Below are 60,948 nucleotides of genomic sequence, written 5' to 3' on the forward strand. Positions count from 1 at the left end.
AGTAGAAGGCTAAGGAAGGTTTATTTCAAGACTTAAAATAGCTACACACTAAACTTGGAACTCCAAATTTTCTCCAGAAAATTGGCCTTCGAAGCAGTCACGAAGGGATATTAGTGACCAAAATCGACTTATCTGCAACAAAAGCTTATCATCATTGCCATCTAATGAATACTGTTACTACTAATCTTTTTAAAGCTTTAGTTAAAACATTAAACTACGAAAAAGGCCTAACTGTGTCAGACATTAGGGGGATGAATCTCATGCGGTTCGGTAATGTAAGAGCGAGCATATCGACCATAAACCGTTTATCAACGTATCGACCATCCGATAAGTTTATAAGGTGTTTTTTTTGGGGGGGGGAGGGGTCCCCTAATCCCCAGTTGCCCTTTCAAAGAACGATTATATGTTTTTTTCCTCTTTCCACAGAACTTCGTGGTATAACTGGAAGCACTCTCACCGAGTGATCGAGAGGTCCAGTATTCGGATTTGGCGAGTGCACGGTACATTTATAACGTCGTCTGCTTTAAAAAACTTAATGACTGTACAAGTTAAAGGCTAGAGTTCCATTCCAGGTAAGCAGCACCGTTAACGTTTTCGACGATTTTCTCATACATTCTTACTATTTCCACGTTCAATGAAATACATTTCCTGAATGTTTCCTTTATCTTTTTTGCCCCCCTCCTATTCGTAAACTTTATCTTGTGCGTATAACATTGGCTGACCTGCAGTTATTAAGTTTTCATTCAAAAAGAACTTTTTTTGAAGTTTTTATCGCACACTGAGTGAAGAGTCCATGTATCATAGCAGCAATTAATTAATTATTAAATTTTCTGCTGTCAAATTTACATTTATTCAAATGGCATATATTCAGCGCACTGGAAATGCAGGCATATTTTATTGAAATTCGACAACCCTTATTGCTCAGTCAATAAAATATTAATTTATTTAAAGTTCAGAGCTAAAAAAAAATCCGCCCTTCGCATTCTACACAATATACCAACTATTAATTATGACCTATTAATGACTTTATTTTCAACAGAGTTTTTCAAAACTTTGAGAAGCGTTGTTTCTTTAATGTCGGTTCATTTTGATTTCTTTTTTCCTTCATGGATAACGATATGATTTTTGCTTCATTCTTTTTACTTCCGTGTACAAATTAAAGGGTGTATTGTAATTGTGAAAAATTTCCGGTATCGTATTTCAACGGAAATATCCATTTTCACCATTCCCGAATCTATTTGAATTTTTTTTTCTCGTGTCATCCATTCGTATGCACAGATTCTCTAAAACGGATAGTAAAATACATTTTAAATGGATTCAAAAGGGTTTCTTTCGTGAGTCTGTACATACGTATGCATGCATGTAACTCGAATAGCTCAAAAACGATTAGCCGTAGACCGTTGAAATTTTTTACATGGGACTGTTTTAACATCTAATTGCAATCATCAGTACCAGAGGTTTATATATATATAATATATGTGTGTGTGTGATGTACCAGCTTATGTCCAGAATAAAAGATTGGTGAAGAATCATAAATGTAGTCGTAGCTTAAATTATCAGACGATAAGTTTAGAAAACAGGATCCATTTATTATTATTCAGGAGAAATAGCAGTTACAAAAATCAGATATCCGGAGTAAATAAAAAGAATTACTAATAACTTTTTGTAAGAAGTTTACTGCATCGTGACATTTAAGAAAAAGGCCTTCGATATTATTTTGCGAGTCCTTTTATAGCCTCTGGAAAGGCGGAGCTTCCAAGAAATGACGTCAGCCAATCCAGTTCGCTTTAAATATTTCCAGAACATTCTATAACTGTACGTGTAGAAAAGGCGGGAAAAACAACTTGACTACGGGGCTGTGGATTTAATTCCACGTACTTTCAAATAAGAGACCTTCGCCATTAAAAATGAAAATACATACAGTTAGAATTTTAAGTGTATTCTTGACTATGGAATTTTATTATTACATATATATATATAGAGAGAGAGAGAGAGAGAGAGAGAGATACACTCACCCCTCATCCGCTTAAAGTCCTTACCTGCCTTTATTTTCGCAGTCGTTGGTTCGTAAACATATACTTCCAATTACAGAAGTGTTTTAAATTCATGTTTTGGCAAGACCAAATTTAAAAAAAATCGACTCATTATAAAATCTAATTTTTAATGCTGTCCCCCCGTTCCTATACTTATATTTGGGAAGGTTTTATAATCATTATGAAAAAAATAAAATTATAAGAAGTTTCACTTCCTTGCGACAGAAATTGAGGGAGATATTTGATTTTAAAAAATTTGCATTTTTAAGTTGCGTTGAGAAATCGGTTATTCAGGTCAGAATAAATCGGGAAAATAAGTTTAAATGAAGTGCAGGTAGAAATGTGTGCAATTTAATAGGTCGAATAAGTCATGTGATGACCACATCCGATTTTTTCATTTAATTTAATTTTACCTGTTTGAATGACGTATTTCCTGCCCCCAGGATGAATTCGCCGCCAGGATTTTGCTTGAAGAGAAATGACTCCGAAATTGCCTCAAGATGTGTAGAGACATTAGATTGTTTCGAAGAAGGAGAGATGAAAAATGAGCAACGCCTTCGCCGGGAATCGAACCATGGACCTCTGGAATACGCGGCTAGCGTGCTGACCACTACACTACGAAGGCATGCTAGGAAGGCGAGAGAAATACCTTATAGATGTATAGAATTTTTCTATAAAACTAAAGCAAGTATAAAATTTATTTTATTTTAATTTTAAAAATTGGATTTGAGGAGGCTGTTAAATTAAATAGGGGAAAAAACACGCTCATTAGTCAATAAAAGCAACCATATGGCGTAGATTTCGAATAAAATTATCGATTGCGAGAGCGATCAGTCACAGATCTCTCTTGCAAAACAAAAGTCCAAAGCCTTTTTCAATAAAAGTCATAATCTCTTGGAAAATCCCGCGTTCAGCAGCAACCCTGAAAAGAATGTTTCCCTTTGTTTTTTTATCCATTCGAATTCGGTCTTTTTGTTGGCCTCAAGAACATTTACGAAGTTTGCACGATTTATCATTCTACATCGTTCCACCAGCTGTTGGCTTCCCCACTTTTTTTTTTTTTTTTTTTTTACTTCCTTGCGTCAGCCGCCTCACTCACTCTTCTTTGTTTTATTCACTTCTTAAAGAGGACGTTTTGAAAGATATTTCTTCTGTTTATTTTATCTTTTCCATCATCTCCGCCATCATAACATCAAGTATTATTGTTTTCGATTTAGAATGAATGTCCTTCTATTCTCATGAGAACTACATATTCTCGTTTTGCTTTGCATTCCGATTTCGATTAAAGCTTACATTATGCAAATATCGATCATTTAAGCAAATGATTGTTCCAACTCATTAAAATTTGTTTATACATATCAAGTGAGGATTCCAAGTAGAATCAGGAAATAAGACACAAATGAGGTAGAGAGAGCAAAATTTTACCAAAAATCTTCCGATTGTATTTTTCTCTAGTATTAGTTATAATCGAACTTTTGGATTTCTTGTAAGAATTTTGTCAATAATCAGTGCCAGATTAACCAATAGACAAATCAAGCAAATGTTAAGGCTCGCAATTCGGAGGAGCCAGGCTTCAAAAAATAAATAATAACAAATTTTTAATAAAAATTAATTTGATAAAGCTTTAACAATGCAGAATATATATGTTGTTTCTAAATAAATGTCATCAAAATTATTTGTAAATTTAATAAATCGATTTGACTGTTACATATTTGCATAAGTGTAGCATATGAGAAAGCTATACATAATAACTCTAAATATGCTCTCTGTACATGTATGTTTTAATTGCTTATTGTTCGTTTCCTTGCACTTGGAATTGTTATTATAACTAATAAAAACTTTTTCATTTCATCTAGGAACTAAGACTTGACGAACGGTGAGAATATAAACGAATTATTGGAGTTCCACAAAATAATAAACATGAACCGTCAACAAAATTTAGAATCTCAAAAACGAAAAGAACAACAGGGAAAAAACTCAAAACCAGCAAGGTACATTATTTAAGAGGTTTTCAGAAAAGTGTCCAGACATATTACAATCAATAAATGAATAATAAAAAAATCTGATGTGTACACCACATGACTTCCTCGTACGGAATATTAAATTATACGCATTTTTTCTTGCTTTCATTTAAACTTATTATATTGAATTAAACCTACTTCGCCGACAGCGCATAAACCACAATAGAATAAATGCATTCTTTAAAATTCACTTTGTTTACCATAGCGACACTCTGGCGCTAGGTTTACTTAACAGTATTATATTTCGTTCATATTATAACTCAGAATGCACAAAATTTATATCATTTGAAGAATTATCTAATCGTTGCCACATGTTCTATTTAAATACTATAATAAAGCTAGAACGATGTATAAAAGAAATTAAGCAAACAAAACAAAAAAGAAACAGTTTTTCACAGACGATTGAGTATTTCTCATTCAATTAATTCAGTTTTCACTTCGCGACAAGGCAAAAATACATAAAAACTCAAAATATATGTATTAAAAATTAAAGTAAATTTTAAACGCTTATTTCCTCGAAAAAATTCCAGAAAGGATTAAGAATGATTTAAATAATAAATGAAGGCGTTATCTTTGTTGTTGCGAAGCTAAGTTTCTCTAGATTGGCAACAAATCCGCTATCCTGCTGTTTCAAATGTAAACAAGGAGCAATGGCCGCCATCAAAAACATTATTAGGCTTAGCGGCACTTAAAATATTTTAAAATTGTTGATAATTCTAAAAATATTGCACACAGATTTACTAAAGGCATAAAAACCTTAACTGGAAGATAAGAACAACATAATTCAATCATTTTTAAAGCAAAAAATGTACAATTTACAAACATATAAGAGTAAAGAAACTGAGATCACTGAACCGGGTAACAGAGTGGCTATAGATATATAAATATATTTATATACGTTTGGTGCGGCCGATTGGAACCAAAATACGAGGTGCACATCTACATGTTATAGCAGACCTATATACAAAATTTCAACGTTCTCAGGATACTCGTTTTTGAGTTATGCGAGATACGTTCGTACATACGTTCGTAAAGACGCCACAAAAAATTCTCTTCAGAATTCATTTTAAAGCAGTTTTATATATTTTTTTTTTTTTGGAGGAAAAGAGTCTTTTATTCTGTCCTTACGTACAGATATCACGCAAATACATCGTTAAATAGCATTTGAAAGCGGTCAAAATGGATACTTTCGTTGAAATATGCTGCCTGAAACTTTTCGCGATTACAATACTTCCTTTTTACTTCGTACAAGAAATTAAAAAAAAGAAGGCTACGGTTCAGTTATAAGGTATTTTCTCCTTCCTTCCTGCAAGCCTTCGTGTTTAACGGTAGCACACTCGGCACGTATTTCGAAAGGTCCAGGTTCGAGTCCCGGCGAGGGCGTGTTCATTTTTCATGTCTCCTGGTTCAAAATAAACTAATGTCTACAATTCGTTCCCGAACTAAAAAGTGGTGGAAAATAATCCGTCATCGTCAGGATTTGGCAGTTGAGTCCGCTAATCGTCAGTCGCTCTTTACAAGGGGAAGTATATAAGGTACTTTCTCCCTCTTTTCCGCACGTGGTGTAATTGGAAGCATACTCGAAGCGCATTCGAGAGATCCAAGTTCGAATCCCGGAGAGGGCATTGCCCATTTTTCACCCCTCCTGCTTAACAAAACAAAACAAATAAATAAATAAATAAATAAATAAAAGTAAATTAAAAATTAAAACTCATCACTCTACACGGGGCATAATAGAACAAGAAATACAAAAAGAAGAAAACCGGAAACGGATGAAAAAAAAAATCTGAAAGCTTCCATATTTTATATTACGCCCAAAGCGGCGATTTTTTAACGTTTTCTGTGTTACCTTTTATTTATTAAATATCATGTTCTTCGTACTTAAACCATAAAATCGACTTCAACAGCAGTATAGTAAAGTAATTTAAAAAGAGTATATCTTAAGAATTTCCGATACACAGTCTCTCATGCTGGAGATAAAAAGGTTTTTTTTTTTTTTTTTTTTTTTTGCACAGTATTGCCATTGTTCGCTTTGAAATCGTTGAGTTTCTTAATCAAAAACTCATAAATGCTCATAAATACTTTAAAAATATTAAATAAATGATAAAACAAATTCCAAATGCCCATATTCGAGTGGAGGACTACGTTATTCAAAATTTTTATTTTCTAGGCACCGGTTTTTTTCACATTGCGAGAAAAATACATACATTCGTTTAGATTCTTCTTTATTTAATATTTTAAAATATAACGCAGGGCTCTACTATTTGGTGACAACAATTTTAAAAGTGAAATGCCGTTTAACGCAAAACGAAATTAATAACTCTTCTAGGCAAATTGGTTATTTGGGATAATAAAAGGATTTATTATGGCAACAGCAAAAACATCAACAGCCTCAAAGCAAAAGAGTTGAAGGAAATCTAGATCAGAGCACGAGAGAAATGAAAGAAGAAAACAAAAAAGAAGCAGAACAACAACAATGTTTGCAAAAAATTTGGTCAAGTATTTTATTTCAGTTGTTCAAGATTTCATAATTAAAAATAAACCTCTCTTAAACATTAAGTTTAGCAAATGCGTTGAGAACAACCATTATAAAAATTGAAAAAGAATTACAAGCTCGTTAACAAGCATATTTTTCATCGTGCGTATCTTGTATCGTAAGCTGAGAATAATAGATAAGTATCGTGAGATATCATTACGTATCTTGTATCGTAAGCTAACGATGGAAAAAAGTAATGGTTGACATACAAATATAATAGGAAATTAATTTATTGTTGTACACGCAATACACATTGTACTTCCATTAAGATATACTTCACCGAAGACTACGGAGATCGAAAGTAGGAGTTAAAAGACACGAACATTCCATGGAAATACTGGAAAAAGTGTTTCAAGAATGATTGGAACTGTGAAATTTTAAAGACTTGACATTTCTTGATGATAATGAATGTTTCGATTCATCAAACTGCATCTACTAAAAACTACACTAGAGATTCTTGAGAAATATGATACATTTTTGGCTTCTCATATATGAAAGTATAGCTCAAAAGGGAAAGGAAATGTAAATTATTCATTTTTGATAAAATGGGATGAATTCATCGAAATTTTTAGTAAAAAAAAGATGAACATTTTTAAAACTGAAGTTAAAAAAATCAAAGTACTACGTCTTTTTGACTCTACCCTTGGCATAATGGATGTTAATCAACTTGCAATCATACTGCGCTATTTGTTAGATCATGGTTAATGGGCCGACCTTTCTGCCACCTACATTCGCTGGATCATCACTGGAAGTGGATCATCACTGGAAACTATAACGCTGGACCCGCTAAACATTTTAAATGCAAATATTGAAGACTGCAAAGGTCAAAGCTCAGCAAACGTGTCTGGTCAATGCTAAAGTATGACGCAAACGAGAATTAAACAGTGTAATCAAATAGAACTTTATGTCATTTGCTCCATTTAGAAATAATGTCATTTGAAAGCTACGTTATGTTTTAACTTAATATGAAGAATTTTTACTCGTTTTATACCCTTCTTATTCATAACATTTTTTTTTTAATTTATTAACTTAGACCTTCAGAAATGGATTTAATAATTTATTTTTCTAATGAAATAATTATATTGTCACTGACAAAATGTCCCGTTGTTCAAAATCCCAAATATATTAATTCTTAGCAAAAAAGATTTCTTGATATAGGCCAACTATCCCTCTATCCGAATATATTAGCACCTGGACATCGGAACAGTTGGCGTTGTCCAACTGTATTAATTCTTTGTACAAACCCTTTACCATTGTACAAATGTTTCATGATCCATAGGTCCAAATATATTAATTCTTGGTAAAAACATGTTGTAGGCAAACTGTGTCCCTGTCCAACAGCATTAGCACTTGGACATCCGAACAGTTTGCCGTTTTCCAAATATATTAATTCTTTGTACAAATCTGTTGCATTGTACAAATATTCCATGATTCATAAGTCCAAATATATTAATTCTTAGTAAAAACCTGTTGATATAGACAACTACCCCCCTGTCCAAATGTATTAGAACTTGAACAGTGGAATAGTTGGCCATTTTCTAAAAACATTAATTCTTTGTATGAACCCATTGCCAATCCACAAGTGTTTCAATGATCCAGAGAACCAAATATATTAATTCTTGGTACGAAACTTTTCTCATTGGCTAAGTGTCCTGACAAATGCTAGGCATATGTATATATATATAATTTATTTACTAAATAATATTGATTAATTGATTATATTATCTCCTAAGTTTAATTAAAGTAGAATTATCTTAAAAGAGTGAATCCATACTAGTAAGTTATATTTTGAAAGATGTTTTGAAGTAATGCTCTCGTACATCATACATGATGTAAGAGGACAGCATATTTGTATCGACAAAAGAACACAACCATAGAGTTTGAGCCATAATCAAGGAAACTGTATTGTTATCTTTGTATCTTCTGGAATTAGTTGGTCAGCTTAAAATGAGCAGGGAGACTAGAAGAAAAACCACAAAAAAAGATTTGTTTTTGTTTTCATACAAAATCCAGACAATGCAGAACCTCAACGAAGCTTCGATAATTCTAAGACTGGATTTTGACACATTCCTGATGATGGCCAGAGTGATTTAATTTTATCCAGTTTAGTGATGAACCTCACTTCTGACTTGACAGTTATGTCAGTCACACAGATAACTGACGATGGGATTATAAGAAAGTACAGTTCTTGATAATGGAACTTCTTGGCACAGTTTTGGTTTCAACCTTGCAAAATGCTCGCAGTGTCAGAATGTTAAAGCCCCTTAATTTAGCAAATAAATTTATAAATATTAAATAACCATATATAACGCATAAAATTAATAAGTTCATCAGCCTTCTATTCCTTAAGATTACCCTTAAGATAAATAAAGTATTCTTTCATCATTCATTATTGGTTCAATTTTGGGATAGCAAGAAGGACTTGTAAGGAATGATCGCATTCCTCTGTGGATGTTGCGGAAAGATATGTCGTTAGCACGTCCAGGTATCAATTGAAAAGTCCGTGTTTCGAACACCTGCAAGGGTAAAAGATGATTTTTCATGTTGCTTACTTCCAGAAATCTGATAATCATAGAATAACAGTAAATTATTGTTCTAGGTGCTAGACTTCAAGTTGAATTGTTTTTATCTGTTTCGAAATTTCCCTTTATAGTGATTTTATATAGATCGGTATATTTTACATAAAACTAGTTATCAGCATTAATGACTCTATCGATCAGTTTAATGAATGTATTTGAGTCTTTGACGGAAACCAATAAAATGAGTGCCCACTCGTTATTAATATTTGATTAAATTCTCAAAAAAAAAAAAAAAATACAAACCAGTGGGCTTTGTAAGCCACTGGTTATAAACACGACTAAAGCTGTTTAACTTATCTAAGATTATTCACAATTCGGTAAGACATTTAAACTCAGAACTAATAAACTATGCAACCAATACCAAATTTCAATATACCAAAATAGAGGCAAATTCAACAACTACATCTTCATTTATTTCATAGATGTTTATTGTGTCCACCTTCGCTGACACGGCAGACGTCAGTAAAACGATCAATGGTCATGTCATCATGATTGACAAGTGCCACATGAAAGGTTATAAAATTAGGAAGATCATGGAAATTATGGATCATGGAGCGGATGACAGCGATAAACCCTTACAAGAAAACGATAATTCGAGATTAAATCCGAAGACCGGGGTGGCCACCTTATTAAGGTATCATTTCATTGTTATGCAGCCCTATCCAAATTAATAGTCAATTCTGATTGAGATGCTGTTCAAAATATTCTCAATCCTCGTGAAAAATTCTGGCTAAGGTACCCTTGATAATGGTCTCTGCGGTACTGAGCCAGTAACTATCTTAATGAAAGAAGAAACATGTAAAGATGTATCTCTAAAACAGAGAGAGGGTTATCTACTCTTGTCATTTATTATTGCTAATGAAAATAGCAATAATAAATGACACAGGATATCAAGAAGATGGGGCAAAAGGCATTTGTTCCCAACAGCTGTTAATTCTGGGAAGTTTGTAGAGTTTGTCTTTAGCCAAACTGATAAGAATTTCCTTAATTAAAAGACGGTACTTGGTGAAATCATAAAATGTAAAGACCAATCATAAGCAAAAATGAAGCTTAGTTGAAAAAAAAAATAATAATAAATGATCCCATAAGCGGAATATATATAAAGGGGGGGAAACTTCTAATCCTGCAACTCAGAAGACTCACAAAGATACGATGGAAGTTGCTTTAAATAAACCTCCAAATGAGACAGCGGAATTGGGAGGGAAAAAATCTCTTGCAAAGGTAAGTGGACCTCATCCTGGTAAGGGGGGAGGAATTGCAAGCGGTTCACTTTCACTCTTTCCGACTTGTATCCTTTTTTATTTTTTAATAACCTCACTTCCCACGGGCTCGAAAACCCGAGTGACATTTATCGGCGACATATTTTGCCCCATCCTCACCCCTCTCGGGGGTGTCTTCCTCCTTTCTGTGCGCTAAGGGGGAGAAACTTGAGTCACGGAGCTTCCGTTGAACTTCTAATTATAACTTGCGCGAAAAGAACGATCTCACCTAATGGGATATGGTGTCGCCATCTAGTGGGGGTCAGGATGAACTTCGACCCCATACAACTCGGTCATCGTTTTTCTGTCAGTTTCAACTTTTAACTCCATTTCTTCCCCCCTTTTTTTTTTCTTATTATTTTTCTATGCATTATTATTTCTGTTTTCAGAAAGCTACTGTTGCTGTTTGAAACTGATCTTATTCTTAGATCGGCTTCTCTGATTCTGAAATAGATTTTGAGATATTTGTTATCAACTCTTCTACATGGCCCATTTGTAAGGAGTTCTCAAACTTTGACACGGCAAGAAATACTTCTTTTCAAACGATTTAGTAATGAACGAATGAGTTAAAAACGATGTGAGATGCCTGTTTGCGCCGAATGTTGAATGCTAAATTCTGTGCCTTCGTTTTAAGCTGAGGGCAGCAAGGAAAGGATGCTAGCGGTGCATGTCTACTGACATTGCAACAACTGCATTTTGCGTTCTTGCTTTAATGAATGCTTCTGTTGGCTGTCAAATGAGCTCTCTAAAGCCTGGAAATAAAATGTATTACAGTTTTTTAGGTTGGGATTCAAAAGATTTCAATGATGAAAAAAGCGCGGAAATTCGAATATCCCGAAATCGGAATAGCCTTCCTTGGGCACTTACGAGGTGTCCAAGGATGAACAACAACGTCAACGACAATTGTAAATCTGCATTCCTAGGTACAATAAAAACCGTGGACATTATCTGATGTTACTGTCTAGGAAGTGAGATCACAATAACAACAATAATTTAAGGAACTGCAAATCGCGTCCCATCAGCATCAGCGAATGAGCCATATTTTGAATAAATGACTTGGATTTAAAATTCTGATACAGTTTTTAGTTCAAAGGGCTTTGTCCCTGAAGGACTATTGTTTTCGTTTTTGCAATGTTGCGTTGAATCACTACAAATGCCCGTTTCACTTTTCAAACTGTTGCCACCCAATGTTAGAGTCCTGCATTTTATTTGAAGAAATTAAATAATGAAAAATCTGCATAAATTTATGTATATTTCTCGCATTATGATAAAACAACGATACATAAAGCCATCGAATTTTGAATGACGTAATCCTCCTACGAGTATGGGCATGTGGAAGCCCAAATTTGAAATTTGGAATTTGTTTTACGATCGATTTCATATTTTGTAAAACTTTAACGAATTTTTTATTAACAAACTCAAGGATTTCAAAGCGAGCAATGGCAACACTCTACGAGGGAAAAAATAACCTTTTTTATCTCCAGCGCGCGAACTGTGTATCAGAAATTCTAAAGATTAGGCTCATTTTAAAATTATTTTTCGGCATTGCTATTGAACTGAATTTTATGGTTTAAGTGTAAGGAACATGATATTTAATAAATAAAGATAACACACAAAACGTTAAAAAAACGCCCCCCCCCTTGGACGTAATTTAAAATCTGAACCTGCAGTTTTTTTTTTTTTTTTTTTTTGTTTTGTTGTTGTTGTTGTTTATGTTTTGTTCTATAGTACTCTTTAAAGCTTGGTTTTTGATCAAGTATCTTCTTTAAATGTTTGCCTGAATTAAAGACAGGAAGTTTTTTACTGAAGAGAGAAAATTTTATTCGACTGGCTGACTGGTCATGAATTTGGAAAAAGTTCTGCTCAGACTTTGTTATGCACATTGAGAAAATGGATTACGTTTACCTCAAGAGAATGAAAGTGGATAAACAACATATGAAAGATAAGTATTATCAACACGGAATTGTAAGCATTTACACTATCGAAAATTTGAAAGATAGAGAAATGTTCAGTAACGATGAGAAAGATAGTAATCATGAATCACAAGGCAAGGAGAATAGACTAGGCCAAATATTATTTACCCACCAGGAGCAGAGTAGTTGAGACCTCTTAATCCGTAGTTCGGATTCGAATAAAAAATCCGGCGAATATGCTGGTGGTATGGGTGTTTTAGTGGTTTTTCTCAAGTGTATCGTAAACATGAGTCAGTTTCCTTTAGCCTTCCGAAAAAGGATTCCTTCCCTGAGGCAGATAACCGTCATGTACTTTGATATATTCAAATTACCATTTTTTGTTAATACTTTCTGACTAAAGTCTTATTATTTTTACTTCTTTATACGAAGTAAAGGAAGAATTGTAATCGTGAAAAATTCTGGGTATCATATTTCAACAAAAATATCCATTTTGACCGCTCTTGAATCCATTTGCTAGATGTTTTCGCGTGATATCTTTACATATGGACAGAATAAAGAACTCTTTTTTCCAAAACCGGATTGTAAAATGAATTCAGAATTTTTTTGTTGTTGTTTGGCTACGTCAGTACTTACGTATGTACGTCGCATAACTCAAAAACTAGTAGCTGTAGAACGTTGAAATCTTGCATATGGGACTGCTTTAACATACAGTTGCGCACTTCCCTTTTTGGTTGCAATCAGCCGCACCAAACATGTATGCTATACACACCCACTTTATTACCAGGATCTGTGAACTCGGTTTTTTTTATACTTATATGTTTGTAAATTCTGCATTTTTTTGCTTTAAAAGTGACTGAATGCTGCTTTTGTATTCCGATGAAGGTTTTTATGCCTTTACTTAATCTGCTTGGAATAGCTGTAGAATTATCCACAATTTAAAAGTGGAGCTAAGCCTAACGAAGCCGCCATTTATTTACATTTGAATCTCTTTTATAGTGGTATATTCAATTAAGTGAGCCGATGCCCCAATTTCGCTGTCTTTTTGCCCAGTGGGACCAAACGCTAACTTTCAGTTTTGCGAACCGAAAAATCTGTCTTCCCGCTGGCCGTATTGTATGTTTTCTGTGCAAACACTAATTTTAATTATAAAAATCGCATTTTTAATTGTTCTTAACTGCACTTGATGTTTTAGGTTTTTCTGTATTTAGCAATTTTTAATGAAGATGTTTTGAGTTTTTATGCATCTTTGCCTTGCCGCGAAAAGAGAACTTAATTGAATGCGGAATATATCTCTAATGAAATTCGAGGAAATAAATTTAAATGGAATGCAGCAAAAAAATGTGTACAATTTAATAGGCCCTACAAGGAAGTCATATATTGTCTACATGAGATATTTTTCGAAGTGATTAAGGCAGCATGGACTCTAGTGTTAACATGATGAAAGTTATCGCCATTGCAACTAATGAGAGCTGACTGCTTGTAGGACAATAGATCTCTTCTCAGTTTTTACATTTATTGGCATTAGATGTGAGCGTTTATCGCTTAGTGAGGCATGAGTACTTATCAGTAGATTATCCTAGCATAAATTCATAAAAGTAATTTTTGGGGGTAGTAATCCTGCTTCGAAAGCCAATGGCACAGGTTCTGCAATTCAAGACTCGTCGAGTAGTCTTTCGACACTTGATGTGTTACAGCATAGCATTTATTTCTCAACTTTCGTTTACAGCTGCTGAATTATAATTAGGTATACAATAATTGAAAAGCTTAATTTACCTATTACTACTTCTCTGACAGATAACCTGGCATATGTCGTTAAACTTTCATTCAATGATTATTAGAAACTAAAATTGAGATCTGCAGATGACAGATTAGGAAACACACAAGAGATTACAAAATTTTTCAAAGAAATATATAAAAAGAAACTATGCTTTCTTCAAAAAAATCACATAAATCTTTTCTTTTAGAAAAGCAACAAGAGAAAAAAAAGATAGTTACTCCAAACTATCTTTAGCAAAAGTTTTTAATGTCTATATACCGTTGTTACTAATTTCTCAATTTTTTATTCAAATCCACAGTTATATTCATACAATTGTGCCGTGCAGAAGTATAATTGTGTTGTATATTACTTTTTCATTATGAGTGCTTCACTACTGAACACATAATAATACACACGTGGGAGGGAAGTTGATTATCAGCCCTTTTATAGTCTTGGATAGCGAATGAGAGGGAAATGAAAATGGTTTTCCGGTCTAACGGTAGTAAAATTTACAACCTGAGTAATCTACAAATAAATTATGAGCATTATATTAAAATTATTTAAACTCGACTAATAAGTACCTTACGCTCAGAATTTGAAAATGCTGTAAAATTCTCAGTTCTAAAATAAATGATGAGATGCGCATCATTCATTTTACGAAGGCGTAAAGAAAAACAAAGCATAGCTTGACTTCAACACTTCGATTGCTATGAAAACCTTTTCCTGTTCTTTCATATTCATATTATTACGTTCTACGTTCTACGGGTTCGTGGATTTGGAGTAATCGACGATAACATTTGATGGGGAGCCAAAACACAATTTATTCGGCAGTATTACATAGGACAGTTCCAGTATTACAGTAATTGACGATAGTAGTATTATAATATTTGACGATATTACAGTAATTGACGATAGTAGTATTACAATATTTGACGATATTACAGTAATTGACGATAGATTGTTATTACAGTAATTGACGATATACAGCATTACAGTAATTGACTATAGAATGTTCCAGTATTACAGTAATTGACGATATGCAGTATTACAGTATTTGACTATAGATTATTCCAGTATTAGAGTAATTGACGATAACATTTGATGGGGAATCAAAACACAATTTATTCGACAGTATTACATCAGACACGTTACAGTCGACGAAAAACTACGATAAACACGTTGAAACAATCAGCAACACAGCCTTCAGGCTATCACGGTGAAGACAGCTTCATGGCAAAGCACTAAGGTACAGCTTCCGATTCGGTCAATCGCTCTAACAAGTTATTCTACTACTTGCGCAATTGCTGCAAAGTAAGTTAATTGATTTACTAAATAATATTGATTAATTGATTATATTACCTCCTAAGTTTAATTATAGTAGAATTATCTTAAAAAGAGTGAATCCATACTTAGTAAGTTTTATTTTGAAAGATGTTTTGAAGTAACTTGAATGTAAATTGTTAAAAATGTTTTAACGGGGACTGGAATTAAATCATGAATAACAAAATTTCAATTGTAAAAGGAAGAAATCAAAGGCAAGAATTAAATTAAACGCATGTAATCATTGTCATTGATCGGAAATTAGTTGACTTTTCAAGGGGAACAAACCAACTCCCGTTCAATGAACAATAATTAAGAAATAAATACGAAGGTGTTTCGTCTTTACTCGAGCAATAAGGCGAAGCCAAACCGGCAATTGAAGTCAGGCCAAATATTTCCGTGAATAGAAGGGATTATGAACCAATGCTAATATCCAAAGAATTCATTCCTATTAAGCATTTTAGCTAATTCGAGTGAAAAGCAATTTCTGCAGTAAAATTTGATAATGTTCGAGTAACCGTCGGCCGACATCCTCGTGTTTATGCATTTGAGTCCAATGTTATTTTTAAAAATTAAACATTGGAAATTGTCATTATGAAATAAAATTCAAAGTAGTTGAAATAAACATTAGAAAATTACAAAATATAAGAAAAATAATGTAAAACAAATAAAAAATTATATAATCAATTAATCAATATTATTTAGTAAATAAATTATATATATATATATATATATATATATATATATGCATTTGAGAACATTTCCGAGGAAAACCGCCAAGAACGCTTTCTAGAATGTTCTCACTTCGTCTATGGTATATCGCCAATTTTGTCTCCAAATAAGCGATTTCGCCAAATCTGGTAACCTTACTTTTTCCTGCCACTTTCTGACAACCCTAACCCCGCTTTATGGGGAAGCTATCTAACTGCAGCTGGGCATTTCGCAACAATATGTTGGTTGCAGCATCTATATATGCACGTGTAGATACTGAGGTTTTCTTTACAAAAATTAGATAAATAGAAATTTTATTCATTTTGACTTTAAATTATATTTTTCAATAAAAGAAAGGAAAAAGAAAATGAATAGCCTTTGCAAATATCCTTAGTTAATGATCTTGCCTATATTATGATGTAATAGCAGCTTTTCGGAGAGAGTAAGGTAGGATGCCCGTCCAAGTGCGCAGAATACAAAGACCATCAAACAACCAAGATTTATTGAGAATAGCATTGAGAACACCTGCTGTATTTATTTAAAAGGTTTTCCCCTCAGAATTGCATGTACTGAAAGAAACAGTTAAATACGTTCGAGAAAACAGGTAATTATCAGTTATATAAAAATTATACAAAATACTCGTATGTAATAAATAAACACAAAAGTACCTTAAAATGTACTGTGTAAAGTTTAGATATCTTCCTGGCAATCATAAACTGTAACTAAATTTTAAACAAACTGGTAACGAATTATCGCTAAGTCTAAAGCAACAACTGAAATTTGAGATGGGTGTAAAAGATCCTTTATTCAAAACTAAATAAGAACAGAAGACACTGTGCTTACAACTCAGGCAACCACTTGTGGCGAGATAACTTAAAATTACAGTAAGTTCAAATGTGAAATTTAAATTCAAATTAATTAGCAGCCAATGGCCATACAAATTAATTAACTCGAAGTTGTCTCAAAATTTAACCGGCGTGGATATCAACTATTGGAAAATGTAATGCAAGGACGAAGACTGCAAATCCTAGTTTATCTAGCAATCCTAGTAACGTGGCCTTTCAGAGGCAGATCACGCTCTGTCTTACAATTTAAAAATCTCACCTTAAATACGAGAGAACTAAATTTGCATTCTAGCGGAGAAAAGGAAGAGAAAAGTAACAGTAAGTTCCGAAACATAAAATAAGTGGTAATTAATATAAAGAAACCTCACACCTTAATGCATAAATAAATAAAAAAGTGAATGAAAACAAATATACAAATATAGCAATACAAAATAGATAAATACTATTGCACAATCCAAAAATAAAAAACTAATGGAAATATTTGCATTAAATTTATATGAGAACAAACATATGGCAATAAATCAAACTCAAGAATACATTATTTTTCAAATACAGTAGACTTCCCGTCATTGGGAGCGAGGCTTTTGTACGTTACTTGGGAGGCTCAAACCATGGAATTGCAATGGCATCTCACTTTGAAGGTCTGGAATTCGGGAGCTTTCCGTTAATGGAGAGTGCCCGTTAAAGTCCACTGTCGTTCAATGAAGTTTCGACCGCAATAATAATTTTTAAAAAAATTCTAATAACTTTCGGTTCAAATGATTACCTTCTACTTCAACAGATAAATGTGTTTATGTCAATGCGACTATTTTTTATAGCACTTATTTGTAGTATTAGTGCACTAATTTGTAGTATTAGTATACTAATATGTAGTATTGTAACACTAATATGTAGTATTAAGGCTGTTTAATAAGTAACGAGCTAATGTAATTTGGAAAATAAGTGAAGAATCCTATGCAGATCCTTCACTTATTTCCAAATTGACCTTGACCTATTTTTGACCTTGACTCTTTTTTTTAATGATATATATTAGGGATGGCCATATAGCAGCTCGTGAGCCACGTGCTGCTCTCGTGCTGGTCTAGGTGAGTGGTATGGCTTTTATGCAAATAAAATACATATATGAAATATGGAAACTAAAACTGCGCAATGTTCAAGAAAAAGTACAGCAAAGTGTTATTGATTGATTACTTAGAATCAGACTTTTTTTCTCACTTAAAACATGTTTGACTACTTCTAAAATGATATAAATACGCACTTCTGCATTTTAGAAAGCCTAGTTGCGGTTCTCGAACTTTCTTGAATTTCATCATACGATTACCACTGTTATGGAGTTTACCTTCCGTATATGTATATTTATAAGGTATTTCTCCCGCCTTCCTAGCGTGCCTTCGTGGTGTAGTGGTTCTGCGCGTTAGGCCGGTATTTCAGAGGTCCGTGGTTCGATTCCCGGCGAAGGCGTTGCTCATTTTTCATTTTTCCTGCTTCCAAAAAATACCTAGTGACTCTACAATGGCGCTCGAACTAAAAGAGTGTTGGGTGATGATTCTCCTCACCCAGGATTTGGCGATTGGGTCCCCTAAAAACTCCAGTCGCCCTTTAAAAGGGGAAGTATATAAGATATTTCTCCCGCCTTCCTAGCGTGCCTTCGTGGTGTAGTGGTTCTGCACGCTGAGTCGGTATTCCGAAAGTCCGTGGTTCGATTCCCGGCGAAGGCGTTTGCTCATTTTTCATCTTGCCTGCTCTCAAAAAATCCCCTTGTCTGTACATATTCTCATCCCCCCGGGGGTTGACTCAGGCGAATGCCTGGGAAGTACTGGTTAGGATCTGTACCTAGGCAGTCTCAACCACGGAGGTATAATAACTGTCTTCACAGAAGGCCTGAAGGCTCTCGGGACAGAGTAAGGCTCGGCAGGGACCGTACTGGTACTGCCTTGTCTGCCCTTGCTCTGTGGGGTCGCAACATGGTAGATTGTTAAGATGCGCGGGGTGGGGCCTTACGGAATATTCAATTCCGTAAGGCCATTGAAGCCAGGTCGTGAGCCTCCCTGTCGTTTGAGTTGTACATATTCTCAATGAGAAAAACTACTCTCAGGAAAGAATCTTATCTGTTATGTTTGCTAATATCCGAAAGACCAGAGATCTGCACTAAGAGCTTCAAATTAATTAACATAAAAATTGATCATTTTTCCCATTTCCTTACAAAATTTTTCATTTGACATATATTGGGAGAATTCTGAGAAATTAAATGCTTTCATATGATATAAAGAAATCTTTAATTACATTTTACTGCTCGACCACTGTTAGCGCGATCTTCTTTCATACCTGCCAGATAACTTAGATTTGCCCAAATGTAACTTTATGGAAAAGCATCCACTATTCAAGAACGCGTATTTATAATTTCATTTAATGAGATGTGGGAAAATATCGTTTTCTAATTGTTGTAGGATACACTTAATTAGAAGAATAGATTTACCTTTTAGGCATGTTTTCAGAACTGTTTATCCGTTTCTGGTTTCTTGTTGATTAATATAATATCTAAAATATTTAAATGGGAGAAAAAATTGCATATTGAAGAAAATTTTGCCTGGTATTTCGGTTCAACTTTCGAATCCCGCAAACGGGCTGGCTGCATAGGTGTTTTTGTGATATTCCGCATGTGTAAAGCGTATGCAGTATCTTGTGGATGCATACAGGAATAAAGCGGGCGCAGCCTGCTCAGCTGGCGGGTTTGCCCGCTAGTAATATCTAAAATATTTAATGACAGAAAAAATTGCATATTGAAAAAAATTTTCCATATTCTTTTTTCGAATAGCTGCAGTTTATTTTATAATTAATGTAAGAGGTAAAGCATGAAAATGTTTTTTAATTTAAAAAAAAAATGAAGACGATATCACTAGGAAAAATCGAAAAAAGAAGTATACTGTTTAAGATAGAATTGAAATAAAGTCAATTTTTTCCATCAATAATTATTTTAACACATTCGGCGATTTTTGTCGAATACATTATATACGTAAAAAGAAATTGGTACATACTTATTAACCGCTAACTCAAACTTCCCCTGGCCCCGAAGAAAAGTGATAGTTCGCCAATAAATATATGCCCTTCTGTTACAACCATGGCTTTTGTCTTCGTTTTGCTTTAATCACATGCTGAGTCTTGTTCCGTTTAGTTTGGTGTTCTATTTTTGTGTTTCGCATTTGTTATTTTCTCTGAAATTTTGCTGTAGCTTAATTTTATAACATATTCATCAGTCTATTTTACTTAAAAATAACGAATCGAAAAAAGAAAACATTATTTTTAATTTAGTCTCATTCTCCTATCTACTATCTACTTAGATGTTTCTGCTTTCAGAAGGAGCTCACCGGCAGCCGAGCGAGGAAGTCGCTGAATCCTGGTAGTTTCGCCTGACTTCGACTCTAAGAAAATGGGATAGCTCCATCGGAGTTTCGTGGTTTGCCTCATGTGTAATGCAGAAGCGAGACAGTTTCCTGTAGAAAGTCTTCCGCAAAGACATGCCTCTGCTTAGGCAGGTAGGCCCAGCATGCTTTGTCGTGATCAAATAAAAACAAAACTATTCTTAGAAGAAATTATGTACTGTAATGTCCCGAAAACGACCACCTGTGGTTTCTAAAATTGTGTACTCCTATGGAAGTGATCCATTACAGAAGATTACTACCATTGATGTGTTTAATCTGTTCCTTTTCTATGAAATGCGAGTCAGTTTCAAATATTACGAAGTTGCAGCTATGAAGAGCTTCTTACGCGTTCGGCAGCCTCGTCGACAACCTTTATTTGACAACTATCGATGAGCCATAAAGCAATAAAAGAACTCACTCATTTTTATAACACCATTAACACTTCTACGCGTGCGCAGGAGTGCTAATCATTTGTATATCCCAGCATGCAGTATATTTCACGTAAATTTGACATTTTATGCATGCTGCCTTCATGATGTAGCAATTTGCCGCCCAGACGATACAGTAATGAGTGACGCAGACTGTCGTACCGAAGGGCCCAGAGACTGTCGTACAGAATGTCAAAGAAGGCATGGATGTTAGTAAGTGTATAGTGTCTGTTCAGCAAGGCGAGATGCAAAATGCAGGGCTAGTTTAAAGTCCTCTCCAGAGATTGGTGGTGTGGAAAGAGGGGTCGAGGACTCTCGGATTGCCCCTCCCCAAATGGTTTACCTCAAAATTAGGGAGATACTGCACAGTTAGTGCTGAAGGTCTATATCCGTTTGACCAATGGTGAAATTTTGGTCACCTGCCCACTTCTACTAGTACCTATATCTAGTGTAGTAATTTTAATTGCCGATCGTGTATAGATATAATCATCTTTACATGCCTCGGTCAAAAACTAAATGACATGGATTCAGTTCTGTTAAATTATAGTTACAGTATTAGAACTTTAATTACTTGTAGTGTTAAAATTACAAGAAACACCATCTTTTTTAATAAATATGGTATAAGCCGCCATTTGTATTTTATCTCGTCTATTAGCACTGTAACCAATCACTTTCGCAGATCGTTTCCTAGCACTTTTGGGAAAACAAGTGTGCTAATATATATTAGTTCGAATGCAAGATGTGTTGATTCTGAACTATAGAGATATTTTAGTACACATTGCATGCATCCAAGAAAAAGCAGCTCGACTAAAATTTTACTTCAGCTATTAAATATAAAAGAAAATGAAAATATTTCAATTTTGAGTTGTAGAAGGTCTTTCAGACCTATAGAATTTGTGGAAAACTATTTGGTAATAGCAGTTTATGTATTCCTTTTTTGTCTAATTACCTTTCCAGAAAGAGAGCTTTGTTTTATTAAATAGTAAGAGCGAATGTAATTTTTTAAAGAGAAAATAAATTATAAAGTTATTATTATTTTAAATAACCAGCTATTATGATTTAGACCTTTACTATAGCTTCTGCTTTTCTGTTTCCTCACCAGAGGCAGAGCATGTTTCTTCCTCTTGAGACCACTACTAGGATTCGCCAGCTCTGATAAGACTGTAATTCTTCGGATTTGCGTTACATTTAATTGTTACACCGGTGAGAAGTTCTGAGCAAATTGAAAGTTAAATTGTATAGTCAACTGCTAAGCCAAGTTTTAAATTTTGAATTAACTGTTACATTAAGTAGCATCGCCATAAATTTTGGCTGATTTTGAAAGCATGAGACTTGCATTTTACTTTTCTTTTCCATAGAAAATTTAATGGGTTTTTTTTTTTTTTTTTTTTTTTTTTGATAATTTTAATCTTTTGGATAATTTTAATTTTTATATATTTGATTTTATCTTTATATATACTTTAGTCTTTATATGTAGATGAAACTATATAAGAATATTTAGAAGTATTAAATCAAAGTTTTATTAAAACATTACTAATATTAAGTAATTATGTGTACTTAATTATTTACTTCGCTTCAGCAGTATTTACGTTTCAAGAATACAGGACTGAAATACTTTCTTACAGGCACCATAAATAATTTTACAATTTTACAGCCAGAGCCTCTCCTCACCCCCAACTGGCTTAACTGAGCTCTGACTGATTTACCATAAGTTTCTGCCTTTACATTTTCCATTTAATGTTCAAAAACAGATGTAGACCGAATCCTAAATTTTGTTGAATCTGAATTCAAAAAGGTTCTTTAATCTCACGAATCCCTCGTATTAATGTAAAAATAAGAAAAAAAAAACTTTTACTTAATATTAAAATTTTTAATTATAGCAAAATTTGAAATCTGCGTTTAATGAAAAATACATTTAAAATAATTTGAGACTTAATTACAAACTTCCTGTATTAAATATCATTTGTATAGCATGTATTATTTTTTGTTTTAAACAATGTATTCTTAAATTTAGTTTCTGCAATTCGATTTCGATTTTTTCTTAATTAGAAAACATTTAAAGCAAAATAAATCTCTCATTATTTCATAAGATAAGAAGGATTCGATTCATATAAATATTTGCAAGCATAAGCTTTGCCAAGTAAACGTTTAAGAGAATACAAATCTTCTTCAGTACATTCCATATCAAATGGAAGAGAAATACGCCGGTGTAATATTTTAAATTAAGCAAAAATGCAATCTTAGTTTTCGTCAATTTTAAATAAAACTCTATAGATTTAGAGGACGATCGACAAGTTCCTCTTTTTCAGAAGCAAAAAGGTTTTCTTTCGGAAACAAAAGTTTCATTCAAAATCGGCATTAAACTAAGGTTATTTGAGCACTTTTAAGCATTCTACACAAGCGCATTTAATAATCATAATTTTCAAGCTTTTGTTTTTATTTTTGTATAGAAATAAGATGTCCATATTATTCTTCAATGGAATCGCACTGCCTGGGAAGTCTGAGAAGCTCTGCCTTATCTTTAGCATCTGTTAATTAATAATGAAATATAACGCTATCGTGTATCCGCAAAAGTGCGACAGAGATGGTACAAAAGCTCGATTAGAATATCTTTTCAAAAATCATCATTAAAAGTTTCATAATTTCTTAGAAAACTAAAATTTAATAATTCCTTAGAAGGAATAAAAAAAAAAGCGTTTCATCCTTTCTCTTCAGAAATCTTAAAAAGGCAATTAAAAACTTTTAGGGGAACAAAAAATCAAAAAGCAGGTGCAGTTTTGGGCCTTCAATTCTCTTTTGCTATTGGCTGGTTAAACAACCCTCCCGGGACAGCAGCCGCTGTGATTGGCTTTCCGTATCCCTCAATTCCAGAGGAGAAAAATCCCGCCGTATTTCGCTTTCAACCGCAATAAAATGTCATACTCAGCCATAACTGAAAGTAGTGAATGTCTGTTGATAGAGAGATATTTCTTTGTACTCTTCTTCTTGGTTAATAATTTTCACGCTGTTAATACTTCACTGAGTAGCAACGCTGTATAAGGTATTCGAATACAAGAATCTCATAGCGTAGTTTCATACACTAAGTAATCACTAAAATGTTATAGATATTTAAAGTTTCTTAAATCTATGAAAACGAGTGAACTTCATAAGCAGCAATATACTGCAGCTTCTTTTAAAATACTGTTGAAGGGAAAAATGTTATTTTTATTCTGCGAAATTAAGAAGTTAATTCTTTATTGAAACGTGAAAAATTAATTTAAATATAAAGTACGCTTTATAGATAAGAGATGATGAAGCTTTCTCTATACATATATTAAGAAAATTTGAACAGTATTTTTCATGATCTAGCAGAAAAATTCGAACTAATTTAGTAGTGAAAAAGTTTACGAAAAATATTACACGAAATTTACATATATATAGGTGGAAAAACAAACATGCGTGAGTTAGGTGTTGACTTCCTTCGAATTCTTTCTAGCACTACAGCCCTACTTAGCATTCTATAAGCTTGTGGTACATTCTATAAACTTGCTATAAAAGTGTCTTTGTATTGGAATAAATCTGGAAATATCAATGAAAGTGTTGCCTCAAGAATCAGACAACGAAAACAGTATCGGGGCCCACATGTCTCCTGAGGATTCCATGGCTACGGACTCTTCATCAGACATCTCTGAAACTCTGAATCGGAAACTTGGATCTGAAATCCAAGTGGGCAGTCCAATCGGCATCCCCTTCGTCGGATCCTTGTGTTACCTGCCTTATGAACAGACTGGAGAACTATTAGCTTTCTCGATGGCTAATCAACAGAACTTTAATCCTAGAAGGAAAAAGTCCTCCAGGTCTAGGTAAGTCAATCCTCATGATTCATAATTCCCCAAACCTCCTTAGTTCTGCAATTCATGTCCCATTCTTCAACTTTACTTTCTTAATTATTTACAATAAAAGCGTTTATCGTTGTCAATACAATCTTTTGTTCTATTTGGTAACCACTCTGAAACCTCCAATTTTTTATTATAAAGTTTTAAGGTAGTCCTATCTCATGTTTAACTGAGCAGGATCGTGAAGAATCGCTGTTGGAAAATGCGTATCTGTAGTTGTTCAGATACAATAATGCAAGTTTATTGTAAAATTATTATAAATATTTAAACGCTGTTTGGAGAATTAATTTTTTTGTAAACTCTATATGCCTTTTCATATTTTCTGTTAGAGCAATGAGATTTATTCCTCTTCTAAATCGAATGTAGCTGGCCGCCTCATCAGGGAAGAAATTCTGATGACGCCTAGCCCCATACTTCCTTTCGAAAGAAAATGACTGCGATCGTATACAAACAACCTGAAAATTTTCTAAAAATGCAATGCAATTTGAAAATGCTTTATAGTAGAGAAAAGAATTTAAATTTAATCTGACTTTTCGATCTCTGCACCGATTTCAAAGCAAATGGCAACTGACCTCAGTTTGAAGAGGAAGAATTCTTTTGCGCAAATAAACTTAAATTTTAAGTAATAAATACTGATTCACGCATAAAAATGCTGAAAAAGATTATACCTTTTGAAAGGAAAATTTGTACGCGTTTTATGCTTCATAACCTCACACTGAAAAGTTTTTCGGCCATAATCGTACAATCCATTCATTTTAATGCGACGTATTATATTTTTTATTTGACATTCAAACATTTTCAGTTAAGTTTTTCGAATAAACCATATTTAAATATAGAAAAAGGAGGCTAAGAGAGTCCTCATATTCCTTACTATGCTTTTATTACGTCAATGGCATGCTATTTACTAAATTAAATGAATATATTCTATTCAGAGAATAATGACCAAAAAATATCCACTTACCAAATTATTAAAATCTCTTGAACTAAGTTTTATTTAACCAGACTTGATTCACGTGATACAGTGGACAAAAAGCTTAACCAGAAAGATAAATGAGAAATATTTATAGTTCCTTAAACAGAACTTTGAACAGAAACTTCTCTGAAGTATTCCTTGTTTTCATTTTGCTGTAAAATTGTATCCAAGATGAATTTACGCTGTTGTTAATAAAAAATGTAGAAGAAATTTCATTTCTTTTCCTTCTTGTAAAAGTGCTTTGTTCAATCTAGTGGTAAGTTAATTATTTAGAAAGTTGTCTCACTTCTTAATAATGCTTAATAACGGTATATATTATTTTTAGTAATTTTACATACTGAAAGTCATTAACCTAGGTTTTTAGCAACCTATGCGCAGTTCAACAACAAATAAAGTATACTTTGTCGATCTAAAACTTTTAATTCTATTTCTTGTGTATTAAACTATTTTCTCCGTCCGGAATAAGTGATTATGATGAAATCTTTTAACAACATAAAAATTAGTAACCTCTATATTCCTGTTTTAATTTTTTTTTCAAAGTGCAATATATTTTGATATTATATCGGTTTATGTCATGTTACGCTTAACAACGAAATGTAGAAATAGACGAAGCTTTTAAAATTAAAATTATTTTTCTACTGAGTTTCTTTTTTTTTCTTTTTTTTTTTTTTTTCAGAAGTATAGATTTACTCTCTTAAATTGGCAACAGTATATATTATTTTAATTAAAAAAGAGATAGAAATATTTGCGGTGACATTTTAAAATTTTTAGCTCAAAGGGCGTTAGCCCAGAAGGGCTATTCATTTCGTTCTGTCATTTTGCGTCGATTCACTGTAAACGGCGAATCACTTTTAAATTGTTGCCACCAAATATTATCTCCCTGTATTATATTTAAAAAATTAAATATGAAGAATCTGCATAAATGTATGTATGTTTCTAGCATTGTGATAAAACAACGGTACCTAGAACCATCCAATTTTGAATAACGTACATCTCCACACGAATATGGGCATTTGGAAGTCCATATTTGGAATTTGTTTTATTATCTGTTTCATATTTTATACAGCATTTATGAGTTTTTGATTAAGAAATTGAACGATTTTAAAGCGAGCAATGGCAACACTCTAAAGGAAGAAAAAAATTATCTCCAGTGTGGCGAGACTGTGTATCGGAAATTCTAAAGATACGATCTTTTGAATTTTTTGTGATACTGCTGTTCAATTGAATTTCATTGTTTAAGTGTGAAGAGCATGATATTTAATAAATAAAGATAACACATAAAGCGGTAAAAAAAGATCCCCTTTGGGCGTAATAATAAATCTAAAAGCTTTCAGATTTTTTTTTTTTTTCCATTAAAAATTTTTTCTTAACTTTTTAACGTAAATTCTTCTCTAGGATGTTAAATTGCAGTCTAAAATTTTCAAATTGTAAGTTTTTTTTTTTTTTTTTTGAATAGAAGTATTTTTCCGCCTTTAATACACTAAAAACGGAACTGTTAGTTTCTTGCAAATTATGTATCATTTTGGGGGAATATCACAAAGGAATCCTTTTCCATTTTGTGAAGAATTTTTCAGTGGCAAATTATTGATAAAAATCCATATTTTTCATATGTTTTAGCCTCGTAGATCATATACGCGCGTTTGAGAAAAAATCGCAACTTGCATGCATGTAGCTGCTCTGAGAAAAAATTGGGGAAGAAAATAATGTAATAATGATGTAATGATAAAGAAACAGGGGCTAATATTAACAATTGATTGAAAATTATAAATTAATTTATTTTTACAAGTAAATGTATAAAATTATGTAATGAGAAAAAGAGAACTTCTATGCTCTTCGCGACTCGCTAATGGGTCACGACGAACAGTCTGGAAACTACTGATGTAGAATATTTCAGGAAAAAATTCGAGTGCTGAAAATTTATAGCATTTATTTTATAGCATTACTTATTTATAGCATTTTATTAGTTATTTTTAATTTCATGTTTATATATGGTGATTCATTTTCTTTTTAAATAGTCGTAAACTTAATCCATAAATATTTCACCATGCTGTTTTTCTAGCTTCAATAATAGGTGGTGTATTCAGAAAATTTAAAATAATAATTGCTTTAAGAAAAATTTGAAATATTTTTTTTTATTGCCGATGCAAATGGTTTCTTATATGATTTAAGTGCAATTGAAAAGTTCTAGAGTAGAAATTGCTTTACGCAAAATTTGTTGAAAATAATCTAAAAAATTGTCGAAAAATTAAAGCAAGAAATGAGTCATCTGCATTTTTAATGAAAACCACTTTAGCCTATCTGATCACAACATAGTATAAAACCTCCTACAATTCAAATGCCGATAAAAAAACTTCATGAAAATTCAAAATACCATCCATTGTCTTATGCAATAAAATTGTAAAATGCTATGTAATACATACAGACATTTGCTCTATGTTGTTTTGAGCACTTCATTATTATAAGACAGAAAGTATCCTTACCATGCCGCCCAACCGGGATAGTGGTTAGCGACGCTGACTGCCTTACCGCAGGCCCCAGGTTCGAATCCGAGAGAAGGCATGGATGTTTGTAAATGTTTGTAAATATTGGGTATAGTGTCTGTGCGGCATGGGACTCTCATCTAAATATGTATCCAGCCGAAAGGGTTCTCGAGAGGTTTTTGGTATGGGAAGAGGCGTGGGAGACTCTTAGACCCATCCATCCCCGGGGAGCTCTCCATGAAAATTGGGGGCGAAACTGAGCACTGTCACCTGTATAGTGTCGAAGCTCACTCTTGCATTCTTTACCACGAAGAATTTCGTGGGTTTAATCTGATGTTACTGAGAGACCATCTGGGCGACGTGATATAAGTCACAACAACAACATATCCTTTCCACGGATCATCCGAAACCAAAACTGAATCTCAAATAGCTCATTTCTTCGTATTATTTCTTCTTTGTATCCAAAATAGCTCATTTCTTTATATTCTTTTTTCTTTATATCCGAAATAGCTCATTTCTTTGTATCTAAAATAGCTCATTTCTTTATATTCTTTTTTCTTTATATCCGAAATAGCTCATTTCTTTGTATCTAAAATAGCTCATTTCTTTGTTTACTTTCTGTATTGTAATACAGAAAGTAAAACTGGAATATAATTTATATTTTATCTCCACATTTTTATACGCACTTATTTTTTTTCTTTAATAGCCGAAGGCAGCCGCCATGGGTTATTCGGAAAACAAATGTTATCCGAAATGACTCCTTCAGGTGTAAATGCAATACATACTTTTCCTTCATGTTCCTTTCTTTAATTGTCTAAATTAATTACAACGAGTCTCTCTGTCTCGAAACAAACAAACAACCAAAAAATGCTACCCAAAATTCTTGTTGCGGATTAGTTCGGATAAATGAAATTCTACTGCATCTGAAATCTGTCTGCCAATTACTACTTATCGCATGGATATGCGATATACAATATTTAAAAGTAATTATGAAAGTGAGAAAGTTCCGTGTTATACATATTTTTAGGAAATTATCCTTTTGAATCCTTTTGAATAACTTGACTGTCATAAATTGATGTTTTCCGAAGCGCGATCATAGGAAATAAGATCTGATATTCTAAGCAATTATTCAAAGGAAGACTCTTGTCTTTTTCTTCAAATGCATTTATTAAGAATAGAAATAAAGTTCTTTGCTAATTCAGAAGTCAAACAACAAAAATCAGCGTTATATTTACAAAATTTTCACAGGACTAGTTTCGATGGTTTTACCGAACCACCATCTTCAGCTGCAAAACCGCAAATGAACAAGATAGGAAGTAATGATTAGATAAGATAAGAAAGCCTGGACAAGAATAAGCAAGTGGCGCCATCTGTTGGTAAAACCAGAACTAAAACATAATTTCTTTAAAGGCCGAAGGCAAATTTGGATTGGAATTAGGATCGTTAACTAGAACAGAAAGATTTTTATGAATGTGAAATGCCTCTAGAAAATCCGGTTCTCCAATGGAAGATGTTTTTTGAATAATTTTGGCAGCAGAAAAACTGAAAGTGTGGTTTTCGGACCAACAATGTTGAGCAACAGAAGACTTTTGTGTTTCCTTTTTTCTAACATATGCCTCATGTTCCTTGACGCGAAATTTTAAGGCTCTCTTAGTTTGGCCAATGTAAATTAAACCACATTGGCAAGGAATCCTGTAAATACCCCAGGAATTCATATCCGGAATGGGGTCCTTGAGTATGGAACTCGGAATTTTATTGATGGGAGAATAAACAACCCGAAAGTTAAATTTCTGCAAAATATGTGCAACTTTATAGCTAACTGATGGAAAGAAGGGAATGACAACAGAATTTTTATAATCTCCTAAAACAAGATTGTGCCTTTTAGTGTGTTGAGATGAGAATTTTTTAACTGCTTGATTAATAATGTTGGGTGGAAAGCCCCTGTCAATAGCTATTGCTTTTAAATACTTTAGTTCTTCATCAAGGGCTAGTTTGGAGGAGCAAACTTGAAGAGCACGGAAAACATAGGAATAAAATGAAGCTAACTTTTGTTTAGTCGGATGACATGATTTAAAGTGTGGTGGAAGGCAAACCGATGAAGGTTTACGGTAAACCGTAGTACTGAAGTTGGATGTGTTACGTGTGACCAGAATGTCGAGAAATGGAAGAGAATTGCAAGTCTCAAGTTCAAAAGTGAACTGACTAGCAGGATCAATAGAATTCATTGTTGAAGGAACTTTATTTAAATCATCTTTATTACCTTCAAACAGAGTAAAAGTATCGTCTACGTAGCGAAACCATGCCGGGAAGTTTAAAGTTTCAAACAATTTTGACTCATAATAATGCATGTAGATATCAGCCAGGATGGGACTGAGGGGGCTTCCCATGGCTAACTGAAGCCATTTTCCACTCTATTAGACAATAACCTTTACACCATAAAAAATTCAATAGAGTTTGTAAAAAAGGTTAAAAACATTTCTCCTCGTAATTTACTCATGGTTTCTTTTGATGTAAAATCATTATTCACCAATGTCCCAGTGGAGGGTGCATTAAGATGTCTAGAAACCAGACTTCGCGAATTTCATTTCTCTTGCATCGAAATTGATGAGCTAATTTCTCTCACTCAACTCTGTTTGAAACAAACACATTTTGTTTTCCAAAATAAATATTACAAGCAAACTGAGGGATTAGCCATGGGAAGCCCCCTCAGTCCCATCCTGGCTGATATCTACATGCATTATTATGAATCAAAATTGTTTGAAACTTTAAACTTCCCGGCATGGTTCCGCTACGTAGACGATACTTTTACCCTGTTTGAAGGTAATAAAGATGATTTAAATAGAGTTCTTTCAACAATGAATTCTATTGATCCTGCTAGTCAGTTCACTTTTGAACTTGAGACTTGCAATTCTCTTCCATTTCTCGACATTCTGGTCACACGTAACACATCCAACTTCAGTACTACGGTTTACCGTAAACCTTCATCGGTTTGCCTTCCACCACACTTTAAATCATGTCATCCGACTAAACAAAAGTTAGCTTCATTTTATTCCTATGTTTTCCGTGCTCTTCAAGTTTGCTCCTCCAAACTAGCCCTTGATGAAGAACTAAAGTATTTAAAAGCAATAGCTATTGACAGGGGCTTTCCACCCAACATTATTAATCAAGCAGTTAAAAAATTCTCATCTCAACACACTAAAAGGCACAATCTTGTTTTAGGAGATTATAAAAATTCTGTTGTCATTCCCTTCTTTCCATCAGTTAGCTATAAAGTTGCACATATTTTGCAGAAATTTAACTTTCGGGTTGTTTATTCTCCCATCAATAAAATTCCGAGTTCCATACTCAAGGACCCCATTCCGGATATGAATTCCTGGGGTATTTACAGGATTCCTTGCCAGTGTGGTTTAATTTACATTGGCCAAACTAAGAGAGCCTTAAAATTTCGCGTCAAGGAACATGAAGCATATGTTAGAAAAAAGGAAACACAAAAGTCTTCTGTTGCTCAACATTGTTGGTCCGAAAACCACACTTTCAGTTTTTCTGCTGCCAAAATTATTCAAAAAACATCTTCCATTGGAGAACTGGATTTTCTAGAGGCATTTCACATTCATAAAAATCTTTCTGTTCTAGTTAACGATCCTAATTCCAATCCAAATTTGCCTTCGGCCTTTAAAGAAATTATGTTTTAGTTCTGGTTTTACCAACAGATGGCGCCACTTGCTTATTCTTGTCCAGGCTTTCTTATCTTATCTAATCATTACTTCCTATCTTGTTCATTTGCGGTTTTGCAGCTGAAGATGGTGGTTCGGTAAAACCATCGAAACTAGTCCTGTGAAAATTTTGTAAATATAACGCTGATTTTTGTTGTTTGACTTCTGAATTAGTATTTATTCGGCGTGTTATTGTGTCTTAAAGTTCTTTGCCTACATAAAAAATATCAGTGATACAGATGGACTTTATGACATCTGATAACAGTTTCTAATTAAGATCAGACATGCATGGATCAGAATTTCATGGAAGGTTTGTGTTGCAATCTTTATAAAACAATAATTTCTTATTGTTGTATTTTTTTAAATCTAAGGCAAGGCTAATGGCACTAGAAAGCTTTGCTCTAACCCAAAATATCTAATGTAATCTGGTATAGTCTAATATCGAATTTTAATTCCTGAGAAAGCTCGGATATTTGTAAGTGTATAATGTCTATGTGGCATGGGGGAAGTTAGACTACTGATGACCAAAAGTTATCTCGAGAGCCTTGATGGTAGAGAATGAGGGACGGGAAACTCTCGCATCAACTCCTCGGGATATTCTCCATGAAAACTGAGAGGGGAATTGGGTATAAAAGCAGTCGTCTCTGTAGAACTCTGATTTTCTTAACGATAAGATAAGGGCATCCATTCACGATGAATGCATTAAATTGCAGTTGTTCAAGCATTTAAAACAACAACATATTTGATATATGTCATAATAATATCAATCATAAAATCAAACATAATCCTATATTTGATTAGAAATTCAGTTCTTCATTTCCTTCAACAGAAAAACGGTTATTTTTTAAAACGTTTATATGAGTATTAAATGCGCTTCAAAAGACTAAATCAGTGCTAAATATGGATAATATTTAATAGAATAACTGAAAGGGTTATTTTATTCACTTAAGATAATTTCGCAAAAAAATTATTCCTCAAGGTTGCAAATTACTTGTTTCTTGAGTTTAAAAAAGAATTTACTCGTTTTAAACGAAAATTCGAATCAAATTTTATTTTATTTCTTACTACAGAAACATAAAATCATCATAAATATATTATAAAAATAAAAGCGATACTTATGAACTTACAACAAGCATTTAGATAATATTTAAGATTTATAGCAGCATGGAAGTTGCTTCTCAGAAATTAAACGGCGAATGTTTGGAGAAATCGCAATCTCAGAATAGTTCCTATATTTGATCTATAATTGTTTTACACTTAAATAATATTAAACGAAGAAAATGTTTATACTGAATACTGGTAGCTCGGTCCGGGGTTCGAGTCCCAGCGAACCGGTTAGCTGCATGGGCTCTTTCATGGATTTCCCCATCTGTAACGTGGATACAACCGTTTCCCATAAAAACTCCTTCACCGAGCATTCCTCTGCCATGTATCTCTTTGCCATGTAGTGCCTAACGGCGGATTAGGTAATAAATAAATAAAAATACTCCACATTTATTCTGTCGTTTCAAATGATATCCTCCATTTGTAAAGCCTTAATTATTTTTAAAACATTGTAAAGACATTAGGATTTCTGAAAGCAGAAGAGATGAAAAATTAGCAACGCCTTCGCCGGGAATCGAACCACGGACCTCTGAAATACCGGCTCAGTGTGCTGACCACCACGATGGCACGCTAGGAAGTTAGGAGAAATACCTTACAGCATAATATTTTTAATTAATTAGTACAATTTTTATTAACGAAAGAGTTGAAGCAAAACATTTTCAAAATTTTAAATAAGTAAATAATCTTGGTCTAATATAATTTTGTTTTGATTAAAATTAAAAGAATTAAATTTTAAAATAGTAGCTCAGTCGAAAATAAAATTTAATATAAAGTACATAAATTCAATTTAAAAATAAATAGATTTGATTTCAAAACAATTAAGAAAGTCATAAATTAATTGTTGAGTTCGTAATAAACTGTTTTATGAATAAGCATAGTTTTGAAAAAAATCAGCCCTTGTTTAAGAAGCATCATATCAAGTTCCGTAGCTGACTCTTAAAAATACAGTACACACATCTGTTTAAAAAGTCAGCTATTTGTTATTCCAGGCACTGCGTAATTTATATAATAGCATATAATTAGAATAAGTTGAATCTGAATGAATCGCTAAATACATGAATCTGAAGGGTACGTTAACTCTCCATTCAGATTACAAAATACACTTTTATAAAGACATAGCATTTCGTGACATCAAACTTACATGATAATTTTAAATGTAAAATTCCTTCTGCATACTTTAATTTGTTAACATAAAGTATTTTAACCTTTTTTTTAAAGGCAATAACAAAAATACATAATATGGCTATGGTAGTAACTTTATCTCGATGTGAATTTTACCGGATTTTCTAAGACTTCCCCTATATTACATTTTTTTGCGAATATCGAAAAAATCATTAAATTTGGGATTTTGTTCTATTATTTCAAATATTAAAATAAAACTGTAAAATTATTTTTATATTTAATAACTTTTATACTATATTCCTTTAGAATTTCTACAAAAATACACTGCAAAACATGCCTATTTGAAACTTTAAATTAAAAGACAGAATTTTTAATTACTCTAGGTTTTGCTGGACACCTAGATTATGAAAGAAAATTGCTTCTCAAAATTTATTGTCCACTATTTATATGCCAATACCGATAAGCAGTTAATGCAAAATTAGCCATTTTAAAAAACATGCTCTTAGTGAAGGAAATCTGTGTATGATCAGCATAACGCATAAAACCTTTGATTTAAATGAACAGTGTTGAATGCGTTTCTAGAATTTGATTGGTTTTAAAATATACAATTTTTAATTCATTTATATACTTTTTTATGGTGCACACTAGCCATTTTAGGCTACTAAGCTCAGAAGCAGTGGCCATTTTATTATGGAGGCACCCAAAGAGCGTCCGCCGTTACTTCCTATGAAGCGACAGACCCCGTTCTCCGGGACTCGAACCCGAAAGTGTTTGTAAAAATCCAGGCCATGACACTTTTCAGAATTTTTCCTACTTACTCATCTATCCTCCTGCTAATTTAGCTTCTTTTTTTCCCCTCGATAAAACTATTGCCCTAATTTTTCTAATTCTTCATACATTTGTTCCGTTTCCTTTTTACTAAGTTTACTGCTTGAAATTCTGCAGGGAAAAAATATTTACATGTCGTACTTCATTCAAGGAGCAGGAGAGGAAGAACTCAGCATATTAAATAGTGCATGTAAATAGATGCACTAATAATGATGTATTTATATACGTGTATTAAACTATTAGTTGCAGTTATTGCTTACAGAACTTTTCTTTTTACTTCCACGTTGTCTTTCACTATTTACTTCACTTTGTACTTTGGTCATAAAATGTACCGTCTTCATAGTGTATGTCATTCTTATTAAAACAATAATTTCTAAATATCATCACCAGCCATATAGCGGCTAAACAATAAAAACACAGGGAGGTCAACTCGGGCTCAAATCTCAGAAAATGGTCCGACTAAATGAGATTCTTTGTAGGTTCCTGCATATGAAAACAAAGACGAGCCAGTTTTCATTAAACCGTTTTCCATTTAATCATGCCTTCTCTTAAGTAGATAGACTTTGTGATCCCCGTCGTAACCCAAATAGACCAGTCTATGTAGAGAAAAGTTAGAAGAGAGAAAAATGTAAATTACGATTATATTTTTATTTTCGTATTTAGCTGTATGCTCAATTTTTTGATGGATTCATTATGCCCATTGGGCTTACCTGAGGAGCTGATGGTTAGTAACAGTTAACGATTAAAAGAATGATACAGAATCTAGTGTTTATTGTATTTAATAAAAGTTACCTTGTAATCAGTTTGCATTTGCTAAAATAAGACTTAAAATTTGACAAAATTGCAATCTTATTTTGGCATAGATGTTTAACCCCTCCATCTTGCTCCATCCTTCTTTCCTATACCCATCCATCATTTCACCATGGCTTCTCCCACAGGATGAAATCCAAGAATCTTCTTGCCTGATTTCCTCAGCTACTAACTTCTTGAAAAGATTTTCGTCTCAACAGATTTTACATTTTCCTTGGGTATACACCCTAAGCGTCACAAACATTTATAGGATAGGATTTCATAAATCTAACAGCACGGGAATCCGTTAGCCAGTACTGCCAACTATAACACTCCGAGTGGTGAGCTTAGTTTGAGCGTTATAAATTAATTAGACAATATAAAATAATGTAAATAGTCTAGGCTTTTAACGAGATTTTGTTCTACAATCTAACAGCTAATGTAGCTTTTCGAATATTATTGATAATTTATCCCCCTTAATAAGAAATGAGACTTCTAAAAACTAAACGTCCAAATTAACACAAAGTTCATTAAACCACACCTTACAGTGTGAAAATAAAATCCAGTACAAAACAATATTTCGCTCCTTGGCTATACTATTAGCAGTTAAAGTATACTATTAACAGTTATAAAGTAAACGGCCGGATGGCCCTTAAAGAGACAAGGATTCTTTTACATAGGCAACTAAATTTTAAATTCAACTAACCTCTGAATAGAAGCTAAAGATTTTGACGAGAATACTACTCACCAGCTACTTGCTTGGCAGCTAAGCAAGTTATGCTCGCAAGACATAGATCTCTTGATACTATTGCAACATGAGTTACAGTTAACTACTCGTTTTTAACTCGTTTGCGCATGACTTCAGTTTGCTTTACTTTAGAGATAAACTCTTGTTCGAGCGAATGTTTGCGAGGGAAGTGAGTAGAAACAAAACTTAAAAATAATTGCCATGGCGTTGTGATAGAAAAGTAACTTTCAAAACCTGAAAAAAAAGTATTTATAATATAGAAATGAATAGTAATGGAATATTACTTCAAACTGTGATATTTAGCATTTACAGGGCTAAATATCACAGTTTGAAGTAATATTTACAGGGCATTTTACTAGTGCGGCAGCAAACTCAGGAGTGTGTATTAGGCATCAAGAGGAACAATAATAATCTTAGAACTTGCTAATGCAACTCACGTTTAGTTGGTGAAAATTGCGGAAATACTTATGGAGGGACTCACGTTAAGTAGTTACCAAGAACATTTGCATAACTACTTTACCAAATATTTACAGTGCAGCCCGTGATGCAGAATACAATGCTTGGAAGCGGACAGTGAGAAATTATTAGAAGTGTTTTTCGAAGTGATGGCCGCCGAATCACTGCTCAATCCTCAACAACATTGTCGAACGAACTCGAAAATAGCGGTTGTACTGTTGATGTCCGCTCGCTACATCGATGATGATTTGCGCTGTAAGATCCTGCAGAGAGACGATTGATTTAAGATGTTCCCGAGGAAAAAATTCTAAGGATTTGAGACCTGAAGAGGGTGCACGCTAAGCAACGGTTCCGACGCATTCAGTCTACATCCCGGAATATGTAACGTGGAGGTGGTTACAGATCGCACACTGGTAAAATGGGCTAGGAACTGTCATTTATAAACCATCTGGGCTCCTAAGAAATGTAGTCGGTACAAATTGCAATAAATCCAGGAGGTCGTGTTTCAAGAAATGACTGCATATTTCAGCATTGAGGCGCGGGGCAGAAAGGACAGCCTCGAACAGATAATCAGCAAGGATACCTCCCAGATGTTGACATCGAACATATGTTGAGCTTTCCAATGGACACCTGTGTGGGGAGTTTCCTTTTAACAACGTATGCGCACTGAGCATAACTACAATGCCTTCGTATGTAAAGCTGGCCTTATCAAAAAATAAAATGGAGAAAAGAAATATTAGATTATTACTGGAGGGGTTAGACATTCAACACACGAATTCTATCGAAATTCTATCAGTCGGATAATCGTCTTCGGTTAAGAGTTGTTCCGTTGTGCCTTCTGTACTTGGAATTGGTGCATGTTTTCAGCATGCAAAATCTTCTATACCACCGTACGCAGGGCAGCCAGTTCAGCTGCCACTGTTCATGTTCTTTTTGACGGGAAATATACATATGTTGCAGTACACAATCTTTTATTTTATGTGTGCATATATTGTGCTGTCGCCCTGCATCACACCTTGTTGAATGAATGGTCTTATTCCCTTTGTCGACAATACATATTCAAGTGGTACGGTACGAACAATGCCTTCTCTAATATTGGTTTTACTAAACTGACTGTGATAAGCGTTCCCTGCCACCTGCTAAGTCGTAAATCAAATGCACATCAGAGTATTCTTGGATCGGGGAGTCAGCCATGTCTTTTAGAATAAAATAAATAATTAATAATTTTACCTTCAATACCTTTCGTCGTGTAACGTGGATACGAGTCAGTTTCCCTTAAAAGACCTCCACGGGGCATCTCTCTCTTTCCGTGTAGTGCCTAAGGGCGGAGCACGTAATAAGCAAAAAAAAAAAAAAAAAAAAAACTTTCGTCACCTGGAACCTATCCTGTCCCAGCTTATGCGTTTCTTGATTAGATATTGTGAGCCAATTTGCAGACGAAATCAGCGATTGAACCTCAGCCACCTTGCCTTCTTCATGCGTCAGATCTTGCTTTAATTTCGTGATTTTCCCCGACTGAATTTTAAACTCAGTTTTAAGTTTGTTGTAGCATATTCCATGGCAAATATTGTTCCTCTTAATTTCTACTGTCCCTCCTTGGGTTTATCGGCGGTCCCTGGGTTTATCTGAACAGTCTCTTATTACATAACATACGTATGCCTGTAAAATTTAAAATAATGATTGCTCTTGCCTTTAGTTTCTTAAATCTGTTTCGGCCTTTGATTGCGACTCAACATCCAATATATCCTGTCAGATAAGAAAAGCTTACGTAAAAGCTAGAAATATCTCATTTTCATAAATATCATTTACGACACTAACGTTGTTTTTAAATATGTGTTTTGCATGAAATTTTCTTAGAAAACCTCTTTTCAGAGTCAATAAATTATCAATATCCGTTCTTATCTGAAGCAAATATTCGTTGTGGAAGAGCAAAAACTATAAAAATAACTGACCTTAGTAACTTAGTAACATTTTACATCCATATATTCCTTAACCAGTGACAAGAATACTGAGCTTTATCTTACGGATAATAGCTTTCGTAAGTCACTTGACAAAAGTACACAGTGGTAACTCAAAAAGAATCTCAAATATAACATCTATACGAAGACTTGATTTTACAAGCTAGTTCATCACCAATGTATATGCATACGGTGACGCACGGACATAACACACTACATTTATTTGAGAGCATATGTATTTTATAGAGTGAAACAAACCTCATTTATCAAAATGAAGTAACAGATATTCTAATGTTCTGTGCAGGTCGAATCACGGGATCCAGAGGCGACGCCGTGCTTGTCACAGCGTGGAAGAACTCCAGAACCAGCGTGTACTAGCCAACGTACGTGAACGCCAGCGCACCCAGAGCCTGAATGATGCCTTCACAGCCCTCCGTCGCATCATCCCTACCCTACCGTCTGACAAGTTAAGTAAGATACAAACTCTAAGGTTGGCCACACGATACATCGATTTTCTTTATCAGGTGAGACTTGGCTTAAAGCTTGAGTTGAAATATTTCTTTTATTTTAAGCAATAGTTCTTAACTTTTATTTGACTAGTATTATCGAACATGCCAGTCTATCTAATAATACCTATATAACTGTCTAATTTATCTCGTCACATTTCTTAGAAACTTTTGCCTGAGCAGAATGTTTTGTGGCGGTCTTTGAGAACATTTTATTTAGTTGAACCAAGCACTTTATGTCAAAAGATTTCGTTGATTGATTAATCATAAGAAAACTCGCTAAGAATATCCGTTAGGAGGAAAATAAGCTTTTTTGAGGATTAACGAAAACTATCTAACACTTATGTTACAGAAATGAAACCTCAACCATGCCAAGTTATGGGGCTCGAACTGCGGATATCTATTAATATCAATTGTTTTATCCTTTATATTGCTGGTGAACCACTTGTCAATTGCAGAAAGTGCCAGAAGTGCCTATAGTATTGCCAACAGGGCCAAATGTGAAGAAAGTTTCAGAGACAAGTAGACAAAGTTATTCTTTGCACGTATTCTGATTAAAATCTGGAAGTTGAAACTTTCAGTATTCTGTGTACAGAAGGAGTATTCATGCTTCTGTAATTTTAGCGTTATGTTTACGCAGAGGTCGCGCTAATTTTCTCTGTATCATTGAAGTTTATGTACTGCCGAAAGCGTAAACTCTAATTAAACTTCAATTTTTAAATAATAGGGGATTTAAAGTCAACAACAAATTCATATTAATTTTTGAGTTTTTAAATTTCCAAATAAAAAATAAAACAGACTCCATTCATCAACAAGCAAAATTCTGAAAATCTAAACCTTTAGCCGGCCCGTAGGGATTTTCCGTCACAGAGAGAATGCACTGGCAATGCACTGTAAATCCCAATAACCAACTTTCCATATTTTTGATGGAATGATTGTATTCGAAGATTATTGAAAGAGCTTTGATAATATGAGATTGGGATCTGAGTGATGTACCTTTTTGAAGTAAGGTTTTGAAGCTAATAAAGATATTGTAAGCTTATATTCGTAATGATTCTTCTTACCTCAAATATTTTAGTGGAGGTGCCCATGAACAATCACTAGTGGAATTGGATATGAATCTATTTTTAGTTGTTATTCTTAAATGCCGATAATAAGAATATGCCTTTTACTCTGAAATTCTAATCCTATAATTGGAGCGTGAAAATGTAATGTTCATTAAGTCGCTAAGTAGTTACAAACTCCCAGACATGAATGCAAGTTTTAAATGTCGCTTACTTTCTACTGGTCCGATTTACTCGATTATAATACTTTTTATGATTGAACAAAGGCGCAGTGTGAAAACAATTAGGTTTCAGAAAAATAATAAATTCTATTTTATAAAAGAGTTTCTTGTGAAATTATAGCAATTACTAAATCACTGAAATTTTAAGACAAATATTAGATTTCTTTCAACTACTAATTTTCTTTGACTAGCCTTCAAGACAAAAACTTGACATTGAAGAATATTAACTATTCCCGTTCATTTGTAAAAGTTTGTGGCAATGCTTTGTAATGAATAATGACTTTCGTCTTATGGTTGCTCTTGTGGTGAAATGGTTAGTAGATACAGCTGACAAATGGAAAATCAAGCTTCGTTTCTCAAGGAGTTTATAATTTATTTTTCGCGTTTTATACACCGAGGAAACCCGTTAATCTAAGTTAAAAGCAGATGCTTTTAAAACTCCTTTCAAGTCTCATTTCATGCGAATTCTACAATCTTTCTGCAGGAGTCTTGCCCATTATTTAACAAATTTTTCTGCAGGAGTCTTGCCCATTATTTAACAATCTGAGATCTATACATGTGTGACAGAAGAGTTCTGAAATAGAAATAGCTGCTCGACAGCTTATTCTTTAGCAGTTGGAATTAGAATGATTTCAACATGTTGGAACAGTTAATAATAAACAATGAGAATTAGCATAAGCGAAGAGTTTTACAGAATATATCAAGGCAGGCAGACATTGAATCTGACGAATACGATGACGTAATTGACGACAAGATATTAATAATCAAAAAGAAAACCAATAAATTTCGACTTCTAACTTTAAAACAGTCGAGCATAAAAACTGCAGACATTAAATTCGAAAAAACAACGATAAGACGTTAATGAATCAGAAAAAAACATGCGCAAATTTCATTCTCCTTGTTGAGACAGGGAAACATAGGAACTGCAGATTTTGGAACAGAAGGATACAGTTAAGGGAAAAATGTCAGTCGAAGCACAGACAAACCACGACATGAAGGCAACCTGGTACAGAAATTGTGGGCATTTAATCTTAAGGATAGTATTTATAGTAAATCCACGTATATTCCTCTACCGAATCTCTAATCACTCGGCTTAATACATCGTCACTGTACCGTCTTTAAATCTTCCAATATTCTTATTATTATCCAAATTTTGGAAAACGAAACTGCAGTGTGTATATGATATATCGATTTACAAAGACTTTATGGACTATATTATGTTTCTTTTAGTATTATTTAGTATGATCTGATGCCTTTTTCTGGAAACTCAGGAGAACTAAAAATTCTTTTCTCTATAAATTAATTCTTCTTTGCTTTACTACATTTCGGCTTACGAAACGCTTCATGGGAAGTAAATTTATTTGAATGCATTTTCATAGTTTCATATTTTTATAGTGCAACATGAATACAAGGTAATTTACCTTAGCTTTCCTGGAAAGCAACCCCCTTGTGCGTTGCCATAATCAACTAAGCAAGCAAAGTGTTGTCAGGAAAGATTTTTACCATCTGAAGGGAAAGATAATTTAAATTACACTCTAGAATCTTTACGTTTAGAAGATATTTGAACATATTATTATTATTATTATTATTGAAATTCTTGAAATTTTATTTACGAATTAACCTTTCCTTTTTCAGTCCCTTGCATCGAATTTTATTCCAGTCATTCATTTAAAAAAATGTGTAAAGATTTGTTAGTAAGTTAATTTTAACTAAGAAAAAGCACACCAGGGCTGTCTTCCAAGTGAAGGCTATCTTCGTGGAGATTTTCTGAAGGAATTTGGCCAGCAGGGAAAACAGCGGAATCGCCCATGCAGCCAGTCTGTTTTGCGGAATTCGAACCCGTGTGAAATATATACGTGAAAGAGAAGTTAATTAAAAATTCGATCGAAAACGTAGAAAAGAAAAACTAATTAATTACATAAAGATTAACTTGGCCTTTAACTAACTTGATAGTCAGCTCCTTATGTTGTAGATGTCGATATTATTATTTCTTAGCTTACAGGACATAAGTACCCATTAAGTAATTCAGTAGTTAGCACATCCAGTTAGCCAATCGAAGATAGATAGTTCGATTCGTTGGAGGCCATTGTTGAGTATAAATAGTTCCTGCTTCGAAAGCCGAATATAATTGACAAATACAAGATTGTACAAAATCCCCTGTCATTAAGGCTTTAATAAGAATTATTAGGAATTATTAGGCCTTCTTACCGGGAACGTAAACGGCATCAAACGTGGAAGCACACTGAGCCAATATTAAAATTCTTTTATTAAAATGGAAAGAAAACCTATGAATACATGCGTAAAAAAAAATAGGAACAAATTGTGCACAATATGTACAATCAACCCAAATTCATCATTCTTCAACTCATGTGTCACATTCGTGAACTCCCACATTCTTAATTATGCTAAAAAAATCCCTTTTCTTGCGTAGTCCCCACTTAAAAATTTCTTGACATCTTTCTCTACAGAGTGACTTAAACTAATTTCATCTTATTTTGTGATGAAATTGCAATAATGGAAAAATATCTTTCTCGAACTTGTGGCGTCTCTAATTTTATTACTGAGCAATTATTTTATAGCTTTTAGATTTATAAAGAAAAAAATAACGTTTGCACTTATTTAGGTTCTGAACTACGGTGAAGAAGAGGGGGACGTTCAGCAGTCGTCGCAAACATCCAAAGTCTCTCCTTGCAACTTCTTGGCGCACGAAAGGCTTAGCTATGCCTTCTCTGTGTGGAGGATGGAAGGTGCCTGGTCATCTCACTGACGCTTCCTTTCTTTCGGCAGGTAAGGAACCTTTTGCAAATAATAGATTTGGAATTTGCTTTCGGCTAAGTAGATACGACCATTAGGTACACTGGTAACTGGATCCGGGTCCAAATCTCGGCAAAAGAGCTAGTTGCATAGACACTTTCGCACAGTTTCGTATATATGTTAAGTCTTGTGGTGTTTCGCATGAATACGAGACCAATTTTGCTTTTAAAGTCTTCCACGAAGCTCTTCCTCTGATTAGGTAAATAGCCCTAGTATGTTTTCCCATAGTGTAATAAATCCTAATCAGAACTGGATTATAAGGTATTTCTGTCGCCTTCTTGGAGTGCCTTCGTGGTGTAGTGGTCGGCACGCTAGACGCGCATTCCAGAAGTCCGTGGTTCAACTCCCGGCGAAGGCGTTGCTCATTTTTCATGACTCCTGCTTCCAAAAAATACTTAATATCTCTACAATGGCTCCAAACTAAAAGAGTGGCGGATGATGATTCTCCACACCCAGGATTTGGCGAATGAGTCCTCTAAAAACCGCAATCGTCCTTTAAAAGCGGGAGTATATAAGGTATTTCTCCCGCCTTCCTAGCGTGCTTTCGTGGTGTAGTGGTCTGCACACTGGGCGCTTATTCCAGAAGTCCGTGGTTCGATTCCCGAAGACGGCGTTGCTCATTTTTCATCTTTCCTGCTTCCAAAAAGTCCTAATGTCTCTACAACAGTTTTTTTCAGATAATTGAATATATATTTTTAGAACTTACGTGTTCGTGCTTTGTGATGCTATTTGCAGAAATTGCAGTATGCAAAAGTCCATTGGTCACATTTTTGATCTATCAGCTCTAAGTTAATAAACAATATCAATTATCATACAGATTATTTAAGCACGTAGTCAGGATTTCATATTTCAGAAGAGCAAAATTAAAAAAAAAAAATTTTTAATTACAATGTCTATTATCACAGGAAAGGCATGAATTTCTTAGTATGAGGGTATATAATAAGGCATTGCCAAACTGTAGCTCTCAGGCTCCTTCACTGCAGCTTGCAAGGTGCATGAAACTCTTAGTCCATTAAATATGACATGCCTGCAACAATCAGTAATTTTATTTCTGAAACAGAAATTTTGCAATGATAGGTTTCTTTAACAACTAGTAGCTTAATTTTAAAAATTATATTATGTATATACCGGCATATGGCCTACGTAAATGCTTTTCACATTAACTGCAGAAGTGATTACTTTAAACCATGGGGTAGCATTACATTCTTGATATTATTAAGCATATTTTACAGCAATGGAAGTCCGCTAGCTATTCCGAAAGGAGATGCACAATGTTCTGCAATTTTCCAGCTATGATACATATTATGGCATCACGCTCCCTCGCTCACCTGATAATTTCTTCAAACGCAGGAGATCCTATCGAGACACTAAAATATATAATGATCCTGGCATTCCCTGATACTACAAGTGACGATGGCTTACTTAAAATGACCTCATTTCCCGTATATTGATATGAATTATAGAATAAAACTGTCGTTCAATCTAATAGCTGAAACTTTCCATAATTTAATCACTGGAAATTTTTTTACGACAAAAATTTATTTGCAAAATCATTCAATTTTTATTCGTTCATAGTTAACGCTGTTCAATAGTACCAACAGTAATGAATCATTGCAGACTTAGAGTGTACAATAAATCACACTGCATTAAATTCTTTTTGACAGTTTTTTAAAAAGAGAACGAGCCCACCAGCGGCCGAGCGGTAAAGTCGCTGAACACTGGTAGTTCGGTCCGAGGTTCGAATCCCGCGAACGGGCTGGCTGCATGGGTGTTTTCGTGGTTTTCCTCATAACTCGTAACGTGTATACGAGCCAGTTCCCCTTAGAAAGTCCTCCACGAAGGCATCCCTCCCCTTAGGCAGATAGCCCTCGAGGCTTTGCCATAATCACATACACACACACACTGAAAAAGAGAACGTTGATCCGGTAAACATTAACTAAAAAGAATTACTGTAGCTTTTTCTTTTCTTCCCAGCATATTAAGCATTTCAGTTCAAAAGCTAATTACTTTAATTAATTAAACTAATTACCTCCTTCCTGTTTGCTTTCGTAGTGTAACGGTAACACACTTGGCTCGTATTCGAGAGTTCCTCATTAACATTCAAACGTGATTCTAAAACTACATTCTGGCCGGAAGTGGTAAGTTGAAGTAAGAATCGGTAGGAAAGGAAGTTTAACTCAAAATTTAACTGTTAATAAAATTAACATAATCCTTTCAATCTGCGCATAGCGCTTCGGTTTGATTAAGATTACAACAAGTTTGTTAGGTTTCAAAATTGTTTAATGACATTTCCTTTACTGTTATCTCATTCGATGCACTGCATTCAGGACTTCCAGTATGCTTCCTGAACGTGAGCTATCTTTTTTCTCTCACAAGCGACTTCTACAATAGCGACAATCTACTGCTGCTTGAGAGAAATATATAATAATAATGTGAAATCCGTGTCATCGAGAAAGGGTGACTGAAAACATAATGAGGAGAGGGTACATGATAGTATCAGAGATTTCATGGCGAAATAAAAGCAAAGCAGTTGCTCGGGATTCTTCTTGTTTGATATTTCAAAGTTTTCCCTAGTGTTTCAAATTCGCTTCACATATATTTAATACTTTAAATCATATAATTTTACCATTTTAAATTATATTACCTTACAAATATTTAACATTTTAAATTATATTCTTGAAATTAGAAAAAAAAAAAAAAAAAAAAAGGAAAATAATTATTTAAGGTTTACTATTTTAAATCATAGAAGCTTAGTTTGCAAAAGCTTAGAAGCTGCAGTTTCACTAAGGGAGTTGCTTTAAAAAAATGTGTTCTAAGTTCTGCTCATTTTATTACTTGAATTAGTTTTCGAATTTATGTATTTGTGAAATTTATCGTTTTTGGAGGGGGGGAACCTATGGGCAAAATTATAACAATTATTTTATATAAAATTGCCAATTCAGGGAAAATTTATCAAAGTGAAATTACCTTGGTGAAAATACATCGAATCTTCTTTTTTTCTTTCTTGGTAAATAGACTAATAATGTAATAGATAACTCGTGATCGATCCATAAGTGGGAATATCGGCGGACTCGCCAGTGATGTTTTTTAACGTGACAACAAACCCCCTTCAGCGACAGCTTTAAGCGTTTTCTGAATCATTCTGGCTTTAATGTTGTCAAAAAAGGAGCAACAGAAAACAGTGCGCTTTTTAACTGGAATGGATTTATTAAGAGTATTGTTAATTTAAAATTTTTAAATTAATGTATTTGTTAATGTATTTGTTAATGAATTTTGTTAATGTAAAAATGGGCACATAAACGTGCCCATAAAATAGGCACATTAACAATGTTTTAATTTTGTATATATTTTCCTTGGAGCATGCAAATTAATCAAATTCACTGGCAATTAATTTCTTCAAGCCTTAATTTTGAAAAGAATAAATCTGCTCTGCAGTGGGAAAAGCTAGAAAGAGACTGAAGATATTTCCTTGAACATCAAACCGCATTAAACATGTTATACTGAATAATTTCGAAGAAAATGTTTACATTTAAATTACTAAAATTTATTTTTTAAAAAGTGCTTAAAAAAATTGATGCATAAATTCGCTAAAAAAAAGACAGCGAGACGTACAAAAACTGAGGAATGTCATAATTTACTGAAAATTTAAATATTTTTTTTTATAATCCACTATCACTGATTACCATTTGAAAGCAAGGGCTTTACATGATCAGTACAAGTCTTAGGCTTTTTATTATACTTTGAGACAAAACATTGTTAGACACTTTCTTGTGGGGTATCTATCAAGTGAATATGCCACCAATAACCGCCTATAGTGGTTATTTAAGTTTCGGAAAAACAGCCGCTATTAGCGAAATTACACCGCAGGAGCTATGCCAAATATGTTAAGAAATTTATTTCGGATGATATGTCAGGAATACTAACCGAGGAATTGACACTAAACTCTGCATTGAAATTTCAAATATTTGTCTACGTTCTCAAGATAATAAAAATCTTCCATCTACTGATGTTTACATTTCATTCTAGATTGCACGATTTCTTTTGAAACATAACACGACATGTGGTTTTAAGCATATTCATATATTCTGAAATGTGTATTTGTAAACTTAATTATAAAGAAAAGCAATTCTTTTCGTTATGTTAAATGTACGACGAATTTCCAAAAAATATTCTAACCGTCCATTTTGTAAGAAACTATCATTGGCTAAGAGTTCTCGAACTTGTCCTTTTAAGCTTCTGAGCTAAGCTGTTCTAATAGAAAACAACGAACATCTCACAAATACTTCTTCGCGGTAGATCGCTGGAGATGTTTCCCACTCATCAAGTAAGAATCTCTGCGATCTCTTAACAGGAAGCACGACTGTTCTCCTCGGATCTTTGGCACCTGTGCTCGTCCTTCTCCCGTTTCCCCTCCATTCGACCAGTCACGACACGCGTCACGGAGCACGAAGATCGATCCTTCCTTCCCCTTCCACTCCTGCTAAACTTCCTCCGTCAGCATGCCCTCCTGACAGAGAATTTTCATCGTTGTAAAAATCCAGTAATGGGGCTTCCGCTTGACGAATAGGTTCTCCGTTTGCTCGCGACAATGTCTTCGAAGTGGTTTAACATGATACGCAAATAAACTTCAGTCAAAGTTTTATTTTTAGAAGACAATTTTATTCTCTTTTTTTTTTTTTTTTTTTTCCAAGAGGTAATGTCATTGTCGTGGCAAAATGTCATACTCTTTGTGAATCTTTTTGTCACGAAGGAAACCTTAAAGCAGTTTCCAATTTTAAGAATCTTGTACACAAGAAATTTTATTTAGTGCTTCACACAATTCATCAACTCCTTAAACATACGCATTTAATGAACAGTAAAAAGTCCCATGACTATTCATTTCCAAGTTCTCCAGTACTTGGACTCAGCTTTTATCAAAAAATACATGCCATACAATCCCTTTCAAAGTTTTCGGTTTTCCTGGCTGTAATTTGCCATTTAATCCATTCCAGCCCTTTTGAATTTTTTAAACCACTTTTCACAAACACTGGCACATACAGCTTTTTGTCATAGTTTTCATAAATGATAGGTTTTATTTCTTAGACAGCCTCCTTTGATTACAACAGAAAAGAACATAGATTCCTTTTTCTAGGTCTCATACTATAAAAATGTGATTATATGCTTTCAAAACAACATAAATTTAAAGTAAGTACTTAGCGCATTTATATTTCAGCAAATGTTTGCCAGTACTCAATGCAACATCAGTCCAAAATATTTTAACGTGATTAATTAAGCAGTAGATGTAGTTGCTATATAAAAATAAAATTTACTGGGGCTTGATTATACTCGTATATGCATGTCTTCCCCCTTCTCGCTGGTGCAATATCTCCCCCCCCCGTGATGCATTCTGGGAAAGATTCTGGCTGATAAGGGACCTAAATGGCCGATTGGTTCGAACATTCATGAGTAATGCTTTCCAACTGCTGTCCGACTACTAGTAGAAATTTAACAATAATAATAATTAAGTTTTCAGTTTAATTTCTGGAGAATCTTGCACACCATGTTTTTAGCTCGTAAAACGCATTTAAACTTTAAAAAAGTCTAGTGCATAGTGAAATTTAAAGTCTGTCAGGTATTCAGGTGAAATTTTTTATAATCAAGAATACTGAACTGTAGTTTCCTATTAAACATTAAAGGTTTTGAACTGTATGAGCCGAACAATCCTGAAGTATTTCTTTCCCATTTTAAGTAAAAGTAGTTACCCAGTACTAGACTGGATTATATAAGTAAGGTGAAACCCAATACGGTTTTTCTTTCTTTAAGGAAGGATACCTCCTGGAGTACGTCCTAAGCCAAACAGGCCCATATTTATATTACACAAGAGGAAATATAACGTGCATTTCATTCAGCCCAAAACAGACTCCAGGTCAAATGATGATCAGAGTGTCATAGGTGTTTAGTATTTTGCTGCCTAATGCAGTCTCTGCGTGTCCTTGATCCCGCTATCTGGTGCCTATCCAAATTATGAAAATTTTGTTGTTTTTAATTTCTAAGTTCAGCTGCCTAATTTCTCCTCTAAATTCTAAACCTTTTTCTATCCCTAAATTTCCTTGCAAGGTAGTATTTCTCTAACTTCTAAAAATTTTATCGCTCCTAAATTCTGCCTCTCGGTGCGGTCACACGAACTGAACCGGTATTGGTGCCGGTCCTGTACATTGCTGTATCATATCTTAGCCTATTCATAGCATTCGGTGAGTAACCGTTATTATCAGGTAATAAAATCATATGCTTAATCGCTTAAATCACTTAAATAAAATTATGAACGAAAATATAAAAAGATGCAAACGATCGCAATCCGAATATTGTTAAAGAATTTGATTCTTAGTATTAAAATATACTTTTGAGGCAAAAAGAAATTACACGTAAAAGTATTAGAAAAGAATTCTCTAGTGTAAGATATATATATATGGATTTAGAGTAATTTCTCAATAATTAAGTTAATGATGTAAATCGTTAACAAATCGCTTTAAAGTACTAAACGTCAAAAACCGTATATAGTGTTTTGATATGTTATACTATTACGGAACTCGTTGCAATATTTTGGAAAACAAATGAAAAGTATTTTCCAATGTGTATTGGCAACAGCTTTTGATTTCATCAGAAATGATTTCTAATGCAAACTAAAAATATCACATCTGTTTAAACTTTTAATGTGTTAACTTTTAGAGAAGGACACCTTGCTTTTTATCAGTATAAAAGAAACTGAAATATACAATATTCCTCTAGAACTTTTCTGCGAATTTTCTGTATTATTTGTATTATTATTTTTTATGTAATTATCATTTGTTCTGTTGTGCAGATCTGATTTTTAAGCAATAAAAAATAATTCAACTAAAAAGAATTTATATCTTTCAGGTTTAAGGAGAAATGAATGGATGCAGCTGTATAAAGCAACGCTGGACGTGTGCATTAAAGATGGACATATGATCTTGCCAAAATTATCTATGTGTGTGCACTCTAAGTAGTAATTTGTAACAGCGCACATGAAAATCAAATAATTAGCTACATTAAATTTTACTGTAATAATCTTTCAAAATTTCTTTCAAAGTTTTTGCTGCAATTGAATTTCCCGGTCTTGTTTGTTACATTTACAGTAAACAGTAACTCAGAATCCACGAGTGAAATATATAGCAATAATAGAGATTACATACGTAATAATAATCTAAAATGAAGTCAAATTTAGCCATATTTGAACTTGGTTTAGGTTTTTTTTAGCTTATCGTATCAAATACATGTTCTCAATAAAAGTAGAAAGTTCCTAAATCGTGTAACATAAGCGTCAGGCAGAAACGGAAAGCAGCAAAATATGCAGCGGGATGTCAAATAAAATTTTGTGAATTCTATTTCGTATCAATCGTGCGCAGTTTGGATTATTCTGCGCATAATGCATTTCAGTTGTTTTGTTTATGCAGAGATAAAACTTATGTTTTTAATTTATGCCGTGCATCATAATAGACATTGTGAATCTCATGAAGAAACAATGAATGGATGCAGATAAAGTTTGAATGGAAATGTACCCAAAGGTATTTTTTAATAATTAAATCACAAACATGTTTTTGATGTCACGAAGCATATCTGCAAATAAAATTTTTACGATATAATTTTAAAATATTAATCACCTTATATAAATATTCAGTAATCAACTTCAATAAAGATTATGGTTTTGATCCAAATTTTTTTAGATTTAAAGTAAGTTAAATAATTCTACATTTTTTTTATTGATATCTGTTTTAAAACTAAGCAACATACCTATAGCTCATGTTATATGGATTTAACCATTTGCTAATTTTCCTTTTTACCTTTTTTAATCATCTATTTTATAACTTTATTTCATATTCCGTCAAAGTTTTTTACTGATTAAATTGAGTTATTATGTGTTAGTAAAGAATTTTTCCTACCATTCTTCTAAACAAAACCATCTGCACTTGATGAGATATAATTTTGTAATTATTTTAACAAAGACAGAAAACAACAACAAAATATTTAAATTTCACACCAAATATTTTAATTTTTCTCAGTTTTTTAAAGAATCTTCATATTTGTAGAACTCAACAAAAAACGTTCAGTGTCTGTTGACAGCATAATCTTGTATTTTTACTTACTTCACTGAATTAAAATTCGCAAAATTGTTACTTTAAAAGACAATTTTTTTTTTCACTATGTATTTCGAAAATCGATTATTTGCAGTACATAAATTAATCACAATACTTATCTTCCCTGTATTTGGAATCATATTTTGTAAAGTGTACTTCAATAATATTAAATATTTTTCAGTATACTACAGTTTATTCTAAAATTTAATATTTCAGAAACATTAGTCAATATTCTGTTTGCTAAGATTTATATTTAAATCATTTTCAGTCTATTAATTAGAATGCGTTTGATTTTGTATGTATGCAACCATTTGTGTTAGAGTGTTTATTATATAGGTACATATTTTTTCCTGATAATGTATTAACTGTATGATGAAAATTAATATATTTTATCTCTATAAATGCTATTGATTTCCTATTAAGAAATTATTTTGTAGCATATTTTATGCTGTGAATCTTTGATGTAATATATTGAATAAAAAGCTATTTTTCAGCAAACATGTTATCTCTCTCTGATATCACCAGCACAATTCGTCACCATTAAAATCTGCGCAGCCCTTAGAATAGGCAAGTCATGGTCATTTTTCTCCCAAACCATGTTTCGTAACCATGGTAACGATTACTGAAGGAAAAACTCTTCTACTTTGTTAAAACCTCTTAATTCACTCTGTGCAGAGATGATAATACACGCTACGATCGTAGATAAGGGAGGCCGCTAAGTGCTTATTTTAAAGTGTGTTGTCTCAGTTGTCTGAAAGTAACATCAGAATAAGCCCACGAACTTCATCGTGGCAAGAAGAGCAAGATTGCGTCTTGTCTTTGGCAAGAGCCTTGAGCATCATACAGGTGACAGTACGAATTCGGTCAGTTCCACCCCCAGTTTTAATGAAAAGCACCCCGGGAGGACGGATCCGATGATCTCCCATCCCTCTTCTCCTATCAACAACCTCTCGAGAGGACTTTCACTAGCCGCATATTTAGAATTCCCCCATGTCGCAGAGACACCATACATTTACAAACATCCATGCCTCTCCGAGGTTCGAACCCGGGCTCTTTGGTACCGCAATAAGCTCTCCTAACCACTATACCGTCTAGGCAGCCCTTACTTTAAAGTAATAGACTGGAATGCGATGAAAATTTAATTAACTTCTTTATGTAGAAACAAAGAGTACAAGGACATATGTAGTAATTTTTAATAAAAGAAAATATAACGAGTTATCAAATGGAGATTAAAATTTTTATTAAGTTCCAGTTACTTTATGAATCAACAATAAGACAGTTAAGAGAAACTAAAATAAAAAGTATGTATTTAGGAAATATCTTTTTTTAATAATTAATTTTTATTGAAAACCAAATTTTAGCTATCAATATTAACTTCAAAGAACTAAATTTGCCTAGAATATAAATTTTCAAAATTTAATGAAAATCGGGCTCGTGATTGCTTAAAAAAAAAAAAAAAAAAAAAAAGCAGCCTTTTTTCTCTTGTACCCACAGAACATGAGGCTGCCTAAATGCGATGCAGTTTTCTCTTAATTTTATCGTTTATTTTATCGTTGCATTTGATTTTATGGTGCATTATTTTAATTTATTATTTATTTGTTTATCATTAACTTATGATAAATGTTTTATTCATTGCTTTACGTAATATTTAATTTTATCATATTTTTTCATCATTTAATTTATTATTATTTTATTCCTTTACTTCTGTTCGTCGTCACTGACGATCTTCGATAAGACTCTAGCACATCTAAGTGAAGCAGCGGTCTTCCGACATCGAGATTATAATATTCCTTCATTCTTAATCCTAGAAGATTTTTGGAAGCTAGATTCACAGTTTAGACGTTTGTAAAAGAGGGAGAGATAAGGGGTCTTCAGCTTTGCGGAGATACGGGGAGTGAGCATGAAATTCGGAGACTCGGGGGTGGCAGATGTGCTCAGATTTCTGTTTATTCCTTTTGTCAGCTGTTGTCAGTGCATGATGAAGCTACAGTATTTCGTAGTGCGGTAGGAAAGAAATTCAATCTCTGTCTCTGCCTTACTATCAAAAGCGAATCTAAATTCCTTCCCCAACGGTAGCACGAAAGAAGCAATCATATATTCTCAATTCAATGTGCATTTTTAATGAGTTGAATGTCTTATATCTGTTCAGTTTCTCAGAAATTCAACTTTTAATAAAACTCTGTAAATGCAATTATAAGAACACTTTTAGAGAAATAGTTCTCAAAGGGTGGGTCGGGAAATTTTGGTGAGTTGTGAAGTATTTTCAAACAGAGTAAAAGACCGATTATCCAACATTCAAAGATTCGGCGCAAATCTGGCGAACTCATACATGACATGGACGTTATCTGACTAACTACGAGCGTGACAATCAGAAATAATCGAAAGAGTACAGCGACTGACTTCAGGCTTGGTATCATTACTACTGAATTAAGTTAAAAATGTACCGATGGTCCCAACAAAAAACATACCCATAATCCGATTAACTGCTGTAACGGCTGAACTCAATTCATGTTCCTTCTAACAGTTATCACATCTCAGTTTCTGAAGACAAAAACTGGCGAATAGTCAAGGAAGCCAAAGATTAGCTAAATGTAAAAAACCCCGCTGGTGTCAAAAGAAATTGGAGAACGAAGATGAAGAATGTTTATCTAATACTGCTTAGTGTAAGGCAACCGAAGCATTAAATATGTTGATGAAATTTATAGAAATAACAGCGTAACAATGAAGAAATATTGAATCTTCATATTCTCCTCAATGATGTTTTGATAGCAGTGCGCAAATTTGAATTTAAAAAGAAAAAGAATTTGACCTAAACGATAATGCAGATTCGAAAACATTAGTTTATTAAGAATAATAAATTGTGCATATTCTATAATTTATCTTCTAATATGTTTCGGAACATTAAATGTATTGGTTAAGTTATTCTAAGCAGGGTTTCGTTTACAATTTTGCAGCCTTACAGTAAGTAAACTTACGTTTATAAAACTGTTTTCGTCTCAGTGTCAAGTTCCATAACCTGACACATTTGGTAACTCGGCACTATACCGAAGTTCTCAACACGCCAGATTACCGTTGTACTTCACTTTCTTCTTTCTTTCCCTAATGTATGATTATACACCATGTCCTTAAAAAAAATCATTATGTAGTCTCGAAAGCGCGAATTATGATATATTAGATTTATATATAGCATTGTTCTAACATAGGTATTTTGACACAAAATCGGACTTTTTCTGAAATACCATACCAATTTTTTTCCGTATTTCGATTCTACGGCTCAAATTATGCCTAGATATTAAATTTTGTAAAATTTGGTGCAAAATTTACGGAGAAATTCAAAAATTTATCTTGGCACAATTTTTTCAGTTTGCGCCAAGGATAATTCACTTGGCGAATTTCTTAAGATGTGGCAACCAATTTTTCTTTTCCTTCCATTATGGTGGAGTGGAAGAAAGGCACCTCATTCCTAACATTTTATATTGCTTATGACGAGAAAAAAGTGACTGCGTTTCTACTTCCAAATTATTTTAGCAAAGTGTCTAAGCCACATTTGACGTTTTATCGCTTTCAACAAATATGCCAAATTTTAAAACGCGCCAATATATAAATTCACATATATCTTCGGAAATTTTGAATAAAAAACTGTAATTTTTTGCAGGTATGCTTAAATACGTCTACTTTAAGATTACGGTAAAAATTTTATAGATTATAACTCCAAAATTTTTGAAAAATTTATAAAAATTATTTAAAAATACAAATTTTAAAAATAAATCATAAAAAATAGCTGAATTTTATTTGGAATGAAATAAGTTTAATAAAAAAAGAGAGATTAATAAATATATACCAAATTCAATTAACATTGAGGCGCTAAAATTTTGAGAGCTAATTTTTTAAAAACTACTCGTAGGATTTTTACAAAACTTGCTAGTTTGGCGTAATTTGAGTCGTAGAATCGAAATATAGAAAACAATTGGTATTTTATTTCAGAAAAAGACCGAGTTTTGGCCAAAATATTTATATTAGAACAATGCTATATATAAATCTAATACATATCCTAAGTCGTCATTTCGAGACATGAAAAACGCAATTTGAATTTCGTTAATCAGCCCAAGTAAAACGGGAGATATAGCACTGTCCCCCCTTTTTTTTCACAGTGTACTTTCAGTTATAAAAACGCTTTTGTGTATACGAGCCAGTTTCCCTTAGAAAGTCCTCCACGAAGGCATCCCTCCCTTTAGGCAGATAACCCTCGTGTGCTTTGCCATAACTGAATAACCCATAAAAACGCTTTTAATGAGGAATGTGATCATATTATGGCATTTTTAATAAAACATCTGATGTGGACATCGGCTCACTAGCGGCCGAGCGGTAAAGTCGCTGAACACGGGGAGTTCGGTCCGAGGTTCGAATCCCGCGAACGGGCTGGCTGCATGGGTGTTTTCGTGGTTTTCCCCATGTATACGAGCCAGTTTCCCTTAGAAAGTCCTCCACAAAAGGCATCCCTCCCCTTAGGCAGATAGCCCTAGTGTGCTTTGCCATAGTTAAATACACCGCACCATAACTGATGTGGACACCGCGTGATTTTCTTGTACGTTCTGTTAAATTATAAACATTTTTTGCTGCACTTATTTTCTCGAATTTCTTTAGAGATATATTTCTAATTCAATCAATCCAGTTCTCACTTCACAACAAGGCAAAAATACATAAAAACTCAGTTTTCATTAAAAATGGTAATACACAGAAAAACCTAGAAGATCAAATACAGTTAAAACAGTTTAAAAAAAATTGGCAATTAAGAGTTTTTTCTCTAACTCAAATTCTTCATCTTGTTTATTGATTCTATCATCAACAGTATTCTAAAAAATTCCTGAAACATAATCTAGGTCACTTTTATACTCATTTTATGTCGAACAATAGTCTTTAAATCGGATATTTTTTGTTGATAGTGGCACTACTCTCCAATTTCATCTGTCAGAAGTTTTAAATGTTATTTCTTGCCGTGTTTCCCTAATAAAAACATCATTTAAACTTTGATTAATGAACGCTGGTTAACTTTACTAAGTTCTATAAGCGAGTGTAAGATGTGTGTAAGATGCAATCCAAAAATCACTAAATTTTCTGCTAAATGTCTATCTTTGAGGTACTTACGTATTAGCGCATCCTAAGGTTAGTAAAATCAACAAGTTTTGAGCATAAGAGAAAAAAATGCTTGAATGATCCAACTTATGACGAACAAGAAGACTTCTGTCAGGGTCTCTAGTATTACGGGAGTAGAAACTATGGTAGGCGCATGGAACGAATTTGTGGTTGAAGAGTTGAGAGAAAATATTAATTAAATCATAAATTCACATGCATAAACATGTAAAATAATTATGTCGACATATATACACTTGCAAACATACAACTTTTAAAATATATATTTAAAATTAAGGGGATATCGAATAAATAAATAAACGGTAAGGTATTTACGTATGTTAATTAACGGTTATTTTATGCTATGAATTTTTACTGACACTTCTTTCTTTCTGTTTTAATGCTAGAATATAAATTCCAACAGCTTGTATTTAAGTGAGGGTTTGAGATTGCTTTACTCAGAGTGTGTTCTGCCTGCTGAAGTCAACGTTACTAGTTGATATTCTACAATAACATTCCTGGCTAAGGGGTTGCTTTATTCTTGCAAATTATACTGTCACGCCAGCGCAGGTTAGAGCCAACATGCGCATTTAAATTTCTCTGCGTAGCCTTTGTATAACTAAGATTTAATTTGAATTCCTTGCTTTTAATTTCTAGCCATAAATGCTGCCTAAGTCTGTCAGCTCCAGAGCTGCCTTCTGTTCAACTTGTTTGAGGGTCTTTTACACTTTTAGTACGTTTTTGGTTGCTTAACTAGCAATAAGTTGTTTAAGTCTACTTACGAGTCTAGAATTAGTGTATGTTACCAAAACAAGTGAGAGTCTACTAATGAAGGAAAGCTGTTCTTTACTTAATATGTTTCACAACAATAAATACGTAACACATTGACTGTATTCCTTCACTTTTATTTCATTACACTAATTATAAATAAGATATCAGCGTTGATAAAAAATAAGCGAGCCATTCTACATTGCTGTCACAAACACAATTCTGTCAATCAATTATCTTGTTGCCACACATAAAGTTCAAAACTAAAGGAAGAAAAACGAAAGAAATTTACTCTGTTTGCAATAATAAAATGAAGCAAACGATACTCACATAAACAAAGGCTGATATGAAAAATAAAACTGCATTATATGGATCCTTAATTCTGCGACGTATTTTATACTTAGGCATATAATATCTAAAATTCTACACGTATAAGTATATAAAGGTATACAAATAAATTTAAAAAATAAATAATAATAATTAATAAAAAATAAAAATTTGATTGGGTTCAGATTTTAACGATCGCTCAAAAGGGATCATTGAAAGTTTAATATAGTTGAGCAGTGGAAGTTATCGTCAGAGATGGCATATGTGGAATAAGAAAACATTTAATAGAATATTAAATGAATATGTATTTAGACATGAGAAAGTTCTGTATCTTTTATATATTTAGAAAGGGAAAATATGTAATGTAATTTCATAAAATATTTAATGTTTTTAATTACATATATCATGAATTAAATGCGTTTTTATTTAAATCAATCAGTTTAACAAAAACTAATATTCTTAAGAATTGCATCTATGACTTTTGAGTGGTTTAGTTTGTTAGTTAATAACAGGCAGATTTAATATAAAAGAACATTTGTAGAGACATTATGATTTTTTGGAAGCAGGAAGAAGTGAAAAATTTGCAACGCCTTCACCAGGAATCGAACCACAGACCTCTGGAATGCGCGCCAGCCCTTCGTGGTGGGGTGCAGACCAAGGGTGGGGTGCATGACGAAGGCATGCCAAGAAGGCGGGAGAAATACCTTATACAGTATCTTATGTTGTTCCAAATGGGAATAGACTCATGAAAAGTGAAACAACGCATAATCGCGAGTAAGGTATATCCTAATTTTATAACAGCTGTTTTAAGTTTATGCACCTTTCCTATCTTTCTGGCTTCAGATTGCAATTTCTTACCAGAATGAATTTTTAGAATCGCATTAAATGCAAATGAGTAGTGCAGAGTATTTAAATAAAAGTTCACTAATTATTCATTCTATCAGTCTTCTCTAACTTAGATTCTTGATTCTGTTTCTTCATTCCTTCACTTTTTCCTAAATTAAATTCTTTATCTTGTTAGCCCAAAGAAGCATTAGCAGAGAAGGGCTATTAGCCTAGAAATGGCATTTTGCGGCGGTTCACTATACACGGCATATCACTTTTTAAATTGTTGCCACCAAATACTATCGCCCTGTTTTATGTTCAAAGAAATTACATAATGACGAGAGAGAGAGTTAGGATTCCTGAATAACGGCTGTTTGCCTTTGGGCTACATCTCTTTAACTGTTACTACACTCGGCCGTATTATGTGCCTTTAGATAGCTTCGTTAGCTAATTTAATGTTACAGGCCAACTAGTTTAGTAGAACTTGTGACTTGTGTTAGCTTCGGCTAAATCTCTTTAGTTAGTCCTTTTTTTTTTTTTTTTTTTTTTCAATGGCAGATTGGGAACAATTACAAATGTAACCCAATCCATTAATCTACACAAGGCCGAATGTGGTGGTCTCTTTATTATGAAGGCACCTAATAGGTGGACTACCATCCCCTTTCCTATGAAGGGACGGACAGTTACAACCATGCCTTCTCCGAGAGATTCGAACCCAGGATTTTCGGCATCGCAGTCAGCTTCCCTGACCACTATACTGATTGGGCGGCATTAGTTAGTTCTTATTTGTTACATTTTCGTGTCTAAGCCCATGTGAAAGCTTTTGTGAAAAAAGAAAGAAGAAAAGAAAGAAAGAAAGGGCTCTCAGAAAAGGGCCATTTGTGAATCTTTATTTTGAGCAATAAGGGGTAAATAACTCTTCTTGAGTTTACGTTTCTGTTCTTGGACTTAAACGATTATTCGCTTAGTAGTTCACTAGGTTCTTCAACACTTAGTTTAGTAGGATAAAAGTGAGGAACATTATACGAGTTTTGAGATTAATAGTTCTTTTGGACTAATACGAGTAATTTAAACGAAAAGGGAAATTAAGTTCAAAACCAAAACACAAACTATGCGAGATAAGCTGCATTAATTCAGTAGCAAGCCAATTCAGATAGCACATTTGTGGCGTTCCGACAGATACTTCAACTTCTATTCATGAGATGGCGCCACGTGTAAAATCCAGTTCTTAATCGGAGCAGCAAAGCGACATCTTTACTCACTCAGACTTCTCGTCACACAACGGTACGCGAAGGTAGCATGAACTGTGTTCCGAGCTCTGTGTTGATCTCTGCAATGTAATTTAAATTGTAATTTAGTATTTAATATATTTTTTTGTTATAGGAGATTGTCTACTCTTATTTTCTTTAATTATATCATGCATTAAGCACACACGACCACCAAAAGTGGTGACCTTTTGACTGAGCACGCTACTGACACTGGATTTTCAACGACCCTAAGCCACGTGCATCCAAGGCATTCTGAAGAACTGACTAAAAATAACAACGAATATGGACATTAAACGTATGCTACAACGTACCCCTTCAATTATTTCTAGATGTATTGATATATATTGCTTGTGTTTTTTCAAAGTCGTGCATATCATCGCAAGGAGCTTCAGCAAATCATCAATGTGATCTGTTCCGTTCCGCTGACTTCGCCAGTCGTGCAATAATTCTTCGATCATTCAACGACAAATGTGCTACAACAGTGATTTTCGCTAAATGTGCCACATCAGTAACTTTTGTGCAACGTGCTACGGCAAAATTCTTCCCTCAGTGTTCGAAAGTAGTGAATTGTTTTCCCATGTGCTACAGGAGTGATTTCCTTTTTCCTTCGAAAGTGCCTTAGCAGTGTGAAGTGGTGATTTTGTGTGTGCGCAATACAAAATGAACGCATCATTTTTTTTCTCAAATAAGGGTTTCTTTTCAAATGCATTTCGGTAAAATATTATTTGTGTGTGTAATTGCTGACCCTGTCTTATTTGTGTGTGTATCGTTACGTAAATTTTTTTCTGCATGGTTAAAATATTTATTGTTATCATGGTAAAATATCAATAGTGTATCTTCATGTTACAATATTTGTGCTGTTAAGTGTTTATTATTTAAAGTGAAAATTATCTATCAGTATGCCCGACGATATTCCACCAGAGCCACAAATCACACGCGTTGCGGTGAAGCCACCGCCTTTCTGGAAAAATAATCCTTCATTGTGGTTCGCTCAGATCGAAGCACAATTTTCTATCGCTCGCATTAG

The 60,948-nt window shown here is 33.6% G+C and overlaps 1 protein-coding gene across 1 annotated transcript; it reads left to right on the forward strand.

The window, feature by feature from the left end:
* The first annotated feature begins 23,715 nt into the window (after positions 1 to 23,715).
* LOC118188697 (uncharacterized) lies at positions 23,716 to 52,061 on the forward strand. The gene is made up of 4 exons (XM_035359221.2): positions 23,716 to 24,662; positions 39,171 to 39,390; positions 43,281 to 43,444; positions 50,366 to 52,061. The coding sequence occupies exons 1-3, from the start codon at positions 24,391 to 24,393 to the stop codon at positions 43,422 to 43,424; spliced, it is 636 nt and encodes a 211-aa protein (XP_035215112.1). The 5' UTR covers positions 23,716 to 24,390; the 3' UTR covers positions 43,425 to 43,444; positions 50,366 to 52,061.
* The last annotated feature ends 8,887 nt before the right edge of the window (positions 52,062 to 60,948 follow it).

This window comes from Stegodyphus dumicola, chromosome 4, assembly GCF_044657685.1.
Source record: "Stegodyphus dumicola isolate Sdum_Otavi_A_Nest chromosome 4, ASM4465768v1".
Classification (NCBI taxonomy): Eukaryota; Metazoa; Arthropoda; class Arachnida; order Araneae; family Eresidae; genus Stegodyphus; species Stegodyphus dumicola.

Bases quoted from the DNA above. Each gene is read 5' to 3' on its own strand.
- LOC118188697 (XM_035359221.2), top strand. From the start codon at position 24,391: ATGAAAGTGTTGCCTCAAGAATCAGACAACGAAAACAGTATCGGGGCC. The intron at 24,663-39,170 runs GTAAGTCAATCC...TGTTCTGTGCAG, and splicing joins AAAAAGTCCTCCAGGTCTAG to GTCGAATCACGGGATCCAGA. The intron at 39,391-43,280 runs GTGAGACTTGGC...GCACTTATTTAG, and splicing joins ACATCGATTTTCTTTATCAG to GTTCTGAACTACGGTGAAGA.